Source organism: Coenobita brevimanus, chromosome 24, assembly GCF_032717465.1.
Source record: "Coenobita brevimanus isolate Jiangsu-jjx chromosome 24, ASM3271746v2, whole genome shotgun sequence".
Lineage (NCBI taxonomy): Eukaryota > Metazoa > Arthropoda > Malacostraca > Decapoda > Coenobitidae > Coenobita > Coenobita brevimanus.
Window position 1 is genome coordinate 35,130,645 of NC_136977.1, and position 72,089 is coordinate 35,202,733.

Below are 72,089 nucleotides of genomic sequence, written 5' to 3' on the forward strand. Positions count from 1 at the left end.
GCACTCAGAGTGCGCATACCTCCCCCAATGTCATTCCCATTAGAAAAGATCCGGATCTGGATTCCCCCTCAAATTTAATACATTCCCTCTTGCCCCATGGCCCACCTTTCCACAAAATTTAATTGATGTTCCTTGAGAACTTTTGGAGATATTGTGCGCGATACTCCAGAACCGGATCCGGATCCGCCCCAAAATTTAAATCATTTCTTCCTTGGACCATGACCCACGCTCCCACAAAATTTCATCATAATCCGCTCATAACATTTTGAGTAATCCTGCTAACAGAAAGACAAACAAACAGTCAAACAAACTAACGCGGGCAAAAATATAACCTCCTTGGAGGAGATAATGAAGCCTCAACTCGTGCTAATTTTTTGCAGTGAAGTATTAGCTATATATTCCGTATTTTTGCCTTCAGTAAAAGAGCGCTTGCATTATTCATAGTGGAAAGAGAATATGTACGTGCTTCAGGTGGGAGAGAAACGAAGATGCTGCATGATATATGCGAGAGAGGCACGAGCGAGGTCAGAGAGAGAGAGAGAGAGAGAGAGAGAGAGAGAGAGACAGACAGACAGACAGACAGACAGACAGACAGATGGGACGGAATCAAGGAGAAGAGGTGACGAGGTGAAAGAGAACTGGAGTCAAGAAAAGGGAAAGAAAGATTTTTGAGGTATGAGGAAGGATGAAGTATGCCGTATCTGTCAGGTGGGCGACAGGAAAAAGCAAAAAAAATAGAGAACACGAAGAAGAGAGAAAGAAGCTGACTGACAAGAGCCCGGGGCAGGAATAAAAGACAGCGATAAAAGATGGAAGTAAAAAAAAAAAAAAAGATTACAAAGAAAGCCAGGTGAAAGATCGAGAAGCTCAGAGAGAGAGAGAGAGAAGTTACACAGATACTAAGAGCACATAGACTTTTCGGTCCTTGTGAAATGGTCTGGTGTTAGTGAAGCAAACAGGGTCTATATATGAAGCATATGAAAAAAATTATGGAGTGTGTAAGGTGCAAAATAATCACACAGAGAGGTCATACGCAGCCTCCTAAGCCACGCCGAACACTGTCCACTACTACGATTACCATTACTACTACTACAACTACTACTACTACTACTGTAATTCTCTACAAGATGTCTCCCAAAATCCAAATAAAATTGTCTCGAGGGAGTAAAAATGCTTTAATAATACACGTCACCAGCCTGAAGAAATTTAATATTAGAAAATACTCTGACTCTAATCACAGATGTAAATGAAGAGGGGGTAACGGCAAGACGGCTCTCCTCCACCCTCCAAACCCTCCGTGGCTTGTGACAGGGAAAGGGGACGAGGATGAGATGACAGGAGAGAGATGGTATGCAACCTTTTTTCAATAGTGGATAAATTAGATGCAAAAAATTATATCCTGCAATTTTTGGATATAGGTATGGTCTTTAGAGAGGAGGTATGATGTGGAGGAATGAGAGAGAGAGAGAGAGAGAGAGAGAGAGAGAGAGAGAGAGAGAGAGAGAGAGAGAGAGAGAGAGATGAAAAGACCCACGAAGCTCACGTACAATACTGGAACAATAAAGGAAACTCCAGAAAATATTATACCGTATATTAAGGGAGAAGGAGAAAACACGTGAGAAATGAAGACACGAAGATGAGGGAGGCATTAACAAGAGGAAATGACAGAAGAGAAAAATGTCAGGCAACAGGAATCTCGGTACAAGAGAAGGCAAATGAAAGAGCGGAGGTGAGTAGGTATGTGGAGGATGAAAAGGGAGAATCACGGAATGTGTGGAAGAAGAAAAGGAAGAAAATCAAGAGATATTTAAGGCAAAAATCGAGGGACATATGGTAGGTGAAAAGGTATATACGAAGAAACTTGAAAGATGAAAAGAAATAAATCTATTGATGTGTGAAAGATGAAGAACGAATCGGTAGTTTTGTGGAACATGAAAACGAGAACAAAAACCAAGAGATGTTTAAGAAAGTATTGCAGAGACGTGTGGCAGACGAAAAATAGGAAACTGAGGGAAAAGGTGATGAAAAGTCAGAGAAGGGAAAGTGAAGGGGGCCTGGGGGAGGAGGAAGTAGAAGAAAGTTAGAAGGGTAGAGGAGGAGGAGGAGGAGGAGATTCAGGTGAAAAGGAGTTGGCACTATTAAAGAGAGCTGGTAGAAAATAAGGATGAGAGATAAGGAAATTTAGTAGGAGAGCAGAGAAAGAGAGAGAGAAGAGGGTAGCAGGAAAAGGAGGAGAGAAAAAGAGATCGGGGACAAGAGGGGATGGGGGAAAGGGGGGAAGGGAAGTGGGGAGGAAGAGAGTGAGCGGTAGATGCTAAACAATAGGAGAGTCGGAAGAATGGCGAGACGCTTGTACACAGACAGACCGATACCGCGAGGCTCATTGTGTGGGCGAGGTGCAGTGGATCATCGCCAGGGGTGGGGATGAGGGGTCTGCGTGAGGCCTAAAAACATGGAAGGTCTTGAAAGTGAGAATATGACTGGGACAGGAAGATCATGAGATTTGTGGGTCATTGGTGGAACGCAAGGCCTGGGAGAAAAAATGTTTGTCTCCTCTACTTTGATACTGATTTTAATAGGGACTACTGACAATTGGTCTGCCAGTTCATACAGTTTCCATAAGTGTTCTGAAATTAGGATCAAAATCTCTTCCTCGGGTCTTAAAAGTGAGATGGGGATGGGAAAGAAAGACCCAGGGATTATTAGTTCATTAATGGAACACATGACTAGGGAAAAATAGTTCTGAAGAAAATGAATAGTCATTTTGTTGGTGCCAGACGATTTACAAAAACGTAATTACTTACCTATAGTATTCCCCTTTCTCCAACGAGTTCCAGGAAGTCTGGGCTTTGTGATAAATCTGTAGAACCACATACTCTGGGCCATCGATACTGATTGCATTATGTAACGTTGAGTATAGGCTAGTAACACCGCTTTATTTTTGCAGGTGTTCAGAAGATTGGGACTAAATTTGGGGGGTTTAGCTTCCTCTCCATGATAATTGGTAAAAAAGAAAGTTCATAATTTTCTTATCCCATAAACTCGGGAAGTATCTCCGTTGATTAAATTCTATCGTCTATCGTTACCCAGAATAATAAGCTTACGGTACGTCCTCAGGCTGAAGAAGTTGACCCTCCCAGTACATCTTTTATTTCATATTTTTGCTACCAAAAACATTTATATCAGCTTAGAAGAGACCCCTGCAGATTTATGAGGTTAAGGTTACCACTTAAGATTACGACCATCAGTCTTGTGATATGAGGGGAGGGATGGTGAAGCTGGGGATATGAGGTGTGGGGGGTAATCGGGGGTGAGGAGAGGGAGAAAGGGGAAGAGTGGGGGTATTTGCCTTGATGTACTTGTAATTCATTCCACTGTCGTGTGTGTGTGTGTGTGTGTGTGTGTGTGTGTGTGTGTGTGTGTGTGTGTGAGAGAGAGAGAGAGAGAGAGAGAGAGAGAATGTGTACTACTGTGATGCAGAACCAGATCTCTCCACTAGGGAAGGGTAAGCCATACTTGCATATACAAAAGAAAACTAAGTGCCTCTCGTCTTAGTCACCCCATTTGGACTCAACACCGGACCGTACAAGTTGCCGATGTCGTGGCGGCCATCTACCAACTAAGCCACTGAGATCCTTGTTTCTCTCTCTCTCTCTCTCTCTCTCTCTCTCTCTCTCTCTCTCTCTCTCCTATAAACCTGTCCTTTCTGAATTTTTTTTTTTATATCCCCTTACCGACTAAGTGCCGTAAGTCTATCTCTCTCTCTCTCTCTCTCTGTTATAAATTCGTCTATATTAGTCAAAACGTCGTACACTTTCTCACACATATCGACACACGCACACTGACACCTCTGACATGAACAAGTGTTTAGATAAGCCTCACCACACACACACACACACACACACACACACACACACACACACACACACAATGAATATGAGAGAGAGAGAAAGAGAGGGGGGGGTAGCCCAAAGGCCATACCGTTTCGAAAAGGAGAAAAGAATCACACATCACAATATTTATATAAAGCAAATAACATGCCGACCTTAATGAGACACAAAAGCCATCACATAAATAACTATACATAAAAATAGCTTTATATGTACAGTTATCAAAAGACACACAGGTCATGGGGAACTGTGACGACAAAATGCGAAAGAAGAAAACCCACGAGCCACGCACTGTAAATAAACAACAAAGAAAATCCCAGGAAAAAACAACAGGGAAGACTTTTGTAAACACCAAAAGAAAAGAGAGACTGGGGAAAAAGAATGATGTCATGCTTCCCAGTCTGTCGGTGTATCTAAAGACAATCGGTAAAACAAACTGCCAGACCGTAAACGCACGCACACACACACACACATGACTAAGAGGCGGAGAGGTGTGAGGTGTGGGAGAGGTGGGGGTTGGAAGGGGTGTTAGGTGCAAAGGTAATAAAGATAGGTTATGGTGACAGTGAGCTGAGGTGTGAATTGAGAAGTGTTAGGTTAAATTTCTGGGAGCGGAAATGTGATGGGTGAGGTGCGATGGAGAAGGAAATGGATACAGTGTTAAGGTGATAAGAATGAGATATGACAGGGGAAAGGGTAGGTGACTGAAGACTGAGGTGTGGCTGAGAAGATGAGATGGAGTGTGAGAGGGGGTGGGTTGGGGAGAGGATGAGTTGTGGGAAACTGTGATGAAGATGTGTTTAGGTGATGTACTGTATTTATGAGATGTGAGTGGGGTAATGTGAGACGATGGCGTGAGAGGAATGAGAGAGGGTGTGTAAATGGTGTTGAGGCGATATGAATGTGCTGATGTGTGACTGGAAAAGCCTTAGATATGATTTGTAAAAGGAAAGATGTGTGAGGAGCGGAAGATGGAGATGGGATGTAATACGGGATGTTGTGATGGAAGTACGTTGAGGTGATGGGTGTAAGGTGCGACTAATGAAGTATGATACGTGATTGGAAGATGTGAGGTGACAGATGGTTTTGGGGGTGATAGAGGAAATAGAAAGGATTTAATGGGATATTAACGTGATGGAGGAGAAAAATGTGATGTTGATGATGATGCGATGTGGTCTGAAGATTTGCTGAGGTATGCAAGGAGGTTCTGAGGGGATAGGTAAATTAGAGACTATAGTGATAAGTTTGACGGGAGGCGTTTGAGGTAGTATATGAGCTGTGAAGTTAGGAAGGCGAAGTAGACGAGAGGAGGTGAGGATGTGTAGTGATCAAAGATAATATAAGGCGTTATAAGGCGATAAACTGGACAGCTGTGGGACGATAAGTCCCATATTGCGGAGGTGGAGGTGAGGATGAGGAGTAAAGGTAAAACAAGGAGGAAGGGGGAAAAGGAAGAAGAGGAAAGGAACAGAAGGGTGAGGTGACAGACTGGACCGAAGTGTGACAAGGAGTGTGGCAGGGGAAGGGATGACGTAGGTGTAGGGACAGGTGAGATGGATAGGATGGGGGAAGAGGAGTGAGTGAGTGGAATGAAGACGTTTGGGTTTGGATGACAAATTGGACTAAACTGTGACGAGTAAGTCTGACAAACGTGAGAGGTTGAATGGTGACCAGCAGGGGACAGGGTGATTAGGGGTTATTAGTGAGGAGGAGCGAGGAGTAACAAAAGTGTAGTGATCAGGTGAAATGTAGGGCGAGAAGCTGGACAAAACTGTGACGAGGAAGTGAGACAGTAGGGGGAACGGGGACTAAAGACGGGTGATGGGGAAAGACGATGAGGGGGGGGGAAGGGAAGGTGAAGAACACAACGTTGAAGTGATTAGAGAATGTCTGGGGTGGTTAATTAGACAGAATGATGACAAGGACTATGATAGACTGGTTGGGGTGAATTATCAGGTGTGGGGGAACGGGAGGAGGGTTGACAAGAGAGAGAGGCTGACAAGGAGGAGATAAGAGGGAGTTGATGGCAAACGGGTGTGTGATAAGGGAGGGGGGAAGGAAGGGGCGTTGATGAACAAAAGCCGCCACACATGCATACAGATAAACCCATGATTTATAGCCTAATAAAAAAAATTTTCCGCCCGGAAATCTTACGCACCCTCCCTGACCCGTGTTTCTCCTGCCTCACCATGCCTCACCCTGTCTCGCCTCGTTCTGTCCTGTCTCTCCCTGTCATGCCACATCCTGCCCTGCCTCACGCTGCCCTGCCACATCCTGTCGGATCTCACTCTGTCCTGCTTCACCCTATCTTGCAGTACTCTCCTGTATTACCCCTTCCCTTCCTTACATTCTCGTACTTCACGATGTTCTATCTTACCATGTCCTTGCCTGCCCTGTCCTGCCTCACCCTCTCCCCTGCCTCACCCTCCCTTACGTACCCTGACTTAAATCACCCTGTCATGCTTCACTGAGTCGTACTTCATCGTCCAGCCTCACTTTTTTGCGGCTTTATGCTGGCCTGCCTTGCCAAACTCCTGTCTAAACCTTGTACTACCTCAGCATGTCCTGCTTCCCCATGCTCGAGAGAGAGAGAGAGAGAGAGAGAGGAAATTGTGATGACTGATTGGCTTCAGTGAGGAATGTGCTTTGTTGTTGTCATCGCGAGCATAGTTCTTGTTGTAGTCATCATCGTCCTTGTCGTCGTCGTCGTCGTATTCCTAACCTTAGTCACACCCTTATAAATGACTTTTTTTTTTTTTTACGATCTCCCCACCCCATGTGATGTTGCGATGTTGATGGCGATGATGATGATGGTGGTGGTGGTGGTGGTTTGCCTTTCATTACCTCCGCCAAGGTGGTTATGTTTTACCTCGCTTTGGTTGGTTGGTTGGTTTGTCTGTCTGTCTGCCTGTTAGCAGGATTACTAAAAAACTTAAGGACGGATTTTTACGAAATTTTTTGGAAGCGTGGGCCATGGGCCAAGAAACAAGTGATTAAATTTTGGCCAGGATCCGCATCCGGATCCGGAGTATCCCGCATAATATCTCCAAAAGTTCTCAATGAACTTCAATGAATTTTTGTGGAAAGGTGGGCCATAGACCAAGAAAAAATATGATTAAATTTGGGGGTGGATCCGGATACGAATCCTATATCCACTTTCCGGATCCGGATCCTATTTAATGGCAGTGACATTGGCGAAGGTATGTGCTCTCTGTGCGCTTTCTAGTTGAAATATGGATGAACGAGAAACTAAACTGCCTAATCTGAACCATGTAGGACGATACAGCCCATGTCATCTGAAAACAGTGGTCAAGGAGAATGGCCTGTCTTATTGACATCTGGAGACTCCAGGCAGGCCAGCCATTCCTGTGTTTCTGTTACATGATTGGTTTGTCTGGTAATCCCTGTCTGACGTAGGTTAACACAGGAATATTATGTTTGTGTTGGAGTAACGGTTGCAGGACAGAAGAAAATTCAACTTATTTTTTAGGTCAGTGATTGTACAGGGTGGTAGATTAAGCCATTATTCTGTAGAAGATCCTGGTACATTTCACACTGCCACAACACACACATGCACATCACAATACATCACCACACACTGTAACCACACACGACCACACCTGACACACCCCACACTGCCATACCTCACTCACATCTTACACTGTTACACCACACACTGTCACATCTCTGACTCCTCATGCTAGCACGCCTCTTGCGCATCTCACACTGCTATATCACACACTGCCACACTTCACACACACCTCACAGTACCTTATTACTCGCAGTCATACCTCTTGCATATTTCACTTTGTTACACCGTACACTACCATATCACGCACAGTGCCAAATCTCCACTACCACTTCACACATTTCTTTAATTAAAGTGTAAATTCTGTAAAAATGGTAATCTGATTACTGAGAATATCCGTACAGGTGCAAATCGGCGTCTTGAAGATATAAGTATTGATGTTAATCCGTCCTAAGCTGGACATTAATATACAATTAGAGTTTTAGTATGTTTAATGATATACTAATATGTGTTGCAATCTCCGTCCTCTCATGACACTAATATGTGTGCTGATTCGTGTAATGAAGGTCTCAGAAGGGTTGTTAATCTATTTTAATTAGGGTATTGATGTGTGGTAATCTAGAGATGTGGATATTTTGTCAGCGGGTTAATGAGGGCAGAGATAAGGCAGCAGATTAGCCAGGTGATTATGAGAAGATAATCATTTAGAGATTGATTCTCTATGCCACCACTTCCTCTCTTAGTCCTCCATCTTACTTTTTTTTTTTTTTTAATGGTTTCAACTCGGCGCAGGCTCCTTGAAGTTCAGCAGCCCTCCAACTAGTCATACACCTTCACATATCTTTTCTGAAACACCAGTACCCACCGTTCATACTAGATACATGTTTCGGCTGTCTAATTCAAGGCATCCATCTGGTGAACAAGCCTACATCTTTTCTATCCTTAATGACCTAGAGCAGCTTGCACCCTACCCGTCTCCCTGACCGCCTTGGAGAGAGCTCCAACATACTTGACCTCTTCCTCACAACTAATCCTTCTGCTTACTCTGTTAATCTTTTCTCTCCGTTGGGCTCCTCCGATCACAACCTTATTACCTTAACCTGTCCTATCACTCCGGTACGGCCTGTGGACCCTCCAGGGAAACGTCGTCTGTGGCATTTTGGAGCCGCGGACTGGGAGGCCCTCAGGCAGTACTTCTTTGATTTTCCCTGGAATGATTATTGCTTCCATGGCCGTGAGCCATCTGAGTGTGCCTTGCGCATTACGGAGGTTATTCTCTCGGGCATGGAAGCATACATTCCTTTCTCATATCCTTTGACTAACGCAAGAAAGCCTTGGTTTAATCACGCTTGCTCTAATGCTGTCCGCGACAAGGAGAAGGCCTACAAAAGGTACCGGAGCCAACCCACCCCTGAATCACATCATCTTTACGTTTCTGCCCGGAATCATGCTAAGTCTGTTCTTCGCTCTACTGAAAATAATTTCATCCATACTAAATGCTCTCAACTCTCCAACTCGAATTCTTCCCGCTCCTTCTGGCACCTTGCCAAAAATCTTTCTAACAACTTTACCTCATCATCCTTCCCTCCTCTTTTCTACTCTGATGGTTCTGTAGCTATTTCTTCTACTGATAAAGCAGATCTCTTCGCACAGACTTTCTCCTCCAATTCCACCTTAGACGATTCCGGTGCTGTTCCTCCATCACTTCCCCCCTCTGACTTCCTCATGGCTGACATTAAAATTTCTTCAGTTGATGTATTTTCTGCCAGCACTGGCCTCAGTACTAACAAGGCATATGGGCCTGATGGGGTCCCTCCTGTCATTCTCAAGAACTGTGCTTCTGTGCTTACACCCTGCCTCTTTCGCCTTTGTCTGTCAACTTGTACCTTTCCTTCTTGCTGGAAGTTTGCCCTCATTCAGCCAGTCCCAAAGAAGGGTGTCCACTCCCAACCCTCCAACTATCGTCCAATTGCTTTAACGCCCTGTATTTCAAAAGTTTTCGAGTCAATTCTTAATAGAAAAATTTTAAGGCATCTTTCCTATCACAACCTTCTTTCCGATCGTCAGTATGGGTTCCGTCAGGGACGCTCCACTGGCGATCTTCTCACCTACCTTTCAGACTCCTGGTCATCCTCCTTTCGGGACTTTGGCGAAAGCTTTGCCATTGCACTTGACATCTCAAAGGCTTTCGATCGAGTCTGGCATAAATCTTTAATTTCCAAACTGCCCTCCTACGGTTTCTATCCTTCTATCTGTGCCTTCATCGCTAGCTTCCTTTCTGGTCGTTCTATAGCCGCTGTTGTAGACGGCCATTGTTCTTCTCCTAGATCTATCAACAGTGGTGTTCCTCAGGGCTCTGTCCTATCACCAACTCTCTTCCTTTTATTCATCAATGATCTTCTAAGCTGTACATCTAACCCTATCCACTCATACGCTGATGACTCCACCCTCCACCTTTCCATTCGGTTCCCGCAGCGCCCATCTCAACAGTTACTTCAACAAACAAGGGATGAGGCTATGGCACACATAATGTCTGACTTGGCTCGTATCTCTGACTGGGGTAAAAATAATATGGTTGTCTTTAATGCATCTAAGACTCAGTTCTTACACCTATCAACCTGACAAAATCTTCCACAGGTATACCCACTAATGTTTAATAATATTCAGCTTAATCCTGCATCATCCTTGAACATGCTTGGGGTTTCATTTACTCGGGACTTATCTTGGAAAGATCATATTACATCTCTTGTAAAATCTGCTTCCAAGAGATTGGGTGTGCTAAGCCGACTCCGCTCTTTTTTTACCCCTGCACATTGTTGACTCTATACAGGGGTTTTATCCGCCCCTGTGTGGAGTACAACTCTCATGTGTGGGGAGGCTCCCCACATACAGCTCTTCTCAATAGGGTGGAGTCAGAGGCTTTTCATCTCATTAACTCTCCTCCTCTTACTGACTCCCTTCAACCTCTGTCTCTTCGCCACACTGTTGCATCTTTATCTCTTTACTATCGCTATTTTAATGGTCACTGCTCCTCTAAACTGTCTGCTTGCATTCCTCCACCTCTACGACGGGCGCGTAGGACCCGTCTGGCAGCAAACTCTCATCCCTTTTCTGTCCAACTCTCTAATGCAAGAGTTAACCGTTACTCCCAGTCTTTCATTTATGCAACAGGTCAGCTCTGGAACTGTCTCCTTCTGTCTGTATTTCCTGCTGCCTATGATCTCCAGTCTTTCAAATGCAGTGTGTCCAGGCATCTCAAAATGATCGGATCTTGAATTTGGCTCTCTATTGTATTTTGTTTTTCTCTTGGAGGGAACTGTTACTGCGGGCTCATGGCCTTTGGTTCCTTCTTCCTCACATAAAAAAAAAAAGATAGTATTAATGAGGATGTTTTTATTGTAACTTACATAGAAACGCTGTCTCGTCCTGTCTATCTGCAGCCACCATTCTGTTTCTGAAGCCATAATCAGTTCATTGAGAGTTCTTTCATTAGCTGAATAAAATTGTCTGGAAGGAGCAAGAATTATATGGAAAATAGTCGAATCGATACAGAGGTGGCCTGCTGTCCAAATACACCCAGGTCCGAATCCCGAGCTGAGGCAGGGGACGGTTTTAGGATTTGAATGTTTTAAAGCAGACTTTACTGGCCTACCAGAAGACTCGCCATGTTGTAAAAATACCCCGGCTCATACCAATACACCAATACGGTATGAGACAGCCCTAGCATGTATTCAGTTTGGACGGTGGATGATAGCCCCGAAGTGGTGACATGTGGTGTGTAGTACGTGGGAAGGCTACTGGGTCTTGGAACGGGCTGTGAAGGATGACCAGAATCGGACACATAAAAAGTTAAAGCCAAGGAGTTACTGTAATACAGAAAAATTCTAACCCCGTCAGTTCAGGAGCTCATTTTAAATATGAATTCGTTCAGTATCTGCATCGTTATTTTTTATGTTGCTGGATTTCGCATCTTATTTGTCTATATTTGTTTCCATCCTAATGAGATTCTTTTGAGGTTCAGACCTTTCCACCGGGAGAGGAAGATTGCCAAAATTAGCCCTTACCCTTCAGCTAAGTATGAACCAGAATGGGGTGTGTGTAGCGAGAGGAGTGTTTAGGAAAATGGAAGTGGTCAGGTGTTGAGGAGAACTTAGGGCCTGAGGCTAATTTTGCTTTTAACTACTGTTACATAGCCTATGATTTCATCATCCTTTGTATAATTCTAACGTACAGTAAGCTGCATGTTTGATCACGATTCGCCTCGTGGCTTCCATAGTGACCAGGCTTGCGTGTTTTACCTCACTCCCCCCTTCTCCCCCTTATAGTAGAGTAAGTCATTCTTTCTGTTGTTCAGAGCAGGACTGTCAACTCTTCCTCCCCTGTGCCTTCATTTCCGCGTCCTTCTTGCAAGTTGAATCAAGCTCTGCCGGCCCCCTATATAATGAGCTCAGTCTCTGCATTAATTGCCACTTAGATCTACTCCTCATTTTGTTCACATCTCTGTCCTCCCCTGTATAGTGTATTTTTGTGAGTGCTCAGGAAATCTCCAGCCATCTAGCTGCTGTATAATTTGAGTATATGTGTTATTACCATTTTTCTTGTACTGTATTGCCTGAGGCGTTAATTCGCAGGGCTGGTAAGGTTTTTGTGAATCATGTAGGGTTTTTAAAGTCAGCCAGTGTGAGTAGTGTATTGTATCTGTGATAATATTATATCTTACTTTAATTGAGCATTATCCGGTTTTCTCATTTTTCAGGGCTGACTTAGATAAATTTGTTCTTGCTAAATTCGTGTTAATAGAGGCTATTGCAGTTAACCATATATTTAACCTGTTTTTGCTATTACATTATCCTTGTGAGTCCTGAATGTTTAGTTGTTAGTTTGAGCATTAAACTTTAACTTGTAAATTTACCTAACTCTTTTGTTTTTGAACCTGGAACTTTGCGGGACAGTAGTGATTTTAGTATTCTCACTTGAAGTGTTCATTATCTCTCTCTGTTCCGTACTAACAAGGCATATGGGCCTGATGGGGTCCCTCCTGTTGTTTTCAAGAACTGTGCTTCTGTGCTTACACCTTGCCTAGGCAAACTCTTTCGCCTTTGTCTGTCAACTTGTACCTTTCCTTCTTGCTGGAAGTTTGCTCTCATTCAGCCAATCCCAAAGAAGGGTAACCACTCCCAACCCTCTAACTATCGTCCAATTGCTTTAATGTCCTGTATTTCAAAACTTTTCGAGTCAATTCTCAATAGAAAAATTTTAAGGCATCTTTCCTATCACAACCTTCTTTCCGATCGTCAGTATGGGTTCCGTCAGGGACGCTCCACTGGCGATCTTCTCACCTACCTTTCAGACTCCTGGTCATCCTCCTTTCGGGACTTTGGCGAAAGCTTTGCCATTACACTTGACATCTCAAAGGCTTTCGATCGAGTCTGGCATAAATCTTTAATTTCCAAACTGCCCTCCTACGGTTTCTATCCTTCTATCTGTGCCTTCATCGCTAGCTTCCTTTCTGGTCGTTCTATAGCCTCTGTTGTAGACGGCCATCGTTCTTCTCCTAGATTTATCAACAGTGGTGTTCCTCAGGCTCTGTCCTATCACCAACTCTCTTCCTTTTATTGATCAATGATCTTCTAAGCTGTACATCTAACCCTATCCACTCATACGCTGATGACTCCACCCTCCACCTTTCCATTCTGTTCCCGCAACGCCCATCTCAACAGTTACTTCAACAAACAAGGGATGAGGCTATGGCACACCTAATGTCTGACTTGGCTCGTATCTCTGACTGGGGTAAAAATAAAATGGTTGTTTTTAATGCATCTAAGACTCAGTTCTTACACCTATCAACCTGACAAAATCTTCCACAGGTATACCCACTAATGTTTAATAATATTCAGCTTAATCCTGCATCATCCTTGAACATGCTTGGGGTTTCATTTACTCGGGACTTATCTTGGAAAGATCATATTACATCTCTTGTAAAATCTGCTTCCAAGAGATTGGGTGTGCTAAGCCGACTCCACTCTTTCTTTACCCCTGCACAATTGTTGACTCTATACAGGGGTTTTATCCGCCCCTGTGTGGAGTACAACTCTCATGTGTGGGGAGGCTCCCCACATACAGCTCTTCTCAATAGAGTGGAGTCAAAGGCTTTTCGTCTCATTAACTCTCCTCCTCTTACTGACTCCCTTCAACCTCTGTCCCTTCGCCACACTGTTGCATCTTTATCTCTTTTCTATCGCTACTTTAATGGTCACTGCTCCTCTGAACTGTCTGCTTGCATTCCTCCACCTCTACGACGGGCGCGTAGCACCAGTCTGGCAGCAAACTCTCATCCCTTTTCTGTCCAACTCTCTAATGCAAGATTTAACCGTTACTCCCAGTCTTTCATTTATGCAACAGGTCAGCTCTGGAACTGTCTCCCTCTGTCTGTATTTCCTGCTGCCTATGATCTCCAGTCTTTCAAATGCAGTGTATCCAGGCATCTCAAAATGATCGGATCTTGAATTTGACTCTCTATTGTATTTTGTTTTTCTCTTGGAGGGAACTGTTACTGCGGGCTCATGGCCTTTGGTTCCTTCTTCATGCATAAAAAAAAAAAAAAAACATAAATTTGGCGACCTCTTATCAGGACATTCAGGATATTATCATAAGGATATTGCTTGATATTTTGTGACTGTGATTTATTCATGATGTCTACTATTACTACTCTTGATGAAGCCAAAGATTTTTTGTCAAATGTGCAAACAGTGTGTGATGTAGAAAACAGAACAAAGAATGAACTTAAGCTTGTTGCTCAACAACTGGTAATTGCTGTTCGCTCTCATCATTCTAAAGATCAAATTGTTGACATTATTAATAAAAGCTTGTTTAATGTAACTCCTCCAGATGAGCAAACGCAGATTGAAATAGCTAAGTTACAGCTAGCCCTGCAGGAGGCTCGTGCTAAGGAGGCTGAGTTTCAGGCTCGTGCTAAGGAGGCTGAGTTTTAGGCTCGTGCTAAGGAGGCTGAGGCTAAGGAGGCTGAGTGTCAGGCTCGTATTCAGGAGGCACAGGCACAGGCTCAGGCACAAATTGAACTTGCTAGGATTCAGGCAGACCATGAGTATCGCATGAAACAAGGTGGAACTGGATCATCTAGCTCTGATGATTTTGATGTGGCTAAAAATGTTAAACTTGTCCCTCTTTTTAATGAATCTGATTTAACAAAGTATTTTTAGTTGTTTGAGAGGGTAGCTATAGGTTTTAATTGGCCCAAAAAGTATTAGCCAGTGCTCCTTCAAACTGTTCTCACCGGTAAAGCTCAAGTAACTTATGCATCTTTGCCTCAGGATCAATCTGATAATCATGATGTAGTTAAGAGCTTGATTCTTAAGGCCTATGAGCTTGTTCCTGAAGCCTATAGAGTAAAATTTAGGACAACTTATAAGCAAGATAAGCAATCCCATGTTGAGTATGCAAAAATCAAAGAAGATCTGTTAGAGCAGTGGTTAAATTCTAAGAATGTAAATTCTGATTTTGATAAATTTAAGCAGATGATTTTGCTGGAGGACTTCAAAAGGTGTATTAATAAAGATGTAAGCCTATATCTTGATGAGAAAAGAATAGATAATTTGTCTGATGCTGCAGTTTTAGGTGATTAATATGTTCTCACTCACAAGAGATATTCTAAAGAAAAAAGGAAAGCTGAGAGTAAGTACGTTGCCTCTACTCAGAGTACAGGTAACAGGAAAGAAAATAAAGATGATGTTTCTCAGGAAATAAATACTCGTACCAGCTCCACCTCTAGATTTCAGAAAAGTAAATGTACTTATTGTAGTAAGCTTGGTCATACTACGGAGAAATGTTTCAGGAGACAGCGTGATGTGAACAAAAAGGAGTCTTTAAATATTCAGTCAATTGGTCTAGTGTCCACCCTTGAGAGTTCCCAGAATTCTTTAACCGAGTTAACTGAACCTGCTTTGAGGGGTAAATTAAATTCTCATGATGAAGCTCCTCTTTTGAGCAGTAACGTGGGTGACACTCTCAAGAGTTCATGTGCTAGTTTCCTGTCTGATGGTTTTGTCAGTCCTCTGGACAGTAATGACAGGAAATCAGTTAAAATGTATCGTGATTCAGGTGCTTGCCAATCCCTTATGCTGACCAGTGTTCTAGGCTCTAATGTTAATTCCTCTGATGAAACTGCAATTTTACAAGGTGTTGGGAATAAGTACTTCTCTGTCCTTTTGTGCAGAGTGAATTTAGAGTCTGGTTTTGTTAATAGTTACGTTATGGTTGGGCTGGTTGAGACACTCCCAATGTCAGGTGTAAGTTTCTTACTTGGAAATGATATTGGTGGAAGTCAAGTGTGTCCAGCTCCTCAGCTGTCTAGTGAACCAGTGGCTGCGACCCAGGATTGTGATATCCCTGATGTGTTCTCTGCATGTGCTGTCACTAGGGCTAAGTCTAAAGTTACTGGTGACTTAGAAGATAATGATGATGATGATGTTATCCTAGCTGACACTTTTCTTGCTAATTTGGACCACTCACCAGATGAGGCAGTACCTCGTAGTGTTAATTTGTCTCGTCAAGAGTTGGTTGAGTTGCAGGTTGCTGACCCTGAGTTGAAAGGTCTAGCTAACTCTGCTTGCAGTGAGGAAGAGTCAGCTGGTGCTTCTACTTGTTATTATATAAAGTCTGGAGTACTTATGAGAAAATGGAGACCTCCAACAGCATCAGTCGACTGTGAATGGGAGGTTGTACATCAAGTTGTCATCCCTCGTGTTTGTAGGCAGGATATCATTAGAGTGGCTCATGATTCCAGTTTGGCAGGACACCTTGGAGTGAGGAAGACTGTGGCACGCATTTTGAAACACTTCTACTGACCAGGTATCTTCAGAGATGTTTCCTGATATTGTAAGCCTTGTCACACCTGTCAAGTTGTGGGGAAGTGTAATCAGACCGAAAAGGTTGCACCTCTAGTTCCCATTCCCCCTTTTGAGGCGCCATTCACCCTTGTGTTGGTGGATATTGTGGGCCCTCTTCCTAAGACTTCTTCAGGATTTTCTTATGTGTTGACCCTGATTGATATGGCTACTCGTTATCCTGAAGCCATTCCACTTAGAATTATCTCAGCAAAGAACCAAGTTTGGTCTGCCCAAGGAGGTACAGTCAGACCGGGGAAGTAATTTCATGTCAAATGTTTTCAAGCAGTCTCTGAAAGAGTTGGGCATCACCCAGATCACGTCTTCAGCTTACCATCCCCAGACCCAAGAAGCGTTGGAGAGATATCATCAAACACTCAAATCGATGCTCAGGAAATACTATTTGGAACATCAGAAAGATTGGGATAAAGGTCTTCCATTCGTTGTACTTGCCGCTAGAGAATCTCCAAATGAATCACTGGGCTTCTCACCCTTTGACCTACTGTGTGGCCATGAAGTAAGAGGACCCCTTAAGCTACTCAAGGAATGCTGGCTGTCGGAGGAAGATGACATCAACCTGCTGGAGTATGTGATGAAGTTCAAAGAACGGCTGTCCACTGCTTTACAGCTGGCAAGAGAGAATTTAGGAGCTGCTCAGAAGATGAAGACTTGGTATGATTAGAAGTCCAGGTTATGCCACTTTCAGCCAGGAGATCAGGTTTTGATTCTGCTACCGGTGCATGGGCAACCTCTTCAAGCCAAGTTTAGTGGTCCTTATTTCGTGGAGAAGAAATTCAGTGATGTCAACTATGTCATCGCCACACCAGATCGTAGAAAGAACAAGCAATTTTGTCACATCAACATGCTAAAGTTATATCACAGGCGGGACGAAAATAACCCAGTCTGCACTGTAGCTGTTCCAACCGAGTCTGCAAGTGAAGCTCTCCCATGCAGTATGAGCCTGAGTGATAGTTTGGGGAAGAATCCTGATATCATGAATGATCTCCAGACTAAGCTTTCTGATCTAGCTCCTGAGGAAAGGCAGGAGTTTTCGGCATTACTGCAGGAGTACCCGCAAGTGTTCCGTGCCACTCCAGGAAGAACCACTGTGTTGATGCATGATGTCGATGTTGGAGACGCAAAGCTAATTAAATTGCCTCCTTACCGTGTGAACCCAGTGAAAGTTCCTCTCATCCAGAAGGAGCCTGGCTACCTGTTGGACCACAAGATGATTGAGCCCTGTCAGAGCGAGTGGAGTTCTCCTGTCACTCTAGTCCCTAAGCCAGGTGGGTCACAGCGGCTTTGCATCGACTACAGACGTGTTAATCAGATAACCAAAACAGACACTTACCCTCTCCCTTGCGTGGAAGATTGCATAGACAAGATCGGAAAGGCTAGGTACATAAGTAAGTTTGATTTGTTAAAGGGATACTGGCAAGTACCTATGACTGAACGTGCTAGGGAGATCTCATGTTTTGTAACACTAGGAAAGACTTTTGCATGTTTTGTAACGCCATATGGTATGAAGAATGCACCAGCCACTTTTCAGAAGCTCATGAATGTTGTAACAGAGGGTTTGGCAGGGTGTGTTATTTATATTGATGATGTATTAATCTTCAGTGACAACTGGGAAGATCACCTATGCCATGTCAGTAAATTTCTTGAGCGTTTGGTTCAGGCTAATCTTGTAGCTAATTTATCAAAGTGTGAGTTTGGTCAAGCTAAAGTTCAGTACCTTGGGTTCGTAATTGGTGATGGACACGTTGCACCACCAGGAGCTAAGGTTCAGGTTATAAGTGATCTTCCCAGACCTAAAAGTAGGAAAGAGCTACAAAGATTTTTGGGAATGGTAGGTTATTACAGGAAATTTGTTCTTAACTTTTCAATTCTTTTATCACTTCTTACATATCTACTGAAAAAGGGAGTTAAATTTGTCTGGACCGATAACTGTGAATCCTCTTTCAGTAAACTTAAAGCTATCCTATTAAGTCAGCCAGTGCTCGCTACTCCAAATTTTGCTAAGCCTTTTAAGATGGCTGTTGATGCAAGTGATACAGGAGCTGGGGCTGTTTTGCTGCAAGAGGATGATCAGGGTATTGAACACCCTGTATCTTATTACAGTAAGAAATTCACTCCACCTCAAAAGAACTACTCAACTATTGAGAAAGAGCTTTTGGCCTTGATTTTGGGTTTACAGCATTTTTCATTTCATTTGTGTTCTGGTTTTGACCCCATAGTCATTTATACCGATCATAACCCACTGAAATTCCTTAGTAAGTTTAAAGATAAAAATCAGAGATTGACAAGATGGAGTCTACTTCTTCAGGAGTATTCATTAGACATACAACATGTCAAGGGGAAAGAAAATGTTATTGCAGATTGCTAATCTAGACTTTAGACAGATTGTTTTTCTTTGTGGGGAGGTGTTACATAGCCTATGATTTCATCATCCTTTGTATAATGCTAACGTTCAGTATGCTGCATGTTTGATCACGATTCGCCTCGTGGCTTCCATTGTGACCAGGCTTGCGTGTTTTACCTCACTCTCCCCTTCTCCCCCTTATAGTCGTTCTTTCTGTTGTTCAGAGCAGGACTGTCAACTCTTCCTCCCCTGTGCCTTCATTTCCGCGTCCTTCTTGCAAGTTGAATCAAGCTCTGCCAGCCCCCTATATAATGAGCTCGGTCTCTGCATTAATTGCCACTTAGATCTACTCCTCATTTTGTTCACATCTCTGTCCTCCCCTGTATAGTGTAATTTTGTGAGTGCTCAGGAAGTCTCCAGCCATCTAGCTGCTGTTTAATTTGAGTATAAGTGTTATTACCATTTTCCTTGTACTGTATTGCCTGAGGCGTTAATTCGCAGGCCTGGTAAGGTTTTTGTGATTTATGTAGGGTTTTTATAGTCAGCCAGTGTGAGTAGTGTTTTGTATCTGTGATAATATTATATCTTACGTTAACTGAGCATTAACCGGTTTTCTCATTTTATCAGGGCTGACTTAGATAAATTTGTTCTTGCTAAATTCGTGTTAATAGAGGCTATTGCAGTTAACCATATATTTAACCTGTTTTTGCTATTACATTATCCTTGTGAGTCCTGAATGTTTAGTTGTTAGTTTGAGCATTAATCTTTAACTTGTAAATTTACTTAACTCTTTTGTTTTTGAACCTGGAACTTTGCGGGACAGTAGTGATTTTAGTATTCTCACTTGAAGTGTTCATTATCTCTCTCTGTTCCGTAACAATACATATATACTGTTTCTTTCCAGACGGTTTTTAAAGGAGTATCCCTCTAATTTGAGTAAGATCGTCTGGAGTCGGCAGGAATAAAATTATATAAGGTGTCATTGCGCTGAAGAGGTTATATGTTTGTAGGTAGTGACTGACGGGCTTCTCTCTCATTCTCTCTCTCTCTCTCAACACACACACACACACACACACACACACACACACACACGCACAACACTACTCATTCCCTTACTCACTCAAACCCTCTCTCCCTCTTTCTCCTATTCTCTCCCCCTCTTTCTCCCTCTCCCTCTCACTCACTGCATCCTCTCCTCCCCTCTCTCCCTCTCTCGCCCTTGCTCTCTACCCCCATTCTCCCTCTCTCCTCACCTATTCTTCCCTCCCCTCTCTTTCTTCTCTCCAAGAAGATAATTATGTTATTCATGAAATCGCAATTGTTCATCCACATGATGCTTACTTATGTCTGCCGCATGCTTTCCCGAAGGCGAGGCTGCTTGTTGCCGAAGAAACGATGTCCGAATAAATGAAGTCCAGATAGATGATGTCTGAATTAATGATGTCCAAATAAGCAATGTCTGAATAAAGGATATCCAAATAAACGATGTCCGAATAAGCGATTTTGGAATAAGCAATGTCTGAATAGTGTTCAAAGAAATGATGGCCGAATAAGAGATGTCTGAATAACCGAACTCTGAATAAACGATGTCGGCATAATCCATATACAAATAAAAGGAATCCAAATAAACGATGTCCAAATTAAATGGTGTCCAAAAAAATCGATGTCCCAATAAAGTATCTCCAAATTATATACATTATCGTTTTTAACAGAGATCAAAATATTTCCCTAATGATCGTCTTCTTACTTGCTCTGGGAGGTGTGGAAAACTTCTGACTGGGTTTTTAACAGTTTTTCTTTCGTTTATAATTTGTATTTACAGTAATCGTTTCGTCTCTCTTAGGTAACTGATATTTGCTATAATTGATATTCGCCACATCGAGGCATAAACGATTATCATTTTGATTTTAATGGTGTTTTCCAATGTATTATTTCATTTTATTCTCTCCTTTATAATCCTATCTATCTATCTATCTATTACCAGACGCCTTAATCCCGTTTGGGGTGGCCACAAACAAATCGCCTCCAAGTCGCCCTGTCCCCCGCCATTTCACTGCCCTGCTCCCAACTCACACCCCCCTCTCTCATATACCTCTCCACCCCATCCCTCCATCTCGTCATCGGACTCCCCCTCCCTCTTCCCCCCTCCACCTCACTCACATACACTCTCTTCGTCAGTCTTTCATCCTCCATCCTCTCCACATGGCCAAACCACCCCAGTGTGTTCCTCATAACGCTTCCTATCACATCCACATCCACACCACAACGCTCCTTTATATCCTCATTCGTCAGCCTGTCTCTCCATGTGACTCCACAGGCTCCTCTTAAATAACTCATTTCCACTGCTCTCACTCTTGACTTGTGTCCTTCCAACAACGTCCAAGCTTCACTTCCATACGTTAGAGTTGGTATCACAATACTGTCATGTAGTAACTTTTTCACTTCCATGCTCACTTCCCTGTTTCTTATCACTGCTTTCAAAGAACCAGCAACCTTTCTTCCCTGCTGTACCCTTTCAAGCACTTCACCCTCCAAACCTCCATTCTTACTCATCACACTACCCAAATACTTAAACGTACTCACATTTTCCAATTCCTCACCATCCAACCTCGCTGTACATTCACTGACTTCACCTCTCTCAAAGACCATCACTTTACTCTTCCCTACATTCACCTTTAGATTCCGTTTGTTACACACTCTCCCAAACTCATCCACCAAGCCTTGCAGCTCCCCTTCGTCTTCACTCAACAACAAAGTATCATCTGCAAACAACAGTACAGGGAGTTTCCAAACACTATCCTCTCTCACCAGGGCCACTCCAACATCCACTACCTTACCTTGTACCTCTTTTATTACCCCATCCATGTACAGATTGAACAACCATGGAGACATGACACATCCCTGTTTCAACCCAACTTTCAAAGAGAAAAATTCACTTAGTTCACCATCCACACGCACTGCAGCCTTTGCACCATCGTACATACTCTTCACAGCATTCAACAACTTCCCATCTACTCCATATATTCTTAACACTTTCCACAATCCTTGTCTATCCACCCTGTCATATGCTTTCTCCAAATCCATGAAAGCCGCATACAACTACTTTCCCTTTTCTAGAAACATTTCCACTAAAGATCTAAGAATGAATATCTGATCTACACAACCTCTTCCCTTCCTAAAGCCTCCTTGTTCTTCTCCAGCTAATTTCTCTGTTCTTTCTCTAACTCCGTCAGTAAGTATCCTATCATACACTTTTCCTCTTATACTAAGAAGACAAATGCCCCCCTGATTACCACACACTTCTTTTTCCCCTTTTCCTTTGTACAAGGGAATAATTACATCTGACTTTCAATCCTCCGGGACTCTACCTTCCTCCCAGGCCAATCTGAACATCTTCCACATCCATTCTACTACTATCTCTCCCCCATGCTTCAGCATTTCACCACACACCCCATCAATTCCTTCGGCTTTCCCTGATTTAACTTTCTTCATTGCTTCCACAACTTCTATCTTACTGATTTCTTCCTGTCTTCTCACCTCCCTCCTTCTCCCAGCCATTCCCCAGCCACTTATACCCGCATTACTTCCATCCTCTATGTTCAACAATTCCTGAAAGTGTTCTCTCCATCTGCTCACTTTTTCTCCCTTCTCCACTAGTAATCTACCATTTTTATCTTTCACTCCCCTGCTAACTTCACTTCCACCCTGTCTTACTCTTTTCACCTCTCTCCAGAACATTTTCTTACAGTCCCTCCACTTTACACTCAAATTCCTTCCAAATTCCTCATCCACTCTCTTCTTACTCTCTCTTACTAATCTTTTCACCTCTCTCTTCCTTTCTACATATAACTCTCTCTTCCGCCTCTCAGCTTCTTCCACGCCCCTATTTCTCATCCATTCATTGCATGCTTTCTTTTTTTTGTGCCACAGCCTGTCTCACCTCTTCAGTCCACCACGCTGTTCCTTGCACCCCCCTCCATCTTCTCTTCCTTCCACACACCACATCACATGCTGCACATATTTCTTCTGTAAATATCCTACACACACCTTCCACGTCTCCCATCTGCTCCAATTCATATTTGCCCAATCGTTCCTCCACTTCTCTCTTATGCTCTGCCTTTTTCTCATCCTCTTGTAACCTTTCTACTCTCCTTGCAACTACTCCTTCCTCTCGTCTTTCTCTTCTTCTATTCCTCCATCTTACTTGAATCCTAATTCTGGCCACCACCAAGTAGTGGTCAGAAAGTCCACTCCCTCAACCTCTATAAGCTCTTGCATCCATTACACATCTTTGCATCCTTTCATCCACACACACATAATCAATCATTGCCTTCCTTTCATTCAGTTCACTACCCACCCTTCTCATCACTCGCCATGTATACCTGTGGATCATTTTATGCCTGAAGAGGGTATTGGCTATCACCAACCCCCTCCCAGCACAAATGTCCACTAACGCACTCCCATCCTCATTTGTCTTAATAATATTAGCAAAATTCAGAAACTGATATATATACATATGTTGGAGAGACACACATTACACTCGTGTGTACAAATCTTTTTTTACTTTCCTGACCGGGAGTGGAACCCGAGGCTTCTAGATAAAAGTCAGGCACTGATACCACTACACCACGGCATGATAAAAGCTGAGCCACCTGAATTTTTTGACGAACCACGTAAATCCATTATGGGAGGATATATTTCAGTCCCCCTCTGTGGAGGGGGGAACACAATCTGGCCGCACAATGGGGTGGTACTACTACTCTGCAGCCAGGTTGTGTTAGGAAGAATGCTGCCACCGTATTCCCTGCGTGTCGTAAAAGGGGATTTAAAAGAGCGGGGTGAGGGGACTAGGGACCCTCTCCTCTATTTTTTAGTTCCTAAAAAGAGACAGGCCAGAGAAAGGGATGTGGGATTAAGTTATCCCCATACCCTGAAGATTGGGTCTATGAATGTGCATGGATGTAGTACGATTGAGGCTAAAAGGGAGGAGATTGGGAGAATGTTTGTGAGAAGAAAGTTGGATGTGTTAGCTTTGAGTGAAACGAAGATGAAAGGGAAGAGTGAGTCTATGTTTGGAAGTGTGAATGGAAGATTGTCAGGTTTTGATAGAGGAAGGGCAAGAGAAGGTGTGGCCTTGTTAGTGAGTTCGGAAGTACAGCAGTGTGTCACTGAACGGAAGGAGGTGTCATCGAGACTGATGAGGGTGAATGCAAAATTTGAACGTGAGTTGTGGATGTCTGTGAGTGCATATGGGCCTGGTAGTGAGAGAGATGAAGAAGAGAGGGAGTCTTTCTGGAATGATGTTGATGAGTGTCTGCAGAGTTTTGGAGCGAATGTGAATGTGGTAATGATGGGAGATCTGAATGCTAGAGTGGGAAATGTAGCAGTTGAAGGTGTAGTTGGTATGCATGGTGTGCCTGCAAGAAATGAAAATAGGGAACAAATGATAGGGATGTGTGTTGAGCGAGAGATGGTGATTAGAAATACGCTGTTTGAGAAGAAAGATATAAGTATACATGGGTGAGACAGGAGGGTGGAATGGTTGTGGATAAAGCACTGATGGACTATGTGGTTGTGTCTAGAAATGTAATAGGGAGATTGTTGGATGTGAGAGTTCTGAGAGGGGAGGGTGGAGGTATGTCTGACCACTACCTGGTGGAGGGAAAGTTAAGAGTAGGTAAGAGATGGGTGAGCGCTAGGAGGGTTAGGTGTGGCAGGGAGGTTTTGAAAGTAAGTGAGTTGGATAAAAGAGAGAATGTGATAGAGTATCAGGAGAAATTGAAAGATGAATGGAACACAGTGAAAGATCAGGAAAATGGCAGTGTGGAGGAGGAATGGCAGTTGTTTAAAAGTGCTGTGGTGGGGCATGCAGAAGAGGTGTGTGGTGTGAGACGTGTGGGTGGTGGTCTAAGAAAAGGAAGTGAATGGTGGTGCTAGGAAGTAAGTAAGGCTGTGGCTGAGAAGAGACGCGCATATGAAGTGTGGCTGCAGAGGAAGGATAAGGTGTCATATGAGAGGTATAAGGAAAAGAGGAATAGGGCGAGAAGGGCTGTGCATGATGCTAAAGTGGCAGCAGATGTGAGGTGGGGTAGGCGGCTGACTGAGAATTGTCAACAGAATAAGAAAATGTTCTGGAAGGAGGTTAAAAAGGTGCAAAAGAGAGAGTCTGGGAAGGAAAAGCGAGTAAAAGCAGAGGATGGAAGGATGTTAATTGAGATGGATGCAGTAAGGAAGAGATGGGCAGAGTATTTTGAAAGATTGTTAAATGTAGAGGAGGAAAGGGTTGCTGAGATTGTGGCGGATGGAAGGGTGCAATGAATAAATGTGTTGGGAGGGTTGAATGATTCTTTGATCACGAAGGAGGAAATGGAGAAGGCAGTAAAGGATATGAAAACAGGGAAAGCTGCAGGTATGGATGGGTGTGCTGTGGAATGCCTGAACGGTGGTGGAGTGACTATTGGTGACTGGTTGGTAAGATTGTTGAACGTGTGCTTTGTGAAAGGTATGGTGCCAGTTGACTGGGCAAGTGCTTGTGTGGTCCTGTTGTATAAAGACAAGGGTGATAAGTATGAATGTACTAGCTTTAGGGGTGAGAGTTCTGAGAGGGGAGGTAAGGAGTATGGTAAGGTGTATAGTAGAGTGTTAATTATGACAGTTAGCGAGGGTACAGAGGGAGTGATTGGTGATGAGCAGTGTGGCTTTAGGAGAGGGAGGGGATGCGTGGATCAGGTGTTCACTGTGAGACAGGTGTGTGAAAAATATTTAACGAATGGCAAGGATGTGTTTTGGGCATTCTTGGATTTAGAGAACGTGTATGATAGAATTGATAGGGAGGCTTTATGGACTATTTTAAGATTGTATGGACTTGATGGTAGGTTACTAAAAGGGGTGAAAAGTTTTTATGTAAATCGTAGAGCGTGTGTAAGGGTGGGAAATGCTGTGAGTGATTGGTTTCCTGTGAGAGTGGGGCTGCGACAGGGATGTGTGATGTTGCCTTGGTTGTTTAATATTTATATGGATAGTGTTGTAAGGGAGGTGAATGCAAGAGTTTTAGGTGGAGGTCTAAGTCTGGTGAATGTTGATGGTGGAGAGTGGAATCTGAAGCAGCTGCTGTTTGCAGATGTTACTGCACTGGTGGCTGATTCAGTAGAGAGACGAGACAGTTGGTAAGAGGAGTTTGGAAGGGTGTGTGAAAGAAGGAAATTGAAAGTAAATGAGAATTAGAGTAAAGTGATGAAGTGTGAGAGGTTGGTACATGGTAGGGGGATGAATATAGTTCTGAATGCTGAGTTGCTTGAGGAGGTAGAGTGTTTTAAATATTTAGGGTTACATGTTGCTGTGGATGGAAGAATAGATGCAGAAGTGAAGTCTAGAAAGAATGAAGTAGGTAAGGTGCTGGGAGGAATGAAAAAAGTGTTTAGATTTCATTCTCTTAGAATGGATGGAAAGAGAAGGCTGTATGTGGGTGTTGTGGTACTGACTGCATTATATGGGGCTGAAACATGGAATATGGGTGCAGCAGAGAGGAAAAGTTTGAATGTAATGGAGATGAGGTGTCTGAGGAGTAAGTGTGGAGTGACGCGTATGGATCGAGTGCAATATGATGAATTGCCAAGGAGAACTGGAGTTGTTCAGGAGATGGATGGTAGATTTGAGCAGAGGGTGTTGCGATGGTTTGGGCATATGGAGAGAATGTATAATGAGCAATTGGTGAAAAAGATAACTAGATCTGATGTGAGAGGTGTAAGGCTGAGAGGGAGACCACGAATAGAATGGATGGACAATGTGAAGAGAGCACTGGATGCAAGAAGGATGTCTGTTGAGCAGGGGAAGAGTGGCTGTGCGTGACAGAAATAAATGGAGAGAAATTGTGAATGAATAAATGATGACGCAGCCCTGAGGGGGTATTCTCCCGCATTTGGTTTGATCAGCTAGTTAGGTCAGGTGCGGGTAAGGGGATGGGTCTATCATGATGTGGCAAGGGTAAACCAGCTCTGCTGTCGGGCCCTGCTGCGGATGTCACTGATTGCACTGCACAGTTGACCCTTGTGCGGTGTGGTGCGGTGAGGATTTGTCGCTTCTCCCCTTTGGGGATGAGATTCGAATGAATGTGTTTGAATGGATGAGTAAATGGGGAATGTGTCGTCCTGTCTCGGCTACCTCCTTTTCCTTGGTGGAAGCAGTCTAGGTATATAGATAGATAGACAGACAGCACTTTAGGATTATTGCTCAGCCTCACACAACTCGGAAATGACAAAGCAGTTTTAATCTATCCCAGACAACACGAGCGTCTTTATATGTTAGAGAGACACATTACATGTATGTACAAATGTTTTTTACGCCCCTGACCGGGAATCGAATCCGAGACTTCTAAATAAAAGTCAAGCACTGATACCACTACACCACGGCGTGATAAAAGCTGAGTCATCTGAATTTTTCCTATGAACCAGGTAAATCCAACATATAAAGACGTTCGTGTTGTGTCTGGGATAGATTAAAACTGCTCTCTCCTTTGCCAAGTTGCTGGGGCTGAACAATAATCGTAATGTGTTGTGATTGAAATATATCCTCTCATAACGGATTTACTTGGTTCATCAAAAAATTCAGGTGGCTCAGCTTTTATCACTCTGTGGTGTAGTGGCATCAGCGCCTGACTTTCATCTGGAAGTCTCCGGTTCCATTCCTGGTCAGGAGTGTAAAAAACATTTGTACACACGCGTGTAATATGTGTTTCTCCAACATAATATAAAGATTCTTGTGTTGTGTCTGGGATAGATTAAAACTGCTCTGTCACTTGCCGAGTTGCTGGGGATGATCAATGATCCTAATGTGTTGTGATTGAAATACATCGTCTCATAACCACTATTGCCTTCGACGCACTACGGGGTGAAAGTGAAGGGAAGGCAGAGGGGGAAGTAGAGGAGAAAGACGATGAGAGAACTTCCCGTACAGGTAAGTATAATCAAAACAAGAAAGGTAAGAAAAATGTTGCCGTTGTTGGAGACTCCCAGGTGAGATATCTTAACAGAACCATGTATACTCCAGTCGCTAAACATGTGTGTCTTCCAGGTGCCAGGGAGGCTAATGTGATAGAGAAAATTTCAAATATCGTGAAGGATAGTGGTGACAAACCCACTGTGTGCCTCTGTGTAGGAGGCAATGATATTAGTAGCCGTAAGAGTGAGGTACTGTGGCAAGAGTATAAGGTGATGTTAGAGAAGGTTAGCGAGAGGGAAGGAACCCCTGTAGTGCTCGGTTTTTTACCCAGGTGGCAAGTTGGGAGGGAGTGGTTGAGCAGGGCAATAGGTTTTAATTGCCGCCTTGAAAGGTATTGCAAAGATAACGCAATACCTTTCATAGACAGCTGGGACCAGTTTTATGGAGGGAGTGCCTTGTATAGTAGGGGTGGAACTCATCTTAGCAGGCAGGGAGTTATGTTTTAGCTGGAATGATAGGGAGTTGGAGGTTTTTTTTTTTTGAGATTGAGAAGTAGACGTACAGGAAGTTACAGCAGCTGCATTCAGAAACATTATTACCATGTTTGGATAGATGCATCAAGACTTGCAAAAGTAAAAACAAAATGTTAACCATTAGTGTAGATACATCCACTCAGGCACCTCAAATTGAGTAGGAGATGATTGAGGGCAGAACAAGCGATGACAGAAGGGAGAGAAGTGATAGTGCAAACAATTGTTATATTAGTAAAATAAAGAGTTTCCCAGTTAGTAATGAAATAAAAAACAGTAAATCCCAAGGTAGAGGCATAACTACTCATAATAACATGAAAGTGTACTACACAAACAGCCGGAGTTTACATAATAAAATGGATGAACTGAGGGCTTTAATTTGTACAGAGAAAATAGACATTGCCATTATTAGTGAAACTTGGATGAATACAGACACTCGAGAATTTTTAGCAGAATATCAGATAAAGGGCTATAATATTTTTGTGTCAAACCGTCTGGGAAGAAAGGAGGGAGGGGTAGCTATTAATGTAAAGGATTCATTAAACTGTTACAATATAGCAGACATTAAAGTAAATAGGGACACAGAAAGTGTCTGGGTTGAAATTAGTAATAAGAGGAAGAAATTAGTCTTAGGAGCAATTTACAGATCTCCAAAATTAAGTACAGCAGATAGTAAATACCTTTGAGGGGAAATCGGGAAAGTGTCACAGTCCAGCTTAGTAGTAATTGTAGGGGACCTTAATCTGCCAAGGATTGATTGGAGAAATCAGACTGGGGATGCAGAGTCAGAGGAATTTCTAGAGGTAGTACAGGATAATTTCCTTTATCAGTATATCAGGGAGCCCACCAGAGGTAATAATAAACTAGATTTGGTTTTAGCTAATAAAGAAAATGTCATTAGTGATATAGAGGTTGGTGGACGACTTGGTAATAGCGATCATGAAGAAATTAAGTTCAAATTTATTTGGGATGTCTGTTCCACTGAAAATACCTCCACCGTTCCTAATTTTCGTCTAGGAGATTTTGATGGCTAAAGAACTTATTTTAGAATGGTATTCCGTAGGGAGAATAGCTATTTTAGGGAGTGCCAGGTCAATGGGGAACCCCAGGTCATAGATGAGGGGCAGGAAACACGTGGGAATGTGCGCCAGGTGTCTGTGGAGGGTGAGGTCATAGACAGGAGTGTAGTACAGGTGACGAGGATTAACTCAGGTCCAGTATCAAGCAGACGTTCGACCAGTGAGAAAAATAACGAGTTAGTAAATATAATACACGGAGGCCAAGATAGATATTTCCCACCAAAACCGTTTAGAACGAATAATTCAGAACCAAGATGGTCAAACAACAAATTAAAATCTCTCACAGGCCAAAGGAAAGGAATATATAGAAAAATAAAACGTGGAAAGGAACACTTACGAAACCGGTACGCAATTTTAAATAGAGAAGTAAAGAGGAAGATACGAAAAGCAAAGAGAAGTTATGAAATTAAGGTTGCTAGTGAATCGAAAGAAAACCCCAAGGGTTTTTATCAAATGTACCGTATGAAAAATAAAGATAGGATAGGACCACTCAGAACAGAATCAGATGACATTACCGGTGAAGATAAAGAAATGTGCTCCATTCTAAATAATTATTTCATATCAGTATTCACCAAGGAAAAATCTAGACCTGGTCCCTCAAGCAGCAAATATTTACGATGATAATACGAAAAATATTCTTAGTAAAATAACCATTAGTAAGGAGGACGTATTGAGAGAAATTAATAAGTTAAAACATCAAAAACTGCCAGGTCCAGACGATATATATGCAAGAATTATAAAAGAAACCAAAGAAGAATTATGTCAGCCACTTTTAACATTATTTAATGACTCTTTAATGTCAGGAGAAGTTCCAGAGGCGTGGAAGACTGCAAACGTAGTGCCCATATTTAAAAAGGGTGATTTATCAGCTGAGTCGAATTATCGTCCAATAAGTCTAATGTCAATAGCAGGAAAAATGTTAGAGTCATTTTTGGCAAATAAGATTAGAGAACACAGAAAGATTTAATCTTATAAACGAAAGTCAGCATGGATTCAGGCAAGGACGATCCTGCCTCACAAACTTGTTGTCATTTTACTCGGAGGTCTATGAGGCAGTAGATAGCGATAAAGCTTACAATGTTATTTATCTGGACTTTAGTAAAGCTTTTGATAGGGTCCCACACGAAAGGTGAGTTAGAAAGATTCGAGCACACGGTATGGACGGCGATATCTTAAAATGGACAGAATCCTGGCTGAAAGGACGAAAGAAGAGAGTATTAAAAAACGGAACTAAGTCGGATTGGGTATTAGTAACTAGCGGTGTACCACAGGGTTCAGTACTCGGTCCCTTATTATTTATTATATATATATAAATGATCTAGACTTAGGAGTCACTAGCAGCATCAGTAAATTTGCTGACGATACAAAAATAGAACGGATCATTAACTCGACTGACGATTGCCATAACTTACAAAAAGACCTCGATAGAGTGTCCAAATGGTGTAAAACTTGGCAAATGGAATTTAACGTTGAAAAATGTAAAGTACTTAACGTAGGCAAGACCATTGGAGACACTAAATACGGCTTAGATAACAAAGAAATTAGCAAATCGGATTGCGAGAGGGATCTAGGAGTTATGGTTAGTAACGACCTTAAACCAAGGCAACAGTGTATTAATGCGAGAAGTAAAGCAAAATAGGGTCCTAGGATTTATTTCGAGAAGCGTGAGCAACAGGTCATCAAAAGTAATACTGCAACTTTATCTAGCGTTAGTAAGGCCACATTTAGACTACGCAGTACAATTTTGGTGTCCTTACTATAGAATGAATAATAACTCGTCAGAAAATGTACAGAGAAGAATGACAAAAATGATACATGACGTTCGGAACCTGTCATATGAAGACAGACTGAAAAGACTAAGTCTGCATTCGCTAAAGAGGCGTAAAGTAAGGGGAGACTTAAATGAGGTGTTTAAGTGGATGAATGGTATAAACAAGGGAGATATTAGCAACGTACTTAGAGTGAACATACAGGATAGAACTAGAAGTAATGTTTTCAAACTAGAAAAATTCCGTGTCAGTAAGGAAATAGGTAGAAATTGGTTTGGTAATACAGTAGTAGACGAATGGAATAAGCTACCTAGTAAAGTAGTTGCTGCCTCTTCCATTGAGAGTTTCAAGCATAGGCTAGATAAACATATGACAAATAAGGGGTGGATATAGAAAAACAAATCTTATAACCAATACTAATTCATAATTTTTCCTTTTCAAGTTACACTACGATAGTCTCTATTCTCCTTTCACACTCTCCTATAAAATGGTCACACCAGATTTTCTATACTGCGTGGTGTTTTTTCTGACTTTTCTGCCGGCTTCGACTGGAGGGTTTGGAGGGCGGGGGAGAGCCTTCTTCTTTGCTATCCTTAACTCATTCTAGTAGTTCAGTCACTCTTCTAGGAGCTGCCTAGCATGGGCCAACCGGCCTACAGCAGTTATCCTCTCTTCTTATGTTCTTATGTCATAAATGAATGTCATAAATGACTTTGTGGTCGTAAAAGACTGTGTAGGTTCCTTTGTAGTTGAGTTATATATATATTTTAGATTTATGGACGAGCGGTTTTTATATCTTGGAGTAGCTTCCCATTTGTCATGTAGTGACAGGAGAGGTAAAGAATAGTATGGGACTATTTTTATTTGTCTTGGAAATATTAACAAGTCTCTCACACGGAACGAAGTATAAGTCCCGGGTAGCTACCTCCCTGTCTCGCTATCTGTCTCTCTCTCTCAAATTGCCAAGCCCTTCTCCCCGTGACCTGTCTCTAGTATCGCTTGTCCCCTTCTGAGCTCTCTTTCCTAAATTCTGGTGAAACAGGAGACGTATCACGTGTATTCCTCGTGGATGGAAAGTTTAAAGAAGCCTGTGTGTGAGTATGTGTGTATATGTGCGTGTGGTCACCAGGTCTTTGTTCACGAGAGGACTGCTGACAGCTAACTGCATCATCTCCTTACTGGCCGCTGTCGTCAGCTTTCCTCAGTGTAACTTGCAAACCTCATTTCCTTTTCCCAGGCTCGCAGAGGGCTGTCTATCTATCTATTTATTTATCTATCTATTATGATTTGCAATTATAATATGGAGTCCTACCACACTGCTCGGCCGCGCAAAAATGGCGTACCATCGACATTTAATAGTCATAACATATTAATACATATTATATATACATTATAATGAACTTATAAGCTAATTAAGTGAAATACATAATATTGTAAAAGTAAATTGTATGAATATTGTATACATATAATATAGTAAATAGTGATTATTCAGTAATATTACATTTTAAACAAGTTGTATACATATTTGAATAAATGCAATGGTTGTTGTATAACACTTTGTAAGACGTGTATGTACAACAGACGTACGCATATAATTGTGCAATGGTAATACTGCTAGGTTATACATTACATAGAGTTATCACTTTAGTAATGTCTAATATTTCACCTAACTTGTATGATGATACTGGTAATACAGAATTGTGCTATAGTTGTATGACTTATAATATTGTACTAACATTGTGGTAATACATAATTGTAATATTTTATGAATTGTTACACAATATTGTGGTAATGCATAATTGTGTAGGCCTTATAATTGTAGTTACATTTTGTTAATGCAACTGTTACAAAAGTGTCTTGGCCTTATAATTGTAGTTAAAGTTACATAAAAGTTACATCTTGTTAATGCAACTGTTAATTGGCAAAGTGTAACATAATGCAATCGTTTGTCGTTACATAATTGTTACATATCGTTTGTAGTTACATAATTGTAATAAGTGTAACATAATGCAATCGTTTGTCGTTACATAATTGTTACATATCGTTTGTAGTTAAATAATTGTAATAAGTGTAACATAATGCAATCGTTTGTCGTAACATAATTATAATATGGAGTAACATAATTGTAATAACTGCAGTCCTAACATATGCTGCGGTCGATGATAGTGATGATGTGTCATGCCACTTGTTTGTGGAGACAACAATTTGCTTTTTTGTTTGTAGTTTATGTGGTATTTTGACTTATGTAGTAACACTTACACTTATTTTCATTTGTTTGTTATGTGATTTTACTCTATTTCTCTTTTTTCTTTCTTACTTTTTCTTTCTTTATTTCTTTATTTCATTTATTTATTTTTTTTTATTTTATTTTTTTTTTTGTATGTATTGATTTTCTATAGGTTGTTTTTCTTCGCTTGTGTACGCTTTTTCCATGTTGTTCATGGTTGCATAATTGCTGATTAATTTCCTGGAGATACTTTGTTAAAGTTTAGTTTATATTGCACAGATATTATTGAAAATGATATTATATAGTCCCATATTTTGTTATTTTATATAAAAAATATATATACATATATACAGTATTAACTATATACACTGAATTGTTGTTCACTTGTACCTATCATGGGTAATATGTGTGTCAGCACTGTGTGGAAATCATTGTCTTCACGATTGTGTTGAAGATGTTCACTCTTGCTAACGTCATTTGTGTTGGCCATTTTTTTTTTTTTTCTAGTTTACCTTGTAACTTAATTTGTCTGTTTCCACTAGGTAGCTTTAATTAATAAATGTTAAATACAGTTCTTTTAATTGCTCACTGAGTAACTGTGATGGTATATTTTCTTTATTACTTTGTAGATGTAATAATGTATAGCTGTATGTATGAAACACGTATTTTATGTAGGTATAAATGGTAACACTCGTTGGTAGTAAATAAATGTTATAATAAATGAATGAATATATACAGTGTAGAATATTTATTGTTGGTGATTATTTAGTGTTTGAGTTATGCAGAGAACTGAAGAAAGTATGTGTATTTAAGCTGTAACTATACAGCACGTTTTATATGTTTGTGCAGAAGCTTATTGTCTATCACTGTGTATTGTATAAATGAAGTAACTATGTAACTCACTAATTTTTACCGTGGTGGGAATGGTGTGAGTGGTGGTGCAAGTGGTGAGTTGCCTGACGTGGCGTCTGTTCAGCAAGCACGCATGATGACGTCGACTTCCCACACTGGTAGCTGTGGTGAGTGAATGAGTAGCGATGAGTAACTTGAGTGAAGACGGGTGAGTAAGACGAGTTGTGAATATGGACTTGGTGTTTTGCTGCGTGTCTTGACCTCTGGGTCAGCAGGCGGGAGGGAGTGGTGGTGGTTTGTGTGCTTGTTGCTTCGGTGTTTCCTCTTCTTTAATTGCTTTGTTTTATATTCTTCTTGTTGCTGCTTGAAGTTACGTGAAGATTATAGAGTTGTTTCGTTGACTTGTAGACTATTTGCACTGTAGGCTGTATATTGTCGGGATTCACTGTAGAATGAAGCTAATCTTGTAGAGTATCGCCTGCTTTTGTAGAAATTTGCTTTTAATTGGGAGACGATGTCCGTAGATTCGCTGGTCCGTCGTAGAAATTGCAAGATCGTATCAATATTTTGTTAAACTACTTGCAAGGCGTCGTGTGATCTCTTGACCTCTGCATCAGCATGATGATCTGGGAGACGGAGGGGGCTGGTTGGAGAGAAGTGTCAGGAGCTGGCTGTAAGTTGTTTTCAATCTTGATATTTTGTAGGAATTTAATGTTGATTCGTAGACGAGGTTCGTATACGTTCGCTGCTACCAAATGTCATAAATGACTTTGTGTCATAAAATACTTTGTGGTTCTTTTGTGGTTGAGTTGTAGTTGAGTTATATATATATTTTAGATTTATGGACGAGCGGTTTTTATATCTTGGAGTAGCTTCCCATTTGTCATGTAGTGACAGGAGAGGTAAAGAATAGTATGGGACTATTTTTATTTGTCTTGGAAATATTAACAAGTCTCTCACACGGAACGAAGTATAAGTCCCGGGTAGCTACCTCCCTGTCTCGCTATCTGTCTCTCTCTCTCAAATTGCCAAGCCCTTCTCCCCGTGACCTGTCTCTAGTATCGCTTGTCCCCTTCTGAGCTCTCTTTCCTAAATTCTGGTGAAACAGGAGACGTATCACGTGTATTCCTCGTGGATGGAAAGTTTAAAGAAACCTGTGTGTGAGTATGTGTGTATATGTGTGTGTGGTCACCAGGTCTTTGTTCACGAGAGGACTGCTGACAGCTAACTGCATCATCTTACTGGCCGCTGTCGTCAGCTTTCCTCAGTGTAACTTGCAAACCTCATTTCCTTTTCCCAGGCTTGCAGAGGGCTGTCTATCTATCTATTTATCTATCTATCTATTATGATTTGCAATTATAATATGGAGTCCTACCAAACTTATGTTCTTGTAATGGGTTTACCTGGTTTATCAAAAAATTCAGGTGGCTCAGTTTTTATTATGCCGTGCTGTAGTGGTATTAGTGCCTGACTTTTATCTAGAAGTCTTTGGTTCGATTCCCGGTAAGTAGCGTAAAAAACATAAATATAGAGATATGTTTAAGCTTTACGCCGTGTCTCCTTTTTTGATAAGGGCTAAGGCATAACCCCAGGGTAAAGGACTTTAGTTTTGGAGCGTGTAGCACTTTTTATGACCGGATGCCCTTCCTGATGTCTGCCAACGACCCTTGAGTGGACTCGAACCTCCAACCCTTCGGTCAGAGCGCTCTAATCCACTGAGCCACGGCTTTTACAACCATCTAGGTGACATGAGAGCGCTACCTCTCCCGGCAAGACAGCTCACCCAGGAGAGGCGGGAAATCACAACCCTTCGGTCTTGAGTCGAGTCTGGCGCTCTACCACTGAGCCGCCATAATCATCATCATCATCATCATCATCATCATCATAATAGTAATAATAATAATAATGATAATAATAATAATAATAATAAAATAAAAACACTCACTCATATACATTCGATGCTTCTGGGCCTTAGTGATGTTTTTCCAAAGGTATAATTTTCTTACAATTTTCTTTTATACAACTGTTATTCACGAACTCGAAGTAGTCGATAATAATAATGATAACAATATAATAATAAAGTGCTATTACCCATATAGGTTCTGTGGTGTTGGACGTAAGTGTTGTGTTTCCATTAGTTTCGTTGGGTCTGGTAATTCTAAGTACGTTAATAAAAAACTCAGACTTATTCCATGTTATTTTACTTTAGTGAGTGAGGTAAGAGAAGTTTATAAAAAGGTACTTAATAGAGGCTAGTTCACTGGGTTGTATTCCCGTACGGTTAGGAAGCTTACTAACACCTCTTCCCTACCGGTTTTTTTATAATTCCGCTTCGTTGCTATAGTCATGTGTGTTATTTAAGCAGTGTACGAGTATGTCACCCTTAAAAAGATATAAGAAGCAAGAAATAGGATGTTAATGAGTAGTCTGAAAAATAAATCAGTATGGAAGAGGTGCTAGGGAGCCTCCATACCCGATGAGAAAAGAGTAACTCTGCATTTCAGAATTTTCGTCCTGTGTTTGGAAGGTAAAAACAGAAATAAAAGTTCGTCTAATATTTCATCTCCTGTGCCCCCTTTTCTTTACTTATTAAGAGCTATAAACTGAGAGAGGCTTGGTATATTTCTCTTTCCTTGGATACGATGCGTCAAGAAGGAGAGTGACGGTTATGCCATGGATGTGAAGAGGACGCATTGGAACTGTAGGCGAACTTTTATCCCAGACTGTACTGTACAAGAGAGAAGTGATAATTTTTGTGTCCACCGTTCCTCTCCAAAGATGATGTTCAATATCACTTTCCTCTCGCCATTTCCCTTTTCCTTATCCCCCTTTATCCACTCCCTCCCCTCTTTTCCTCCTGCTTCCTATCCTCTTTCTCATCTTTCCTCCCATCCCTCCCCCTCTCTCCTTACTTCTCTCATTCCCTCCTACCCCCTCCCTCCCCCTTCCACCGTGACCTCTGACCCTAACACTGGCTTCACCCCCACTCGACCCGACACTCCCCTACGATTTGTCTCACACCGCACCGACCTTAAGATCAATGCTGGGTTGAGGGCAGTTAGTCGTGCCTTATTGTTTGGAACCCGTGTCCTTCCCTTAAAAAAGTCACTCCACATTGGGTCTCTTATCCATTTTCTTAGATTATTGTTCCATTTTCCTTTTTGTCCTTTCTTTACCTGTCTTCTCTAGTCTTCTCCTGCACTACCTTTCTTAACCACATTCTTCTTTCTCTTCTTTCACCTTTTCGTCCTATCTTTTCCTCTTCAGTTTTTACTGTCATTATGCTGCCCCGTCAACTCCTATCTCTTTCTTTTCTTTCCTTCTATCTCTTCTCTTCAGTACTCTGCTCTTCTCCTCTCTTCACTGTTGTACTCTGCTCTTCTCCTCTCTTCTCTTCTTTTGTTCTCACTTCATATCCCTACTCTTCTCTCCCATTCTCTTGCATCCACATACCCTGCTTTATTCTCGTGTTATTTTTAAATATTGTGTCCAACCATTTCTTTATCCCGGTCTTCCTCTTCCCTTTTGTTATTTTCTCCTATCATCTCTTGCCATGTCTTCTGTTGTCCTCTCTTGTATTGTATCAGCTATTCTTTACCTTGCTTATCTTCTCCTCTCCTCTTTGTATATATGCATTTCACACATGGTTTCTTGCCTATTCTTAGCTTCCATTACTTTTTCGTTACCTTTATCTACTCTTGTCTTCTGCCTTGCCTACGTAGAGCAGCCTTGTTAGTCCATTACCGATCAAATCGGTTGGGGACTCTGGGTTTAAGTGGTTCCGTCAGTACGTCCGTCAGTCCGTCCGCAATTTCTGGTCCGCTCTGTACCTTTCACATCCATGGACAGATTTTGATATAACTTCACACATGTGTTCCCCATACCATGGCGGTGTGTAGCGGACAACAACCAGCCATCTACTTCCAAGGTCAAGGTCACACTTGGGGTTCAGACAAGGTCGGGTGCTGTCATACTTAACTGCCATACCTACAGTACATTCGTGTCCGCTCTCTGTGTTGTCAGGAGAGATCACTGCATGGCTGTTCATACGAATTGCTATCATACACACATTGTATACACAATACATATGCATGGTTATCATCCAGTAGGGGACTTCGTATTGCGTGGCAATACTTGGCAGGGACTTGCCTCTCTTCTTTCTTCCATCTTGTCATTGTTTAGATGGGGAAACGTTGTGTCTGGTCCTTGTGCAGTCTGGTGGAGTATCTTACTTGTTCTTCTCTTCACTATTCTCCTCTTCTCCCTTTCTCTTTTCTTCTTTTCTCTTGTCTCCTCTCTTGTTCTCTTCCCTTCCCTTCCCTTCCTTTGCCCTGCCTTGCCTTTCGTTCCTTTCCTTCTCCTTTCTTTTCCTTCCTTCCCTTCCCTTCCCTTCCCTTCCCTTCTTTTCCGTTCCATTCTACTCTGTTCCGTTCCTCTCCATTTTATTCCATTTTCTCCTCCTCTCATCTCTTCACTCGTTTTCTCTTCTCTTCACTTCACTTCTCGTTTTCTCTTCTCTACGTTCTCTTCTTTCTTCATTCTCCTTCTCTCTTCTCTTCTGTTCTCTTCTCTTCCCTTCTCTACTCTTATCCTCTCCGCCTTTCCCTGTCGTTTTCCCCCCTCTCCTTTGCCCCTTCTCTGTCACGACTCACTATCCTCTTCTCGCCTCGCTTGCAATTTCCCTCTCTTTTTTTTTTTTTCTATCTGATTGTCCTACTCGTTTCCTCGGTCTTATTTTGTTTATTTTTCATCTTTATTCATTTCTCACTGCTCTTTTCCTCATTCCCCCTTCTCTCTCTCTCTCTCTAATCTTTCTATTTATTTATCTATCTATCTATCTATCCATCTATCTATCTATCTATCTATTTATCTATCTATCTATCTATCTATCTATCTATATATGCCAGTCTATCTTCTCCAATCCCATCCCACAATCCAGCACGCTTTCCTCTTATGTCTTCTTTTCTCCTCTCTGGAGAGCTGCTTCTCTTTCCTTCATTTTTTTCTCTTCTTTCTTCCAGTTCTTTCTTCTGTTCTCTCTTGTAGTTCTCAGGACAACTATTTCTTCTCTCTCCTCCACACTTCTGTCCTCAACCTCTCTTCCTGAAACCGGCAGCTTCATCTCTCTCCTCGATTTTCCTCTTCTCACCACCTCTCTTGTTTAATTTATTCTCTCTCTCTCTCTCTCTCTCTCTCTCTCTCTCTCTCTCTCTCTCTCTCTCTCTCTCTCTCTCTCTCTCTCTCTCTCTCTCTCTCTCTCTCTCTCTCTCTCACACCTTTCGTCTTTATCTGTCTAGAGATACCTGTTTCACCCTATCCTTCCTCTTCCTTCCACTTCTTTTTCTCCCCACTTCTCACAGTTGCCCTCCCCTTCTTTCCAAGTCTCTTTTTTCTCCTCCTCACTCTGATCAGCTTCCTCTCCTTTTTTCTTTACCCCTTTCTTAGTCTTTTCCCCATAAACATCTCTTTCTCCCCTCTTTATCTGTTCCTTTCACCATTTTCCCCCCTTGTCATCCCTCGGCATCCATCCTTTTCCCTTCATCTCCTTTATCTTTTCTCCACTCTGCCACCTCATCTCTCGGCCTCTCTCCTTTTCCTTCTCTCACCTTCTCTCCTCTCTCTCCTTTCTTCTCTCCATCCCTTCCCATCCTACCCCAACTCCTCTCTTCCCTATCCATCTCTCCTCTCCCATCCCGTCTGTCTAATCCCAACCTATTTTCTTTTCCCGTCCCGTGTCTCTTCTTCATTATCCGTGTCTCTTTTTCCCGATCCATCTCCCCTTTTCTTCCGCTACTCCTCTCTCCTCACGCCTCTTCCACCAGATCACTCAGCACGCTCATCCTTTACTCCTAACCTTCTTTCCATCTCTTCATAACTCTTTCATTCTCCCCATCCCTTGCAAATTTCTCTCCTCTGACTCTTCTTCCCTCACTGCCTCTCCTCTCCTCTCTTTTCTAAATCTCATCTTCCAGGCACACCTCTCCCGCTTCTCCTGTCTTTTTTCCTCTTATTCTCCCTTCTCTCCTCCCTCCCCGCTCCGTCCTTCTCTCCATTCTTCTCCTCCACCCTTTCTTACCTTCTTCAGATCGATTAGGAACTCCTTCTCCATATCAGTCTTCCATTCTCCTCGCCTCTCTCATTCTCGTCTCGTCTTCTTTTCCTCGTTTTCCTTCTCTCTCTTCCTTTTCACATCATTTCTTTTTACTCTCCACCTGACAAAGTTAGAGGAGGGTCTTGTCATCACTAGGATCAATAGGTGTTCATCAGTAGAGTTGGGCGTTAGGGCGGCTGGCCGGGCGTAGAGATTTCGTTTCCGAGTCAGAACTCAGAAAGTATTCACTGTAGAGTCGTGAAATTTCTCATAGTTATGTGTCGTGCAGTGAGCTGGAGAGTAGTAGCGTTTGGTCAGCTGGAGAGTAGCAACAGCATAGTGTTGCCTCTGTTGCATTGCCTCTCACGCTTCTTCCCCTTCTTTCCCTCTCATTCCACTTCGTTTCCTCTCCACGCGCCCTTCTCTCCTTTTTCTCCTGCCCCCTCAGTCATTCCACACCGTTGTTATTGCATACCCTATCACTGTTTTATTCTCATGGTATTCCCTTGATAGACTCACCTCAACCAGGTACTCATTTTCTGCAGTCCTTTTTCCGTTTGTGTCTTGCCATTTTTTTTCTCAGTCCTCACCCACTTTCCCCCCTCTCTTTCTTAATCTTCCATGTCACCGTCCTCTCCTCTCTTTTTCTCTTTTCAGTCTTCCTTTTCTTCCTTTCTCTTCTCTGTTCTCTTCTCTCCTTTTCCTTTTTTTCCCCCTCCCTTCCCTGGCCTTCCTTTCCTTTTCTGTCTATCCCTTGCCTTTCTATTTATTTTCTCCATTCCTGTCCTTTCTTTTCTTTTTTCTCAGTTCATATACTCTTTTCTCTCCCCTTCTCTTCCCCCTCTCCACTCTTGGCTCGCGGTCTCTTTGCCAGACACGGTGTCAGATAATTCACGACAGACTCTCGAAAACTCAGGGAGACTAATCAAGAATCAAACTAATGGACGTTGTATATTATATTAGCGATTGTTTTTATTGGTGATTGATAGTACTAGTAATTATTAGTAAATCTATAATGAACATTGTTTATTATTTCTAAGGGTAAGTCCACACTGCCGAATAATCCGTAAGTTGTGTTACAGAACAAGGTTACGGTACCATGTAATGGTACGTTTCGAAACAGTTCCGGGTGGAGTTCCGTAACCGAGCCACAGCAACCACTGGGTGTGTGATAACACGTAACATGTACCATAAACTGGCCCCACATGTCATATGTCATGGTCATTATTTATTACATACAGTATAATAAGAAGGCCAGTTGGCAAGGTTACTTGCACATTCGAACCCGACCCTCACAAGAGGTAATGACGTGAGTAGTTGTTCACTTCTGCAGCCAGTCCCGAGTGATCCTTTACTATGGAGTGGTCTCAGGAAAGGTTTTTGAGTCCTTCCCTATCAGTTGAAAGGTCACTCATAATATTCAGGTCACCGCATGCATGTCTCTCTTGCAGCATTTTTCTCATCCATGTCCCCCTTTTACGCTTTTTCGTCAATATATTGAGGACAACGCAGCACGCATTGGCTAACACAGCCTTCTCTGTCGACATTTTCACCGTAACTGTTCTGTAACCTCACAAATCAGTGTGGACTGGGTTGGTTCCATAATGTTCCTGACAGTGTTCAGGAACGAGCAGTAACTTCGCGTAACCATGTTACTGTAACTTGTTACTGTTACGTTGGTTACGTAACCTTGGTGTGGACGTAACCTAAGATTGTTTCAAAAAGAGAGTGTTGATATTAGAGGTTGTTTCTAACCTTAGTACCTGGTATTTCTTCTAAACTGTAAATAAATGGTCTAGCATTAGCGGGAATGTTGACTATAAGATAGCTAGATCGTTGAAACAAGCAGCAGTGCTTAGACTTGGGCCCAGAAATCCAGAAAGATAAACTCAGAGAAGAAGACGCCAACTAAAGTCTAACTGAATGGGCAGTTTAGGAGAAATTCCTGGTCTGCGGTAGAAAGTACAGAAACATTTCCTATTATTTTTGTTTCAGGACAATGGTGTAATGTTCATGTCATTTCTTACGCCAGAGGGTTTTGCTCAGCTTTATGGACATCATTATTTAGTGAAGAAATTTCTTATAGTTTTCAGTGCCTGTCTTCTGTCCCTATCCTTCATCCCTTCCTCCTCTACTTATCCAATTTAATTTCCAGTCCTCAATCCCCTATTCTTGCTTAATTCATTCTCTTGGCTTTGTTTTGTTCCCCCCTCCCCCCCCTCTCTCTCTCTCTCTCTCTCTCTCTCTCTCCTAAGCATTTCTTTTTCTTTTCTTCTCCTTCTCCCTCCCTTCCCTTACCATTTCTCTTTCCCATTTTTTCTTTTTTTGCTTCTTTCCCTGCCAAACCCAGTCTATGCCCACCTAAATCTCTCCTTTCACGGCACACTCGTCTTCCCCTGCCCTGTCTTCTTGTTTAACCCCCGACCTCACCCCACCCCTTCACCTTTCCCACTCCTCCCCGCCCATCTCCCCGGAGGCTGTCCTACTCTGTCTCACAACACCTTTACTGTCTTCTTCTTTACTCTCTTTTTACTCTCATCTCTACTCTTCCTTACTCTTTCCTTGTCTCTCCTCTTTATTCTCTTCCTTACAGTCTTTACTCTCTTCTTCTTAACTCTCCACGGTGTTCATCCTTCCAGAATCACAAAATAGATCTCTCAGTGCATGCCAGTCCCATTTTCCACAGTTTATCTTTTGTCACTTCTGCTTTTTCATCTCATCCTTCCCACTTTTTCTTCACTTTCTCCTATAGTTCCCTCTCTCCTCTTCAACATTCCCTCCACCTCTCCCTCATCTTCCCTCTAATTCCTTTCCACCTTCTCACACTCCCACAAAACCCATACCCTGCCATCCAGTCACTGACCTTTGTTTCCTGGAGTGTTGTTTGGGATTTCGGCGAGTATGGCACATGAGCTTAACCACACACACACACACACACACACACACACACACACACACACACATATTCATGCATACTTACATGATTGTTTTTTAGGGGGGGTGACAAAGTACCACACACACACACACACACACACACACACACACACAAATATTCATGCATACTTACATGATTGTTTTTTAGGGAGGGCGACCGAATATGGCACTAATTTTAAGCACACTGGTACACACACACACACACACACACACACACACACACACACACATATTCATGCATACTTACATGATTGATTTTTAGGGGGGGTGACAAAGTACCACACACACACACACACACACACACACACACACACACACACACACACAAATATTCATGCATACTTACATGATTGTTTTTTAGGGAGGGCGACCGAATATGGCACTAATTTTAAGCACACTGGTACACACACACACACACACACACACACACACACACACACACACACACACACACACACACACACACACACACAAATATTCATGCATACTTACATGATTGTTTTTTAGGGAGGGCGACCGAATATGGCACTAATTTTAAGCACACTGGTACACACACACACACACACACACACACACACACACACACACACACACACGAAATAAACATGCACTTGTACGTCATACTGAAGGATACATACACACAAATTTACATATCTTGATGTAATTTGCATTGCATGGTTATAAACACAGACATAAGCGTCAGTAAAACCTGTACTGTTGTTTGCAGATGATACTGTGTTGTTGAGTGAAGACGAAGGGGAGCTGCAAGGCTTGGTGGATGAGTTTGAGAGAGTGTGTAAGAAACGGAACCTAAAGGTGAATGTAGGTAAGAGTAAAGTGATGGTCTTTGAGAGAGGTGAAGTTAGTGAATGTACAGCGAGGTTGGATGGTGAGGAATTGGAAAATGTGAGTACGTTTAAGTATTTGGGTAGTGTGATGAGTAAGGATGGAGGTTTGGAGGGTGAAGTGCTTGAAAGGGTACAGCAGGGAAGAAAGGTTGCTGGTTCTTTGAAAGCAGTGATAAGAAACAGGGAAGTGAGCATGGAAATGAAAAAGTTACTACATGACAGTATTGTGATACCAACTCTAACGTACGGAAGTGAAGCTTGGACATTGTTGGAAGGACACAAGTCAAGAGTGAGAGCAGTGGAAATGAGTTATTTAAGAGGAGCCTGTGGAGTCACATGGAGAGACAGGCTGACGAATGAGGATATAAAGGAGCGTTGTGGTGTGGATGTGGATGTGATAGGAAGCGTTATGAGGAACTCACTGAGGTGGTTTGGCCATGTGGAGAGGATGGAGGGTGAAAGACTGACGAAGAGAGTGTATGTGAGTGAGGTGGAGGGGGGAAGAGGAAGGGGGAGGCCGATGATGAGATGGAGGGATGGGGTGGAGAGGTATATGAGAGAGGGGGTGTGTGAGTTGGGAGCAGGGCAGTGAAATGGCGGGGGACAGGGCGACTTGGAGGCGATTTGTTTGTGGCCACCCCAAACGGGATTGAGGCGTCTGGCAATTGGTAGATAGATAGAAAAACTATAAAAAGCCTTCTCTCTCTCTCTCTCTCTCTCTCTCTCTCTCTCTCACACACACACACACACACACACACACACACACACACACACACACAGACCATCCCGCATCGCCACGGTGCCACCATGTGTTAGTCGAAGCTAAAACTCTTACCTGGTCGTGGTGTTGTGGTATGCTGCCTGGCTCTCACCTGAGAGTCCCGGGTTCGATTTCCATCATAATGGTAATTATCAGATGATTTTTCCTGTGTAAAATACAGGTTTCTCTCTTCATTCTGACTTGCCGTAAGTGCTTGGGATAGATTAAAAGCATCTACTTGCCCGAGTGCCAGGGGGTTAACTCACCCTCTTCATGCCCACAGTGGGGGCGGAGGGACGTTGGTTACAAGATTGTGACAACGTGAGTTAACTTTTACCTGGTCGTGGTGTAGTGGTATGCTGCCTGGCTCTCACCTGAGAGTCCAGGGTACAATTCCCGGCATATTGGTAATTATCAGAAGAAGAAGATCATGAAAGTTAAGCACGCATAGAGAGGAGACGGGTCATGGTGGGGGGCTTGTGAGGTCCGGGTGGGAGTGAGTGGGGTGGGAGATGAGAGGAAAGTGGCGTGGAAGTGGTGGGGTTGGGGTTGGATCGGGTTGGGGTAAGTGGTGGGGTGGGGGATGAAGGTCAGGGTGTGAAAATTATGGGGTGAAGATGTGTAGTGTGGGTGCGACAGAGGTGTGGATGTGTAGGGTGATAGTGGTGGTTAGTTGCTGAGGATGTGGTGGGTATGTTAGGGTTAGGGAGGGGGAAGGTGGGGAAGTAAGGGAGGGAACGAAAAACATGGAGGGGAAGATGGGCTGGGAGAGGTGAAGGAAAGGAGGAGTACAGATTTAGAATGAAGGGGGAGAGTGGAATGAAACTGGGACTGTGGTAGAGAAAGGTGGAAATAAGGTAGGGATGAGGTTGTTTGATGGTGGGGTTGAGGAGGACAGGTGGTAGACAGGGGAGAGAAAAGTAGGGTAGAGGTGGTAGGATGGAAGGGTGTGGTGGAGGAGGCTGAGGATAGTAGATGGAGTCACTGCACACCACGTAATTTTTTAGACTAGTGGATCTAATGCAGTACGCTCGGTATATTGATAACACCATGTGCATTTTCATGATATATGTTGCTTGAATTATGAATGAGTACTCAGGAATAGCTCATTCTTTTTACTTTCTTTTTTTTCTTTTTTTCTTTTTTAATCTAGTTGGGAAGTGGTTTGGGTAGGATGAAGATGAAGTGGGGTTATACATAAGGAGGAGTTGGGAAAGGTGAGGCTAAAGGGGGGGGGGGAGGCTGGGTCAGGTGAGCAAGAGGTGGGGAAGGGAGGGGAAAAATGGGGCCAGGGTGCGAGAGGCTTTGAGGGAAAGGTGGGGTCAAACTGAGGTCAAGGTGTTTAAGAGGTGGAGTCGGGATGGTGGAGAGACGGAGAAAGGAGGGTGGAGGGGTGGGGGATGGGTAGGAGGGTAAGGTGGCGAAGAACGATAAGATAGAGTGGGAGGTGGGTAGGAGGAGGTGGGAGGTGGGTAGAGGGTAAGGTGGAGTGGGAGATGGGTAGGAGAGTAAGGTGGAGTGGGGGTTGGATTTGAGGATAAGCTGGAGCGGGAGGTGGGTAGGTGGGTGAGGTGGCATGGGAGGTGGGTAGGAGAATAAGGGTGCAAAGTTGGAGTGTACAGTAGAGCACTGGACAGAAGAGAGGGCAGAAGGCCGATGAAGAAGGGTCAGGAAAAGTCGAGGAAGAGAAGAGACGTTAATGAATATGTGAAGAGACCGTGAATAAATAAGGAGACAAGGGAGGAAAAGAAGAGGGAAAGACGTGGGGTCAGAAAGGGAGCAAGAGGTGAGTCAGGCAGTGAAGTGGTGGGGAAGAGTTGGGGGTCGGACAATAAGGTGATAGGGGAGTGCTGGGTCAGACAGTAAGGTGGTGGAGGAGATGTGGGGTCAGAGAGTGAGGTGGTGGGTGAGAGGTGGGGTCAGACAGTGAGGTGGTGGGGGAGTAGTGGCTCAAACAGTAAGATGGTGGAGGAGAGGTGGTGTAAGACAGTGAGGTGGTGGGGAAGAGGTGGGGTCAGACAGTGAGGTGGTGAGTTAGAAAGGTAGTGAGCTGGTGGGGTGAGAAATGGAGTTAATTGCGGATGGCGTGGTGAGGAAAAAATTAAGGTGTAAGGGATCAAGGAAGAAGTGAAGCTGGGATCACAGTGGCAAAGAGATGGGGTTAGATACACAGTTACATGATGGACCGAGTTGCGGAGTAAAAAATGAAGAGGTGTTGTTAAGAGTAACAATGATGAGAGGGGAAACGTTGATGGGGGGGCGGGGCGTTGCAAGTAATAGAAGTGGGATAGTAGGGGAATGGGTGGGGTCACTTATTAAGAAAGGTGTTCTGAGGAGTAGAAGAAGGGGGAGTAAAGGAGATAGTAGTAGTAGTAGTAGCAGTAGTAGTCGTAGTAGTAGTAGTAGTAGTAGTAGTAGTATAGCAAAAAATAAATGAATGAATAAATAAATAGGAAAATAAAACTATGGCCAGTCAGGATGTTGGTGGTGTCAAGAGTTAAGTAGAGGTCTGGGGGATGATGTGGTGTGCTTTTTTTTTTTTTTTTTTTTTTTATGTGTCCGACTCTGGGCATAGGCTTATAGAGTTACATTAGATAATGCATAGAGCTGCAGGACCATCACTGTCAGAATAATTCGATAATTCCCTTGATGATAAACAGAGCCCCGGTGACAGATTCAACCCGATTGAAGTCACTCGTATGATAATGCACGTCAGCGTATAGGAAATTAATTCGATGTCCCTGTCTGTTTACAGCCCAAACAAGTTCCTTCTCTATTTGTAGCCTTACGTCAAGTCTTCCCGCAACCAAGCCGGCTAAAATCGTCTGGTGGTGGCAACGGGATATGAAATTTACTCACCTATACATTTTTACCTCCAGGTTCTCCTTTTTCATTTATTTTGTATTTGTTTTCTATTTTTTTTGCGTAATTTCTGAGAGACTTTCCCGATGCTGAATGAAACATTCTGGTGTTTGCAAAAACGTAAATTAAAATAGACCAGCTGAAGTTAATTTGGAGGCTATCTCTGTCTACCGATCAAGCCAGATCCTTTTGAATTAACTGTATTTCTAATCTTTACGAGAGGTCTTCCCCCACCAAGGGGAGAAAGATAGCCTGGTGAAATTTAGAAAACAGTAGATTAAGTAAATAAAGCACGGTCTCTTTACCTCTATTTACCTCTTACATTACGAGAGATTTCCTTCGTCCTGAAAAAATCGTTTGGTAGCAAGAAGAATAACATGAGGTAAATAAAAGTTGCCCCTGTTTTCCGCAAGCATTATCCTCTGTCCTTATCTGAATTTTTAATCTCATCCACAACAAGAAATTTCGTATTTGGCAGAGAAAATCGTCTGTCGGTAACAACAATAAAGATAAAGTGATATTAGTGTGCCAAGAACTTAGTATGTGAAAATGTAATTCGAAGGCCGTATATCACTTAAGCAAATCCTTTCGGCATGAGTCTTCATTATTTTACTCCACCATTGCAAGAATTGAGTCGTTTGGCTGCATCAAGTATAAGATAGAAAATTCGTTTTCAATACACAGGTGTGAATGTTACCTGGAGTAATCCATCAGAGAATAAAATTTACAAGAAATTGTTTATCGCCAGAGAGGATAAAATTTACAAGAAGTTATTGGCCATCAAAAAGACTAAAATTTACACTCTGGGCAAACCTTTCCCTCCTGATTGCATAATATCTTCATCACGAAAGGTCTTAAAACAGAATGAGGTTATCCGGTGTTAGCAAGAGTGAAACAGAAATATACGGTATTCGACTGATGAAGTAAAAGAAATAAAGCAGAAATAGATGAGATTCTCTTGATGGAGTGAAATGAATAAAACAGAAACAGACGGTGCTCTTTTGAAAAAGTGAAATATATAAAACACAACAGAGTGTGCTCTGCTGAAGGAGTGAAAGGAGTCTGCTTTGCCAATTACACCAGAACCCACCTGCAACACCTGTGACCACACCTGCAACAAGTAACCCCTTTACTGCGATGACAAAATTGCTGTTTTGTGTCTATCATCCTCAATATTTCTTTTTCTTTTCTTTTTTTACTTGGTATAGACTTCGTAACAGAGGGTCTAAAAAATAAAAGTCACCATTAATCACTTAACTACGATGACGAAATTGTACGTTTCTTGCAGCATTCTCAAGACGGTTATTAATCCTAGAAATGGTCCATTGAAGTCCAGGGGGCATTAGCGGACAAATCTTAGATCGAAAAGTCTCTTCTAAACTTAGTAAAATCATTTGAATTTAGAGAAAATACACCAGAAAAAGACGCCTTTATAGTGAAAAGGTTCAGTGTTCAACAAAGCTAGCTGACCCGGAGGAGAAAAGAAACAGACATCCCTGGGGTAAAATTTTCTCCCAAACCTCCTAATATTGCCCATAATTTTGCCGATTTGTCATCATGAAGGAACCACCAAACGGCTCGTGATGCAAACTGTAAATTGAGGGAGAGTGTGTGTGTGTGTGTGTGTGTGTGTGTGTGTGTGTGTGTGTGTGTGTGTGTGTGTGTGTGTGTGTGTGTGTGTGTGTGTGTGTGTGTGCTCACCTTACTTAATTGTTCTTACCTAATTGTATCTTTACAGGAATGAGTCAAGCTCTTACTGCACCGTGTATTAAACCATTTATATCATACATATCCTTAAATTCATGAACAGTTTCGGCACACACTATTTTATTCGACAGTGCATTCCACTGATCAGTTGCCGTATTTCGGAAACTGAATTTCCTTACGTCTTTATCACCTCCCTTTTTATGCAGTTTTTTGCAGTGTCCTCTTGCTGATGTGTCCCCATAAGTTATAAACTCATTTATGCTTATTTTCTCTTTCTCTGTGATGCATTTATGTAGCATAATCATGTCTCATCTTTTCCATTCTCTTTTGTATGGTTGGTAGGGTTCAGTTTTTCTAGTCGTTCTTTATAGTACTTTCTCAGTCTTATCTAGGTGTTTTTGAAATGTGAATTCCAGACTTCTCAGGCACACTCTAAGGTGGGTCTAATGAATGATGTGATTATCTTTCGCAGCATGTCTTCATTTATATATGTGATTGTTATTCTCGTATTAGCAAGCAGTATATACATGTTCTGTACTTTCTCGCTGTTGTGGTCAGCCGGAGATAGTCTGATACTACTTTTAGCTCCTAGGCCCTTCACCTTTCCAGGTGTGTGGAGGGCTGAACTTCCTAGTTTATAATCCCAGTCCGGTCTTCTTCCACTTCTACCAAACTTGATGAAATGGCATTTGTACAAATTGAAGTTCATTTGCCGTCTATTGCTCCTTTCATGAAGCTTATTTAGTTCTTCTTGTAACTCTCTGCAAGAGTATGTGTTTGTTATTCTTCTTTGAATCTTTGCATCATCAGCAAATATATTTAGATAGGTTCTATTTCCAGTGCTGCTCTCAAGATCATTTATATATACTAAAACCATAACTGGTGCCAGCACTGAGCCCTGTGGAACTCCATTAGTCACTTCTCTCCATGATTAGTAGTTTCCCTTAGTAATGTTCTCATTTCCTTTTTTTTTCTTTTTTTTTTTTAAGATAATCCCGCATCCACCAGTACAGATTACCTTGGATTCCTCCTTGATGGTACACTTTCCATAAAAATCTTTGGTGTGGTACTTTATCAAATTCGTTTTTGAAACCCAAATAGATACTGTCCACCCATCCTTCTCTTTTCTGTAGTGTTTCTATAAGCTTATCATAGTAGCTTAATAAATTAGTAACACATGATTTTCCCTTTCCATAACCGAACTGTCTTTCTTTTATCATATTGTATTTTTCCAGATGGTTTACCCATTTTTTTCTTATCAGCCTTTCTAATATCTTACAACAATGGTCAGAGATACTGGTCTGTAGTTGAGTGAATTCTGTCTATTTCCTTTCTTGAATTGGGGAACAGTGTTTGCTTTCCTCCAGATATCAGGTAGTTTACCTTGACTTAACGATTTCTTGACTATAAAATATATTGATCCGCTTAACTCTTTTGCACACTCATGTAATACTCAACCTGAAATTTCGTCAGGACCATTTGCTTTTCCTTTGTCTAATGTGCAAAACTTTTCCTGTACATCTTGCTGCGATATTCGTATATTTGTTAATATGTGTGGGCATGTATCATCCTTATCATCTCTCTCAAATATACTTTCTTCTGTAAAAACTGATTGGAATTTTTTGTTAAGTACTTCACAATTATCTTTTGACTCGTCACTGCCCTCTAGCCTATAGTTTTCACTCTGTTTGTCTGTTTGTCTGTCTGTCTGTCTGCAACTTTACGTGATAACTACTGGTACGATTTTGACTAAAATTACAGGGATGATGGGCTATGACCTGATCACCTGACTAAATTTTGGGCCAAATTGGGCCAAGGACAAGGTTGAAGGCCCAAAAATGTAAAAAAGATTTTTCATTTCACCATAACTCCTGTCATAATCGTCATATTGACATGAAACCAAAACCTAAAGGTGCAACTTTCAAATCTGCATCCTATAATATGCCTCATTACATCAGGGGGGGTCACTCCCTAGTTAGTGGTAGGATGGTCAGTGTCGGACCTAAAATTTGAAATGGGCATAAGATCGTCAATTTTCACCCTATTTACTCCAAATTTAATATGTGACATCTTTAACTGCTGTATTTATACGTCAGCACGAAAATAACTGTCGGGAACGGGTTTGCTATGCCTTGGCACCGCTTCTAGTTCTTGGATATAGAGTATCCCCTCAGCCATGACGGACTGCATTTATTCTTTCTTTCTGCAGGCGTAGGTCCTTTTTCTATCTATCTATTGCCAGACGCCTTAATCTCGTAAGGGATGACCACAAACAAATAGCCTCATGTCACCCTGTCCCCCGCCATTTCACTGCTCTGCTCTCAGCTCACACCCCCTCTCTCATATACCTCTCCACTCCATCCCTCCATCTCATCCTTGGCCTCCCACTCCCTCTCCCCCCTCCATCTCACTCTCATACACCCTCCTCGTCAGTCTCTCGCTCTCCACACTTCAGTGTGTTTCTCCTAACGCTTCCTATCACATCCACATCCATACCACAACGCTCCTTCACTTCCACATTTATCAGTCTGTCTCTCCATGTGACTGCACATGCTCCTCTCAAATAACTCATTTCCACTGCTCCCACTCTTGACTTGTGTCCCTCCAACAAGGTCCAAGCTTCGTTTCCATACGTTAGAGTTGGTATCACAATACTGTCCTGCAGTAACTTGTTCACTTCCATGCTCACTTCTCTGTTTCTTATCACTGTTTTCAAGGAACCAGCAACCTTTCTTCTTAGTTGTACCCTTTCAAGCACTTCACCCTCAAAACTTCCATCCTTACTCATCACATTATCCAAGTACTTAAACGCACTCATATTTTACATTTCCTCCTCATCCTTTTTGGTAGTCTAAATTTTCCATTTGAAAAGTTTTCTCCATTTTTTTTATACTTTTTCCACTAGTTTATCATATGTTTCCATTTTAACCAGTTCTCCGTATTCATCATTCTGTTTTCTATTTTCATCTCTTCTCTTTGCACCTGCATGAGACACATTCCCAAAGTAATCCAAATTACAGAAAGGTAACTTTTACTTACAAATTGGTATCTCCCTTCTACCTGCCTGGTGATATGACACCCAGCTAATGATTGCGTTGTATCAGCAGATTCCTTTGATGCACTGACTTTGATGTATTCTTTTATTTGGACAACACATACTTGCTTATACTTTCTCTGCTATATTAGAACATCACTTAATTTAGCCTAGTACAGAGCTTGATTCGCACTAAGATACCATTAGGTGTGGCCAGTAGCGGCCTATAGTGGCCAGTAGCGGAGGCGAATCGACGTGTGTCCGTCTTCTCTTGCTGCTCTCACGTTCTTACCTAATTGTTCTTACCTAATTGTATCTTCACAGGAATGAGTCAAGCTCGTACTGTCCCGTGTCTTAAACCATATTTATCGTACATATCCTTAAATTTGTGAATTGTTTTGGCACACACTATTTCATTCGGTAGTGCATTCCATTGATCAATTGCTCTGTTTGGGAAACTGAATTTCCTTACGTCTTTATCACCTCTCTTCTTATGCAGTTTTTTGCAGTGTCCTCTTGCTGATGCTTCTCCATATGTTAAGTAATCATTTATGTCTATTTTCTCCTTTCCTGATATGCATTTATATAGCATTATCATGTCTCCTCTTTTCCTTCTCTCCTATAGTGTTGGTAGATTCAGTTTATTTAGTCTTTCTTCGTAGCTTAGGTCCCTTAAGCTTGGTATCCATCTTGTAGCGGCCCTTTGAATTTTTTCAATCTTGTCTATGTGCTTTTTGAGATGAGGACTCCAGACTACTGATGCATATTCCAGGGTTGGTCTAATGAATGATGTTATTATCCTTCTTAGCATGTCTTCATTTATGTATGTGAATGCTATTCTCATATTTGCAAGCAGTGTATACATGTTCCGTACCTTCTCGCTGATGTGGTCAGCCGGAGATAGTCTGTTATTGATAATCACACCTAGATCTTTCTCTCTTTCTGATGTATATAGGGTTTTATTTCCTAACTAATAATCCCAATCAGGTCTTTTTCCACTTTTACCAAACTTGATTACATGACACTTGTCCACATTGAATTTCATTTGCCATGTATTACTCCATTCATGAAGTTTATTTAATTCTTCTTGTAGCTCTTTACAAGAGTCTGTGTTAGTAATTCTCCTTTGTATTTTTGCATCATCTGCAAACATATTCAGATAGCTCTCATTTCCAGTGTTACTGTTTATATCATTTATATACACTAAAAACATGATTGGTGCCAGCACTGAACCCTGTGGTACTCCACTAGTCACTTCTTTCCATGATGAGTAGTTTCCTCTTAGTACTGTCCTCATTTCTCTCTTTATGAGAAAATCTTGCATCCAACAAAACAGTTTGCCTCGAATTCCTCCTTGATGGTACAGTTTCCATAAAAGTCTTTGGTGTGGTACTGTGTCAAAAGCTTTCTTGAAATCTAAATAGATACTGTCCACCCATCCTTCCCTTTCCTGTATTGTGTTTGTTACTCTGTCATAGTAGCTTAACAGATTAGTAACACATGATTTTCCTTTTCTGAAACCAAACTATCTTTCTGTTATCATACTGTGTTCTTCTAGATGATTAACCCAAGCTTTTCTTATAAGTTTTTCTAATACCTTGCTTACAACACTGGTCAGTGATACTGGTCGGTAGTTGAGTGGATTTTGTCTATTTCCTTTCTTGAATAAGGGGACAATATTTGCTTTTTTCCAAATATCAGGTAGTTTCCCTTGACTCAAGGATTTCTTGAAAATTAAAAATAATGGTTTACATAACTCCTTTGCACATTCTCGTAATACCCAACATGAAATTTCATCAGGACCACTTGCTTTTCCTCTGTCTAATCTACTTAACTCCTCCTGTATTACTTTTTCTGATATTTGTATATCTGGTAGTATGTGTGGACATGCGTGTTCCACATAGCCCCCCTCAAAATTTTTTTCTTCTGTAAAAACTAATTGGAAATTCTTATTTAGTGCTTCACAAATATCTTTCTCTTGTGTATAAGTGATTCCCTCATCCATAATGGATTGTATTATATCTTTTACTTTAGTTTTACTTCTGATATAGCTGTAAAACAGCTTTGGTTGATCACTACTTTTATTTATTATATCCTCCTCAAACTGTTTTTGGGCTTCCCTCCTTATTCTTGTATAGTCGTTTCTTGCCTGTTTGTAATTACTGTACGCCCTTTCACTGTTGTGTCTTCTGTATCTATTCCACAACAAATCTCTTCTTTCTTTTGATTTTTTATATTCTGTATTGAACCATTTCTGTATTTTCTTATCTGCTTCTTTGTGCTGTGGGATGTACTTCTGGACTCCTATTTCATAAAATTCACAAAATTTTTTATATACAGCATTTAAATCTTGTCCTCTAAGCTCATTTTCCCAATCAACTTCTAAGAAATACTTCTTTAGGTCTTGATAATTTCCCTTTTTATAGTTTAGGCTCTTTTTGCAACTATTATTGCTGTTTACTATGTCATATGCTATCCTGAAGTTATAGTTTAGTACTGCATGATCGCTTTTGCCGAGTGGAGGGTGATATATTAAACTGTCAATATCATTTTCTTGCCTTGTAAATATTAGATCTAGCACTGAAGGTACATCAAGTCCTCTTTTTCTGGTGGTTTCCCTCACATGTTGCATTAAGAAAAACTCTTGTACGAGATCCAGGAGCTTTTGGTCCCAACAGCTTTCTTGGCTATTTATATCTAGAGTATTCCAATTTATATTTGTATTGAAGTCCCCAGTTAGTATAATTCTTTCCGATTTCTCTTCCATTTTATGTAGCAATGATCTTACACTCTGAATTGTACTCTCTGCCAGGTCCTCATATTCGTCTCTTTCCCATGTGTTTGATCTGGGTGGCATGTACAAATTGGCTACAATTACGTGTGTGTGTGTGTGTGTGTGTGTGTGTGTGTGTGTGTGTGTGTGTGTGTGTGTGTGTGTGTGTGTCAGGACTCTAAAATATCTTAATACATAATAGCTAGCAACATACATATATAGTCTAGAGGTTAGGTCAACGTCAAACCTAGGGGCCAAAAGGAAATGACGTTAGCACCTCTCCAGAATGCCTCTCACCAGCAAAATAACCCACGAACAGCGGCTCGTGACCATACACACACATACAAACATGCACACACACAGGCTTCTAGAACATTTCAACAACAGTGTAACACACGTGACACGACGTGAACTAGAGACTAAGCACTGACTGCTATTTTGCAGAGAAAGATGCCAATAATCGAGAATAAAGAATATAGGCACAGCTTAGTGGTGACCAGTTTTATATAGTTAAACTGGTAAAGAAAAAATTAAACAAACAACTGACTATGAAAACTATTATGTAAAATTAATAGAACTGAATCAATAATCACCAGTAAGATAGTGCCTATAGACTTTAATGATTAATACCTAAGTATGAGTGAGTGAGTATTGTCTCGTGAGTAACTTTGGAGCTTGGAGTTAATATCCTGGAATGAGGTTGCCAGATGTCATGGTTTTTTTTGAGAATATGCAATATTAAAGAATAATATTCAATAATACTTTAAATGTGTTGCTTGAGAACAATGGACAAAGAATTGACTTGTGAAAATCATTCAATGATTACTTTATGCCAGCTTACTTCGCCGATTCTCTAAGGACGAGAATTTATTTACTCTCTCAGCAGTACACAGCAGAGACTATGCTAATTACTCACAAATGCTGTTTGTTAGTCCTGCTAGCCTCTGGAGAAAGTGACTCCACCCCTGACAATCAATATCTAATGCCATTAATGATAAACAGGTTCTTGCCGGTGCATTAACTCCAAGTTGGCACAACGGATATAAGTTTTTAATAAAAAGGACTGGCCTAAGTACCAGTTATGAATAATGCAAAGCGTTATGCAAACTAGGAGTGATTAGTGAAATAAGTTTAATGTGGAAAAATAAAACACGAGTTTACATTACATTAAGCTCAAGTAAAAGAACTATAAATTTATTAATTACAATTAAATAAATTTTACGTTACATGAGTCTCAAATGAATTCAAGAATAAGGAGAACACACTCAGTCAAAAGCTAAACTCTTAAGCCTAGGAAAAACGAAAGGAAAATACTGGTCAGAAAAGGGGGCTGAGCAGAATGAACTGGACGTCATTACTTAGGAAGGACGCTGCCACACACGCTGAACCTCTATGCCAAATCACTGTCTAAGTGGAGACTCAGGAACTCGCTGGACAACGGCGGCACTGCTCCACAATTGGCCCAAACGAACCTGCACTCATCGACGTCTTAATCCTGACTGTATTCAAACAAGCGAGGCTAGGACTGGGGCCAGCCGCTAACTGCTAATGGCTAACGGAAAGAAAGTGAGCTATACATGCCCACAACAAATCACTCAGCTAAAGCGCCAATGTCGCGTGCAAGGACGATCACTTATGAAACAGTGAAAAATGTTCTGAAGAACATCCCAATCGAGTAAATGCGTGGGCGGTTGGACTGAGTGATACTTATTGGGATTCCACTAGAATTCGCGGTTTCCCACCAAAGTTCAGCGTCACGAGTTTGTCTAGATATAGGATCGCGCGAATTCATGACAGACCGGAAACACTGCGTTTGAAAGACTGGAGATCATAGGAAGTAGGAAATACAGACAGAGGGAGATAGTTCCAGAGTTGACCTTTTGCATCAATGAAGGACTGGGAGTAACGGTTAACTCTTGCATTAGAGACTTGGACAGAAAAGGAATAAGAGTTTGTTGATAGACGGGTGCAATGCACTCGTCGCAGAGGTGGAGGGATACAAGCAGAAAGTTCAGAGACACAGTGTCCATTGAAGTAGCGATACAAAAGAGATAAAGAGGCAACAGTGCGGTGAAGAGACAGAGGATGAAGGGAGCCAGTAAGAGGAGGAGTGTTAATGAGACAAAAAGCCTTTGACTCCACCCTATTGAGAAGAGCTGTATGTGGGGAGCCTCCCCACAAATGAGAGTTGTACTCTAAGCAGGGGCGAATAAAACCCGTATATAAAGTCAATAACTGTGCAGGGGTAAAGAAGGTGTGGAGTCAGCTTAGCACACCTAATCTCTTGGAAGCAGATTTTACAAGAGACCCAATATGATCTTTACAAGATAAGTTCCGAGTGAATGAAACCCCACGCAAATTCAAGGATGATGCAGGACTGAGCTGGATATTATTAAACATTAGTGGGTACTCCTGTGGAAGATTTTGATAGGTTGATAGATCTAGAAACTGAGTCTTTGGTGCATTAAAAACAATATTAGTTTTACCCCAGTTAGAGATACGAGCCAAGTCAGACATTATGTGTGCCATAGCCTCATCCCTTGTTTGTTGAAGTAACTGCTGAGATGGACGTTGTGGAAACCGAATGGAAAGGTGAAGGGTGGAATCATCAGCATACAAGTGGATAGGGTTAGATGTACAGCTTAGATCACTGATGAATAAAAGGAAGAGAGTTGGTGATAGGACAGAGCCCTTAGGAACACCACTGCTGATAGATCTAAGAGAAGAACGATGGCCATCTACAACAGCAGCTATAGAACGACCAGAAAGGAAGCTATAGATGATGGCACAGAAAGATAAAAATGGTAAAAGGGCAGTTTGGAAATTAAAGATTTATGCCAGATTCGATCGAAAGCCTTTGAGATGTCAAATGCAATGGCAAAGCTTTCACCAAAGTCCCAAAAGGAGGATGACCAGGAATCTGAAAAGTAGGTGAGAAGATCGCTAGTGGAGCGTCCCTGACGGAACCCATACTGACGATCAGAAAGAAGGTTGTGACAGGGAAGATGCTTTAAAATTTTTCTGTTAAGAATAGACTTGAAAACTTTTGAGACACAGGATGTTAAAGCAACTGGACGATAGTTAGACGGTTAGGAATGGTCACCTTTCTTTGGGACTGGCTGAATGAGAGCAAACTTCCAGCAAGAAGGAAGGGAATAAGTTGAAAGATAAAGGCAAAAGAGTTTACTTAGGCAGGGTGTAAGCACAGAAGCACAGTTCTTGAGGACAACAGGAGGGACTCCATCAGGTCCATATGCCTTGTTAGTATTGATGCAAATGATGGCAGAAAATACATCAGCTGAAGAATTTTAATGTCAGCCTTGGGGAAGTCAGAAGGGGGAAGTGATGGAGGAACAGCACCGGAATCGTCTAAGGTGGAATTGGAGGATAAAGTCTGAGCGAAGAGACCTGCTTTATCAGTAGAAAAAATAACTACAGAGCCATCAGAAGAGAAAAAAGGAGGGAAGGATGATGAGGTAAAGTTGTTAGATAGGTTTTTGGGAAGGTGCCAGAAGGAGTGGGAAGAATTCGAGTTAGAGTTGAGAGCATTTAGTAAGGACGAAATTATTTTTAGCAGAGTAAAGAACAGACTTGGCATGATTCTGGGCAGAAACACAAAAGATGTGATTCAGGGGTGGATTGGCTCCAGTACCTTTTAGACCCTCTCCTTGTTGCGGACAGCATTAGAACAAAAGTGATTAAACCAAGGCTTTCTTGCATTAGTCAAAGGACATGAGAAGGGAATGTATGCTTCCATGTCTGAGAGAATAACCTCCGTAATGGGCAAGGCACACTCAGATGGCTCCCAGCCATGGAAGCAATAATCATTCCAGGGAAAATCAAAGAAATCCTGCCTGAAGGCCACCCAATCTGCAGCTCCAAAGTGCCACAGACGACGTTTCTTTGGAGGTCCACAGACCATACCGTAGCGATACGACAGGTTATGGTAATAAGGTTGTGATCGGAGGAGCCCAAGGAGAGAAAAGATTAACAGTGTAAGCAGAAAGATCAGTTGTAAGGAAGAGGTCAAGTATGTTGGAGCTCTCTCCATGGTGGTCAGGGATATGGGTAGGGTGCTGTACAAGCTGCTCTAGGTCATTAAAGACAGAAAAAATGTAGGCTTGTTCACCAGGTAGATCAGTGAAAGGAGAGGAGAGCCAAAGGTGGTGGTGAACATTGAAATCTCCTAGAATGGAGATTTCAGAGAAAGGAGAATGGATAGAATGTGTTCCATCGTAGAAGTAAGATAGTCAAAGAATTTTTGATAGTCAGTAGAATTAGGAGATAAGTAAACAGTGCAGATATATTTAGTCAGAGAATGACAGGAGAGCCGAAGCCAGAGAGTTGAGTATTTAGAAGAATCAAGTTCAGGAACACAAGAATATGATAGGTCGTTGTGTACATATGCACAACATCCACCTTTGGCTTTGAAACGACTATAGAGAAAGTAGGAGGATACAGAGAAGGGTTTGCTGTCAGTTGCCTCAGACAGCTGAGTCTCTGTTAAGAAGAGAAGGTGAGATTTAGAGGAGGAGAGGTGGTGTTCAACAGAGAGAAAGTTTGAGGAAAGGCAGCGAATGTTGGAGAAATGAAGTGAGTCAAACAGTGGTTCCAGGCATGCAGAGTCATCACCGGGAGAGGGGCGGACTTGCTCGCACGCTTGCTCGAACACGTAGCCTATTACATGTTTAGATTAGGTTTTGGTTCATGCTAGCTTTGGTTAGTTTGTTAGGATTAGTTTAGGTTAACTTAGGTTAAGTGTGGGCGGGGAGTAGGGGAGGCGAACGGCAATACATATTCGTCAGCTGTCAGTACTCACCACACTGGTGTGAGCACGAAGGAAAGTTGGTGAATGGATTTGAACGGGGAATTTGGCTAGCTAGGTAAGGAAAGAATAGAGTAGTGGTTAATGAAGGAATGGGAGAAGAGGGAAAATTAGTTGTTCTTCAGTAGGGAAAGAAATAGGTTGAGATGAACTGGAAAATGAGGAAGATGTGGATGCAGGTGGGGAGGATGAAATGAGGTAGCTAAGCGGGGAAAGAAAAGGAGTGCGTTATTAAACGGATGGACGATGAGATGATGACGTTGACAAGGAGAAATCGGAGGCTGGAGAGGGGATGGGTGGGTGCCAGGTAAATTGGGATAGTTAGGGAAAGAAAAGAAGGAGTGGTGTTTTAGAGATGGGTGGTTATAGAAGGAAAGAAAGGGGTGGGTTCCTAATGAGATGAAAAAGAAGAGAAACAGTTTGTTCCTTCAGTCGAGTCAGAATACCAGTGTTCTTGTCCACTTTCGCTTTTTTCTTTTTTCGTTTTTCATGGATTAGTAGACAGGAACGCCCTCATAGATTTTCAACACGACCTTCCCATTGATTTTTCTGTAACCTAGTGAATGGACAGAGACAGGAAGAGACGAAAACATAATATCCACCTAGATTGTGAGGTGGACGTATATAAGGACTAGCGCTGTGAGGTCAAGGGGAAGAGGGGTGACAAGGATGCAAATGCTTGGCTGGCACAAGACCCTGAATGATTAAGGAGGGGAAGATAGGGATGGAATTGTTTGAAAGAAAAAAAATGGTGATGAGACGAGAAAAAATGAAGGGTGGGATGGTGTACGTGAAAGAGAAAAGGGGGTAATGAGCTGGAAATGTGATGAGATGATTCGGGGAAGTGAAGGCAGAGTTGAAATGGTGTGTGAGGAAGAGGCAAGAGGGCGATGTGATGGAAAAGAAATGAGTTTGCGCGAAGAAGTGAAGGAAGGTGTGACTTGGTACAAACACGGAAAGAGAGGAATGGAAGGGAGAAGGAAGAAAGCAAAGAATATAAAGACAGGTGTATAATGAGAGAGAGAGAGAGAGAGAGAGAGAGAGAGAGAGAGAGAGAGAGAGAGAGAGAGAAGGAGGGTTGGTAAAAGAACAGAAAAAAATAATGGATATATAAAAGGAGAAGAGTAAAGACAGACGAAAACAAGAGGAATGAAGAAAAGGGATGGAGTAATGAAAGGATATAAAAAAATAATCAAATGGAAGTGAAATAAAAGTAAAGATAGAAATGTATAAAGCGAAAAATAGATAAAATGTGACTTGATGAAAAGATCGACAAGAGGGATGAGTAGTCTAAAGGGAAAAATGATGATGGAGAAATTTAAGAGGAAAGACGATAAAAGAACTGAGAGAATGAGATAAGTGGGCATATGGGAGAAACAACAAGCTATAGCGTACTGTTAAGAGAGAAAATGATGGTGATCAGTGAAGAAGGTGACGAGAGCTGAAGTATGGAGCCAGAGGTGCAAAAAAATAAAAAGTTGAGAAGTGGAAGGGAAATGCAAGAGAAAGGGGAGGAAGGATGGAGGGAGAGGAAGAGAAGGAAACTCGGGAGGGAAAGCGAGAGGAAAAAGGGAAGGAAGGGAGGGAAGGAAGCTAGGAAGAGGGAGGAAAAGAGGGAGGAGAAAGGGGAGAGGAGAGAGGGAGAGAAGTAGAAGGCAGCTGAATAAGGAGTGAGAGAGTAGGAGACGGGAGGGAGAGAGGGCAAAGGGAGAAGCATGCACAGTTTTGTCGGAAATGGAAAGGGGAAGAAGATAAGAAAATGAGGGAGAGATGAATAGGAGGTAGGATGTTCGATGTTCGAGGTGAGAGAGAGAGAGAGAGAGAGAGAGAGAGAGAGAGAGAGAGAACACAAGATCATAAGTAAGGAGGATTACTGCAGTACGTTGCCTGGGCCATACAAGGTAAATCCTGTTTAAGGGAACGACTAGATAACAGGAATAAAACGAGGGTAGGGAAAAACAGAAAGTTCGCACTGCTCATCAAACCTTCCAGCCGAGACCTGCAGGAAAAAGAAAGAAAGAAAAAAAAAAAGCAGCAAAAAAAAATCTAGCATGGAAATTTTATGAGAAAGAACGAAAGGGAAACACAAACTGGAACGTGAAAGAGGTAATTATTCTGCTTTGAGTGTTTTAATGGCTGGGACGAGTCTAGCACGCAGATGGAAAATTTTAGATACTTATCAAAATTGAGTTTATTGTGAAGACAATACTTATACCTGAAAAGGGGCCAAGTTAGGCTGTTAAGTGTTTTATCTCATAGTAAGAAAAAGTAGTTTCATACAGAAAAGGTACAGTCAGGGAAAGTTCCGCATTACCCACAGTTCAGAGCACTGGTGGTCGACGAGTAGTCACGAAGCCACAGCCAGACCCCACCTGTTTGGTAACTGTGAGTGGGAGGGAAGGTGGCCGGGAGTACAAAGAAAAGCAACAGCAGCAGACCTTGTCGTCCTGTCGAGGCTGTTTGTTACAGAGTAGACTATGACTACGAGATCTAACTCTACATGCTGAAGGATAAGGGTAGTAAAACAAGAAGGCTCTCCCCTCCTCCAAACCCTACGTCAAAACTGGCAAGAAAAAGTGGGAAAAACCACCATGCAACATGGAAAAACTGGCATGGAACTTTCCTAGGAAAAACTGAAAAGGAAAAGCTACATTCTATAATACACTATCTATAAGCTACCAGTATGAATAACTTGAAAGGGAAAGCAGTATAGTAAAATGAATAATCAAATAAATAACTAACTAACGCATGACACTATGTATGGGTACGTTAGGTTAACAGGACGTCTGCCGACACAGAGTGGAAACTGCACAGTGTGGGAGGGTTTGGAGAGTTGCTCACGTCACAGTATCAATAGCCAATGATAATGCCTCCGACAAATTCTCAAAGTGTAAAAGCGATGCAGATGACTCGAGAATGGATCATCAACAACGGCAAGTAGTCCTCAGGGGACTACAAGCTGGGCACTCCATACGAGCGGTTGTCCGCGAGGTAGGGGTTTCGATCTCCGCAGTAAGGAAGTGGACCAGGAGATGGGTCGAGACTCGTAACTTCCATGACATAGGTATGTGTTGATGAATAGTAGATATTAGACAAATGAAGAATCACACACATATATATATACAGTGTATATATATATATATATATATATATATATATATATATATATATATATATATATATATATATATATATATATATATATATATCATCCAATCCTACATTGCCCCATGAGGAGTGTAGGAGCCCGGGGCTAGGCAACTGGTCCAGACATTTGAGATGAGAGTGAAAAATATATATATATATATATATATATATATATATATATATATATATATATATATATATATATATATATATATATATATATATATATACAGTATACTGGCTTTGTTTTCATCACAAAATATAAATATATATCATTACGAATATCTCCGGGGAAACGTCTCATGTTATAATCGAGAGGGAATGAAAGCATTCAAATATCTGTCCAAAACCTGCAAACTTCGATAAATTGCCTGACAACATTACCTCTACAGACATCTACGTAATTTTTTACATCAGTGCTAGCATCATATTGTCATGATCATCTATCGTTGCTAAATTAATTCAAACACGCTGTTCAAGCCATACATTGCAGACTTCCACGTGATTCCCAGCCTACCACCAAACCTTCCTCTGCTCCCATTCTCGGCCTCCCTCAACTTCACACTCACAGTTACCAGACACATGAGGTCTGGCTGCCACTTCACATTCACTCGTCTCAAACAAGTGCTTCGGGGGGTGGGTAATGCGGAGCTTTCCCTGACTGTACAGTCTCCAGCAAAAATAGTGCGACCGGCTCGACGAGCAGGTTGGTATATGTGGCACCGACGCACCCCCAATTTCAACCCCTCCCGCCCCCTCTCTTGTTCCCATTCATTCGTCTACCCTCCACCCACCCCACATCCAACGGCAAGAGAGTAAGGTTGTCACGAATTCGCGCGAGCGTATTTATATAAATTCGTGACATTGTACTGTGATGAGAAAACCACGAACTCTAGTGGAATTCCCACTGGGCATCACTCAGTTCAACCGTCCTCGTATTCACTTTGATCGGGATGGTTTTCAGAACATTTGTCAGTTTCACAAGTGACCATTCTCATCCACGACATTAGTGCTTTCACTGAGTGATTTATTGTGAGCCTATATCGTTCACCTTCCTTCCATTGACAGTTGAAGTTAGGCCACGCCTATTTCAGGCGAACACGGCCATCTCTAGCCCCCTTTCATAGTTTGAAGTCAGTCAGCTCGGGATCGTCGTGAGGATAGGATCGTTTTGTGCCCAACATTGAGCAGCGTATCTGTTGTACAGCGAATTCCTGAATCTCCACCTAGACGGTGACTGGGGAAGTGGGCTTGGAGCGAATAGCAGCGTCTGTGTTCATCATAGGCGCCCAGAGTTTCGTTTCGGCTCCCTTCCACTGACTAGTATTTCTGTTCGTTTTTCTAGGCTTAAGTTTAATTAGCTTTTGAATGAGTGAGTGAGTGTATTCGCTTGTTATTTGAATTCATGAGTCCCCTAGCGACCATGAAATTCCCCTTTTGAATTTATTTTGAGATTCATATAACGTAAATTTTTGTTATTGTAATCAATAAATTTACAGTTCTTTTCTTTGGGCTTAATGTAATTAGACTCATGTTTTATTTCTCCACATAAAGCTTATTTTAGTTGCCGCTCCTAGTTTGCACAAACTCTTTACAGTATTCATAACTGGTACTTAGGCCAGTTCTTTTGTATCAAGATTAAATCCGTTGTGCCAGCCAGGAATTAAGCACCGGCAAGAACCTGTTTATTATTATTAGCATTAATTATTGATTGTCAGGGGTGGAGTCACTTTCTCGAGAGGCTAACAGTACTACAAACGGCACTCGTGAGTAATTAGTCCCTGCTGTGTACTATTGAGAAAGTTTATAAATTCTCGTCTCTAGAGAATCGGCAAAGTAAGCCGGGATAAAGTAAAACTTACTGCTAGATTTTCACAAGTTAATTCCTTGCTTCTAATTTCAAGCACATCCAGCATTTCTAATTTATTAATTCACATTCCCCCCATGACATCTGGCGACCTCATTCCGGGATATTAACTCCTAGTCTAAAGTTATTAACAAGATAATACTCACTGACTCACACCTAGGTATTTATCATTAAAGTCTATAGGCACTATCTTACTGGTGGTCATTGATTCATTTCTATTAATTTTACGTAATAGTTTTCACACTCAGTTGCATTTTTTTTTCTTTTTTTACCAGTTTAAATAAATAAAATTGGTCACCACCAACCTGTGCCTATATTCTTTACTTTTGATTATTGGCATTTCTCTGCAAAATAGCAGTCAGTACTCAGTCTTTAGTCTACTCAGCCTTGGTTGAGTTAGCATCATGGCTACTGATATATATGTATAGGAAGCCAAAGATATAGGGCTTACTGACCCCCAACAAATTAAAGAGTATGTGCTCTCACGGTTTAGGTACAAACAGCAGTGTGAGAATGATGCCCGTGAAGAGCGTAGAATTCAACGTGAATACGAGCGAGAACAATGTGAACACGAGTGAGAACAATGTGAACACGAGCGAGAACAACGAGAGAGAGAACATGAATACGAGCTAGAACAACGAGAGAGAGAACGAGAACACGAACATGCCGAGTGTGAGGCACGTGAGAAACATGAACTTGAGATGCTGAAGCTCAAGCAAGACTCCTTGGCTTCAGACACATCTGGTGCAGCTAACCCAAGCTCCATAAGCGCTCTCCCTGCACATGTTCTGGCGACCCCACAGCTTCCTCCATACAAGGAAGGCGAGCGAATCGAGCCATTCATAGCTCGTTTCGAAGACATGGCTCAGCTGTACCAGCTGGATGAGGCAGCTAAGCGGCTCCAGTTTCTTAGCCTAGCGGCTCCAGTTTCTTAGCCTGTTTGAGGGCCCTGCTCTCGATATTCTCCAAAGAATTCGTGGAGACAATCTCATGTATGAGATGATGAAAGCTGCACTCGTCAAAGCATATGGCCTCAAAGTTGACGATGACAGGAGTCAGTTTATGAGGGTGGGTCTGCAAGAAAAGGAGACTGCTGTTCAGTTTCTTGATTGGCTTACTGCTTACTTAGATGAGTGGATGGAGAAAGATGAGACTCCTGCCACACGAGAAGGGATAATTTACCTTATGCTGCACACACAGCTAGAAAAGTCGTGGCCTGCTGAGCTTATGGCTCAGCTTAAGATCTGCCAGGTAAGGGATGCCAGCCAAATGATGGAGAAGGCTGATGCATTCTTCACGGCATACAGGTATCAAACTCATAAGCAACACACATGGAACAGGAAAGCTGACAAATCTGAGAAACTGTCTCAGACTGAATCCCAGCATCAAGGCCGTTCTCAGAATAATGGCCGAGGTCCAAACAAACCGTAGAAGAAGGATCAGGGGCAAAATACACAGAAACCTGCCTGGAAGAGGTACCCTAACCAACAGGAGTATCAGCCATGCAATCAGCAGTCAGGTCAATTCTTTTCAGCACCAGCCCCAGTGTATCGGAGGGAGGAGGCAAATGCAGCCTTCATTCCTCAACAGCAGTACGGTGGTGTCGTCTCTAGCAGCACAGGTACTTCCCCGCAGTTAGTCCCCCAGCGACAGTGAACCCTCCTCCACAGGTGGTCAACACTCCATGTCCCCAGATGGTGAGTACGACCCCTCAGGTATCTAATTCTCAGGGCACCATGTTTGCCGCATCATTCATTCAGCAGCCTCATCAGTGGCTGGCTGCTTCCTTTACAGGCCCTCCCACAGGTAACAGTGCCTTCCTTGTTCAGCCAGGGTTTGTGGGAGGTGCTCCTGTAAAGGTCCTGAGAGACAATGGTTCTTCAGGTTACTCTGTCAGGCAGAGTCTAGTTTGGCCTGAGGAATACACAGGTCGACAGATCCAAGCTCAGCTTATTGATGGATCAGTGAGATTGTTCCCTGAGGCACGTATTCAGCTGGCATCTCCTTTCTACACTGGCTTGACAGCTGCTGTTATCATGCCAGAACCTTTGTTTGACCTCATTATTGGTAATACACCAGGCATCAAAAATAGTTGCGCTGTAGATGTTGCTACTCAGACTTCGGCTGTTGTAGTAACACGAGCCATGGCCAAGGCTCTGAACCGTGTCACCCCGTTGACCATTCCAACACTGCAAGATCTGATTTGTAACCAAGATGTTGTTCAAGAACAACATTCTGACCCGACACTTGCTGCCATGTGGAAGAAACAAAAGGGTAGAGTGATAAAGTATTCACGGGGAGCCCAAGCCAGGTTCCTTCATAAACAAGGACGGGTCTACCATGAGTCACGAACACCCAAGGGCGAGGTTCGACTCCAGTTTGTCGTTCCTGCAAAGTTTCGCCAAACAGTGTTGGAATGGGGTCATTGTTCAGCCCCAGGAGGTCCCATGGGCAAAAAGAAAACCCAGGGCCGTATCCGTGCTGACTTTTTCTGGCCAGGAATGGGACAAGAAATAGATAGTTTTGTGCGTTCCTGCAATGTGTGTCAATGTACCACCAATCAGGGACATGTCCTTCCTGTGCCATTTGAATCCACAACCTTAATCTCAGAGTTAGTTGAGAGACAGGCCAGTGGTGATGTGGGTGCATACCTGATGTCTCGCCTGCTAACTGATAACTAACATGGGCAACTGTTGTATGCTGGGTTCCGTAAGACAGGCGTCCTCAGAGATTTATGCAATCCAAGGACTAGCTTGGTTCCTAGTTATTAGTGTACCAGTAAGACCTGAAGTCTCTCCCGTTGGTCCCACAGGACACATTACGTCCAGGACCTGTGTATACATGTATACCATAAGTTAAGGGGAAATTCGAGACCCCGTAAGGGCAATCCGAGGCTGTGTTTGAATTACCTTGTGGTGTCTCGAGCTGTGGGCCTCTCTGAGGATTCCTGGAGAATGCACATTATCTGCATGAGTGTTCACACCCAATTAGGTGTTAAAATGTGACCTGCCCGAGATTGCGTAGGGATTCTCAGCATGCCAATATTTTAAGTGTAGAGTTAGGTTTAACCAGTTAACTGCCTGTTCTCAGAGATTTGAGCAATCCAAGTACTGGCACGTGTCCTGGTTAAAAATGTAGGTTTAACCAGTAAACTGCCCGTTCTTTGAGATTTGGGTAATCCAAGGACTGGCACGTTTCCTGGTTAATAATGTAGGTTTAACCAGTAAACTGCCCGTTCTCAGAGATTTGGCCAATCCAAGGACTAGCACGTTTCATGGTTAATAATGTAGGTTTAACCAGTAAACTACAGGGGTCCTCAGAGATTTGAGCAATCCAAGGACTACATTTCCTGGTTAATAATGTATCCATTAACAAAATAATAGTGTGCTTTTTGTAACATAAGTACTGACCACTAGGCAGAGAGAGAAATTGTAATTTAATTAAAATTATTTGTTGCACTGACACTTCTGATGCTCCACCTTGATTGCTTTCGCAGGTGCAGCTGGCGGATGTAGCAATATTGTCGAGCAGATCAGCTGATTGTCTCTGCCGCATGCTGCCGCCTCTTCTCTTCTGCCTCGTCATCTCTATTTACTATTGATCTGTATTACATCATTTTACACATACACACAGTTACACCACAACTGTCACACCTACACCGTGTATTACATATATCATGCTACATAACAATTAGTTGTTAATGTAAATGTAGCGAACTTTTCACTCAGTTTGACCTGAGTACAGGATTATTCATCGTCATCACTGAGTTTTTTCCCTCAAGCTTGCTTCAATTAACATAAATACGTGGTTTTTATGCTCATGGGCGACTGTGATTTTCTCCTGTAGCAGGACAGTACACAGACCACAGTATGAATCTTGTGTGACTGAGTTAGGATTTATATGTATGTATAGTGAAAATTTTTCTGAAGAAAAATTTGATTTTGATGGGGCGTAATGTCACGAATTCGCGCGAGCATATTTATACAAATTCGTGACATTGAACTGTAATGAGAAAACCACGAACTCTAGTAGAATTCCCACTTGGCATCACTCAGTTCAACCGTCCTCATATTCACTTTGATCGGGATGGTTTTCAGAACATTTGTCAGTTTCACAAGTGACCATTCTTATCCACGACATTAGTGCTTTCACTGAGTGATCTATTGTAGGCCTATATCGTTCACCTTCCTTCCGTTGCCCGTTGAAGTTAAGCCACGCCTATTTCCGGCAAACACGGCCATCTCTCGCCTCCTTTCATAGTTTGAAGTCAGTCAACTCGGGATCATCGTGAGGATAGGATCGTCTTGTGCCCAGCATAGAGCAGCATCTCTGTTGTACAGCGAATTCCTGAATCTCCACCTAGACGGTGACTGGGGAAGTGGGCTTGGAGCGAATAGCAGCGTCTGTGTTCATCACAGGCGCCCAGACTTTCGTTTCGACTCCCCTCCACTGACTAGTATTTCTGTTCGTTTTTCTAGGCTTAAGTTTAATTAGCTTTTGAATGAGCAAGTGAGTGTATTCTCTTGTTATTTGAATTCATGAGTCCCCTAACGAAAATGAAATTCCCCTTTTGAATTTATTTTGAGATTCTTATAACGTAAATTTACTTTACTGTAATAAATAAATTTACAGTTCTTTTCTTTGAGCTTAATGTAATTACACTCGTGTTTTATTTCTCCACATTAAGCTTATTTTAATTGCCGCTCCTAGTTTGCACAAACTCTTTTCAATATTCATAACTGGTACTTAGGCCAGTTCTTTTGTATCAAGCTTAAATCCGTTGTGCCAGCCAGGAATTAAGCACCGGCAAGAACCTCTTTACTATTATTAGCATTAGTTATTGATTATCAGGGGTGAAGTCACTTTCTCGAGAGGCTAACAGTACTACAGACAGCACTCGTGAGTAATTAGTCTCTGCTGTGTACTGTTGAGAAAGTTTATAAATTCTCGTCTTTAGAGAATCGGCGAAGTAAGCCGGCATAAAGTAAAATTTACTGCTAGATTTTCACAAGTTAATTCCTTGCGTCTATTTTCAAGTAACATCCAGCATTTTTAATTTATAAATTCACATTCCCCCTGTGACAAAGGTCTACTCGCATTGTCTCAACCACTATTCCATCATCCATCTGTCTTGGGAAATAATGGTTTTGTTATTATTATAACGAATAAAAACACACCACACAGTGTTTTACTGTACAGTATAGTTATTTATACACCACGATCTGAGCGCAGGGTGATATATAATAGTAATGTATTCGTATGACAGTGAGGTGTGTAATCATATAATTTGACAGTGTTTAACATTAAACAGTAGGAAGCTATATGTAGATGTATGTAGTGGTCGGTGGTGTGTGTGTGTGTGTGGGGGGGGGTAGCTGGCCATCACACGTTGTGGTGGGGGCATGAGGAGAGGGAGATGGGCCCGGGGGCGACAGCTCTGCCCAGGGTGTACATTGTGTGTGTGTGTGTGTGTGTGTGTGTGTGTGTGTGTGTGTGTGTGTGTGTGTGTTTTCCACCAATGATCATAAACATGTCTTTATTATCACCATGGAGTGAGCATTACAGTATTGTCCACGGCGCCACATAACAGTGATAGTCATATTTTAACGATATGGCAAATAAGCATTTAATGATCAGTACACATTAAGACCTTATTTTCTAAATGTTATTCAATCAGATATTCAGTGGAATAATGGATTATAATACATTTGTTTGAACGTAGCCTTTAACTCTGCAGGGTAAGTCAGGCTAAACAAAGCAAATCTCTAATAAAACATTCACTATTGTTACTATACCACATGTTATTGTAAGGCAACTGGAACAGGACGATAGCAAAGGTGGTGGGTGGTCCTACTAAGGTGCATAACCAAAACCGTTTGTCAATTTGAACATTCTTCCCTCTCTGAAGCAATTGACGTTTTGACTGACGATGGTTAATGGGAAAAACCATGAGCACACAGAGACAGAAGAAAGTAGTAACAGACATGGGACACAAGCAGAAGAGCAAATAATAGACCACTACGTCTATTACGTTGCTATAAGAAACATTGACCAGTGTGAACTTCAACTCGTCAAACCTTTGTTGAAAACGTTCTCGCTGAAAACGAATAAACTGAACTATCTGTTGTATGGCACGATAATGTTGCTTAGCATAAGCTGCAATCGAGACAAGACTGTTTGGTTACTGTGCGGATCATCCATTCGGCCAATTTAGTTACTGGTTACCTTTTTTCGAAATACATCGTGTTATAAACATGTGAATCGCAAATTACACCCTATTGCAGTTATATAAGGCAAGATTATATTCCTGATTTTGTTATCAAGTGGTGGCGGGTCCCTTGCTGGAGTGAGTGGCGATAAGTGGCCGAGGCAAGGGGTGGATGGGGTTGGTTGTATGTAGCGCCGGATTAGCCATGCTGTGGCCTGGTAGGCAATGCAGACTGTTGGTCTGCAGCACATAGATTTCTTTTTTCTGTTATTTCCAGTGAAATTTATGCATGACATATAATGGCCTATTTTGATGGCCTGATGGGTGATGACACTTACTTGGACATCCAAAACGAATATTTATTCTGCTCTGGAAGTCTGGATGGCCTGTGACAGGCCGTGGCCTGGTAGGCAGTTGCCCATTTTGCCTATATCTGGGTATCTGGCCCTGGTTGCATAGTGTGCACAGGGTCAGCACACTACACGGCTCACTCTACTGTTGGCTGTCCGGTGTATGAAATTGACCTTGATAGTTATACTACTATCAGCAGCAATGAATGGCGTCTAAACATTGACTGACCTTTGGTAATGCCAGCAACCACGTCATGGCCTCGGCTTGACCAGCTTAGATGATTTAACCACCAGACAAGCTGTCATCCAGTTCCTGTTGCCCAACGTTATCCAATAACATATATTAAGACATCAGTAACCAAGATATTACTGATCATGTGTTTTACTTATCAGCATGTGTTTACTCTGATGGTTCTGTAGCTATTTCTTCTACTGATAAAGCAGATCTCTTCGCACAGACTTTCTCCTCCAATTCCACCTTAGACGATTCCGGTGCTGTTCCTCCATCACTTCCCCCCTCTGACTTCCTCATAGCTGACATTAAAATTTCTTCAGTTGATGTATTTTCTGCCATCACTGGCCTCAGTACTAACAAGGCATATGGG